Here is a 72,089-nt window from a genome sequence, read left to right on the forward strand (position 1 = left end):
AATCAAAAAAGAGGAAGGAAAAGAGTAAGGAAGGGGATGATGGTGGTCCTCTGCAGCAACGCAAACGGAGCATCTGTACGGATTCTCCTTGTACTGCTAGTGCATTACAAGTTCCAAGTTTCCGCTCCCCTACTCCACCATCCAAGGTGCTTGCTCTAACTTGGCAGTGTTATATCTGGTTGCATGTTGCATATGGTGTCTAGATTGTATTGCTCCTAATTAGTGTAAACTGCATCTGCTTAGCTTACACATGATACGTGTGAATATGACATGCTTTCCTATTTTTGGTACATACTATATCTGTCTATCACACCATGTTCTTACATGAAACTACTCTTCTTGTGTATCCTGCGTCAGTCACATATGATGGGACACCTTTAAGTTGGTAGTGTGATATTGGATTGCGTCTTGAATATGATTTCTAGCATGTAGTGCTTCTAGTTTGATGAACGCCACCAATGACGAGACAATTTTAACTTGGCAGAGTGATATTGATTGCACCTTCCATATGGTGTCTAGCTTGCAGTGCTTCTAATTTGTTGAAGTGCCTTCTGCTTAGTTACCACATCATAGGTGTGAATATGTCAAGCCGTCCAGTTTTTAGTACATATTCTGTCGGCATTCTGGGAACAGGGGTCCCCACTGCCTGCGGCCCACGGCGTGGCTGCGCTAGCAGGCCCGTACGGCCCATCTTCATCAACAAGGCATTCAAGACCCTCGCGAGGGGCCAAGCCTCGCGAGGCGGACGAAGCAAGACCTCCTTAGGAGCGGCCTTGCCAGGCAGGCTCGCGGGGGCGGAGAGATCAAGGCAAGGCAAACCTCGTGAGGTTCTCGTGACCTGAGCCATGACGATCGAGACCAGGCGGGCGCCAGCGCGTGCAGCGTCCTTGTTTCCTCTTTGGTGCTAAGGGGGCAAGCGCAGGCGCGGAGTACCGAGGCATCAAGCAAAGGTTTCCATATCGGTGCAACAAGACCAAGACCAGCAGGACGGCAAGACGAAGGTCACCATGGAGCCCAAGGCGGCGTCACCACCAGAGCCTTTTGTAGGCGAAGACCGCTTTTGTCAGGATAAGTTGTACTAGCTGTCCCCTTTCAAATTGGCCGTTGTTGGCTCCCTTCCCGCTCAATATTTGGGGAGAGCACCATGGCCTCTATAAATAGGACTAGCCACCACGGTAGAAGGCAACTAACTGGAACAGAGCCTGAGGCATCTCATCTTGAGTAATCCTCACTCACACACAAGTTCCCCAAGCACAAGAACACCTCAACCTCAGGAGGCTGTTCTTCCCCTTGTACTATTCATCATCAGCCCGAGAGGCAATCCACCACCACCACACTAGAGTAGGGTATTACACCGCAATGGTGGCCCGAACCAGTATAAATCTTGTGTCTCTTGTGTTGTGAGTTCGTTGAGTTTACCCCTGAGATCTTAAAAAGCTAGGATGTGGATTGGTAGGGGGGAAATCTTCGTGCGCACCCCAGAGTTCGAACCTTTAGGGTTTTGCCAGAACCCGTGATCCGACATTTGGCGCGCCAGGTAGGGGTGCACCATAGCCTCCCTCCGCCAGTCTACGCTCCGTCACCACCGCGCTCCGCCCTCATGGCAGGCGCCCCGCTACCGGCTCCGACGGCCGGTGCCGACGACCGGGCCAGGGGGCTCCGAGCCCTGGCCCCCGCCTTGCGGCAGGTGCAGTGGCCACCCAAGTTCAAGCCGGAGATGCCGCCGCACTATGACGGCGCGGCGGACCCGCCGGCTTTCCTGCTGGCATACGAGGAGGCCGTCCTCGAGGTCGGGGGCGCCGACAAGGTCATGGCCAACTGGTTTCCCATGGCCCTCACCGGCGTGCCGCGCGCCTGGCTGCTCAACCTCCCCGGATCCACGGTGGCATCTTGGGAGGAGCTGCGCGACCTCTTCACTGCGCGCTACGCGGCACCGGCGCACCACCCGGTCACGGCCCTACTAGGCGGCTCTCAAGCACCGCCTTCAGATTGCCACATCAAGCCATTCCTTCACCAGATCGGTGCCGCTTCCAAGTGCTCGGGGGCTCTCCCGGGCTGGGCTGCGCCCGAGGCTGACCTCACCTTCGACTCAGAAGACCACCCTGTCACCACCGCCGGCTCGGCTATGCTCCCGATGCTCTGCACGCCCACCATCTGCAACGTGGCCGTCACCAAGACCCTCATCGACGGCGGCGCCGGCCTCAACATGCTCTCCGTGGAGGCCTTCAGCCTTCTTCACGTACCGCTCGAGCGGCTCAGCCTCAGCAAGCCTTTCTCGGGAGTTGGTGGCGGCACCGCCCACTCCCTGGGGCAGATCTGCCTCCCCGTCACCTTCGGCACGCGCGACAACTACCGCACCGAGCTAGTCGACTTCGACATCGCCCGCATTGGCCTCCCGTACAATGCCATCCTCGGGTACCCGGCTCTGGCCCAGTTCATGGCAGCAACCCACCCGGCATACAACCTCATGAAGATGCCTGGAAGCAAGGGTGTCCTCACTATCAAGGGGGACACCAAGGAGGCCGTGGCGACGCTCAAACTTGCCTTCAAGACCACCGCAATGGTGCAGCCCGTCGGCACGGGCGCTCCCGAGGCCAAGGAGGCCGCACCAACCAAGAAGAAGCAGCTGTTCACCCAAGACAAGGCAGAAACCAAGCAGGTGCCGGTCGATGAAGACAGATCCTCGGGAGCCGCCTTTACCATAGGTGCCGACCTCGACCCAGGCCAAGAGGAAGCGTTGGTGAAGTTCTTGCGCGCAAACAAGGAGATATTCGCGTGGGAGCCCAAGCAGCTGGTGGGGGTTCCAAGAGAAGTGATTCAACATCACTTGAGGGTGTGCCCCAACGTACGCCCGGTGAACCAGCGGGCGAGACGGCAGTCCACAGAGAAGCAGGCCTTCATCGTCCAAGAGACCCGCAAGTTGGAGGCGGCGGGTACCATTCGCGAGGTTCGGTACCCCGAATGGATGGCGAACCCCGTCGTTGTGCCGAAGAAAGGTGGGAAGGAGCGAATGTGCGTTGACTTCACCAACCTCAACAAGGCCTGCCCCCAAGATCCGTTCCCGCTCCCACACATCGACCAGATCGTCGACTCCACCGCCGAGTGCGACCTGCTGTGCTTCCTGGATGCATTCTCAGGGTATCACCAGATCAAGATGGCGGTAGAAGATGTAGAGAAGATAGCCTTCCTGACCCCATGCGGGGTGTACTTCTACACTTGCATGCTTTTCGGACTGCGTAACGCGGGCGCGACTTTTCAGCGGCTGATGCACATTGCCTTAGGGCGACAACTCGGGAGGAATGCAGAGGCCTACGTCGACGACATTGTGGTAAAATCTCGGGAGGCGAGAACCTTGATCGAGGATCTTGAGGAGACCTTCGCGAGTCTACGCCACGTGAACTTGTGACTTAACCCGGAGAAGTGTGTGTTTGGTGTCCCTTCCGGCAAGCTGCTGGGTTTCCTCGTATCACATAGAGGGATCAAGGCAAACCCAGAAAAGATCAAGGCCATCAAAGACATGAGCCCACCTCAGACCCTCAAGGAAATGCAGAAGCTGGCTGGACGGGCGACTGCGTTGGGGCGCTTCATCTCCAAGCTGGGGGAGCGCGCCCTACCCTTCTTCAAGCTGATGAAGAAGAAGGGCCCGTTCGAGTGGACCCCGGAGGCCGACCGAGCTTTTCAAGACCTCAAGAGATACCTGACCAGCCCTCTAGTGATGGTGGCGCCACGGCCTCTCGAGCCCCTAGTGCTTTATCTCGCCGCCACTCCATACTCGGCCAGCGCAGCTCTAGTGGCGGTTCGGGAAGAACACCAAGCCAAAGGCGTGTTACGACGAGCCACGCCACCAGCCGGACTGATGCAAGATCAGGAAAACGCCGCAAGAGCCGTAGCAGCATCGACAGAGGACCAAGCTTAGCGGGACGACGCCGTCAAAGGTCCTGGCAAGCGATCAAGCGTCGGAGGTTCCACCACCTCGTGAGACACCCCAACTCCCGCAGGACATGAGCCTCACCGACACACCGGTTCTCGTCGAGCACCCGGTGTATTTTGTCAGCACGGTGTTGCGGGACGCAAGGGCACGATACCCCATGCCCCAGAAGCTTTTGCTCGCACTCTTGGTGGCCTCACGGAAGTTGCGGCACTACTTCCAGGGCCACCCCATCAAGGTCGTCTCGGCCTACCCATTGGAGAGAGTGCTCAGGAGCCCCAACTCAGCTGGAAGGGTCATTGAGTGGAACATCGAGCTGCAGGCATTCTAGTTGGAGTTCAGCACCACCAGGGTCATCAAGGGAGCTGCAGTCGCTGATTTCGTGGCAGAATGGATGGATGCCCCGACACTCGAAGTAGGCGAGGACCGGTCCACCTCGCCGGGAAGTGAGGCGCCCGACGGCTGGATCATGTATTTTGATGGGGCCTTCGTGCACCAGGGCGCGGGGGCTGGAGTAGTACTCGTCTCGCCCACTCAAGACAAGCTCTACTACGCTGTACAGCTCTGCTTCCAGCAGGGCGAGAAGGTCTCCAACAACATCGCAGAATACAAAGGCCTAATAGCCGGCCTGAAAGCTACGGCAGCCCTTGGGGTTAAGCGCCTCACCGTCAGGGGTGACTCACAGCTTCTCGTCAACTTCTACAACAAAGTATACGAGCCTAAGGACGAGCACATGGAGGCATACCTCGCAGAAGTGCGCAAGATGGAGAAGCAGTCCCTGGGCCTGGAGTTACAGCACGTGCCTCGTGGCACCAACAAGGAAGTTGACGACATCGCCAAGAGGGCGTCCAAGCGGCAGCCCCAAGAGCCTGGCATCTTCGAGGAGCGGCTCTTCAAGCCGTCAGCAACACCGCCACTTTCAAGGACAACTCAGCCTTGGGAGGAGCTCCCGCAGCCGCCTGCCACAGGAGCCCCAGCCTGTGGCCCGACTTCGGGAGCGCGCCTACTCTTGGCGCTCGAGCCCCAGGAGGGATGCTGGACCAAGGAATTCAAGGAATACCTGATGCAAGGGACGCTGCCGGAGAAGGAGGAGGACGCAGAGCGCGTGGCCTGGCAGGCCACGGCATACTGCATCCGGGACGGTGAGTTGTACAGGAAGCGACCAAATGACGTTTCATTACGTTGCATCTCCAGAGACCAGGGGAAGGAGTTGCCATCCGACATACACGGTGGGGACTGCGGGCACCACTCGTCGTTGCGAACCCTCGTTGGCAAGGCATTCTGCAGCGGATTCTACTGGCCCACGGCGCTCAACGACGTAGCCGAGCTGGTGAAGTCCTGTGAAGCCTGCCAGTTCCACGCCAAGCAAATCCATCAGCTAGCTCAGGGCCTCCAGACTATCCCACTCACTTGGCCATTCGCGGTCTGGGGGCTGGATATCTTGGGCCATTCCTCAAGCGCCAGGGGGCTACCGCTACCTCTACGTCGCCATCGACAAGTTCACCAAGTGGGCGGAAGTGGAAGCCGTCCGCACCATCCCAGCTGGTTCCGCGGTTAAGTTCATCAAGGGTCTTGTGAGCCATTTCGGGGTCCCCAACCGCATCATCACTGATAACGGCTCGCAGATCACTAGTAATCTCTTCAGAACATACTGTGCTAACCTTGGAGCGCAGATCTGCTATGCTTCGGTGGCACACCCCAGGAGCAATGGTCAGGCCGAACGCGCCAACGCAGAGGTCCCGAGGGGCCTCAAGACCAGGACTTTCAAGAAGAAGCTCGAGGCCTGTGGCAAGGGCTGGTACGACGAGCTCCAGTCCGTGCTGTGGTCCATCCACACCACCGCCACCAAGCCAACGAGCGAGACCCCATTCTTCCTCGTGTATGGAGCAGAAGCAGTCCTCCCTCATGAGGTCAGGCATCGCTCTGCACGGGTCCTGGCGTTTGATGAAATGCAACAGGACGCCACATGGGGGATGGACCTCGTGCTGGGGGAGGAACGCCGCCGCGAAGCCGCCCTACGGACGGCAAGGTACCAGCAGGCGCTGCGGCGATACCACTACAGCAACATCCGCTCCAGGACGCTCGAGACGGGTGACCTCGTCCTGAGGTGGGTCCTCTCCAGGGAAGGGCTGCATAAGCTCTCACCCATGTGGGAGGGCCCGTTCAAGGTCGTCCATGTCTCCAGGCCTGGTGCCGCGCGCCTGGAGACACAGGACGGGGTGCCCATCCAGAACGCCTGGAACATCCAGCACCTTCGGAAGTTCTACCCATGAAGCAAGGCCCAACGGCTGTGAAGAAAGGCCCAGTGCCTGTGAAGAAGGCCCGGTGCCTGTGAAGATCGCTGCCTTTGACACTCTCACGTAATAATGAGTGGGGCTGTACACGCCCCAGAGTCTCATGAGTGTCGCCCTCGGGCCTCGGGGGCTCCCTCCCACGTCCAAGTGGCAGCACTTAGCTCCGCGCTGGTGAGAAGACTTGAAGACTAGACTAGGTGCCAGACGCGGCTTTTCATTTGCTTTCCGTAGTTGGCTCGCCTCCTTTTAGTTGAAATTTTCTCCTAGTGTTCCTTGCTGGTTTGGTTCTGTCGCTTTTTGCCGCCATTTCCGATTCTGGTTTAACTTGTTCTCTCTCTCTCGCCCACCTCGCGAGGGGGCTGGGCAGGTCCCTTCACGAGCGTTTTCCCCTTTCTCTGCCCCTTATCCATTTTTTCGCGAGGCATTCTCGTTCAAGCCCACAAGCAGGCGCACCTCTCCTAATTCGTGCCCCTCGGGTATCGCGATATGAAGCGCTGGGTCAAGGCTCGGGTGAATGATAAGCCTCCTAGCGAGCCTCCTAACGATTTTTTTGCAGTTCCTAAAACGACCACTGAGTCAAGGAAGGCCTCGACAGGCACCAGGAAGCAAGTCCCTTGCGAGAAGGAGGCTACCCCAAGCGTGTCAAGCTAAGTTACCTCTACACAAAATAACGACACAACACAGAAACAACAAACATAACATAATGATTGGGAAATCATAGTTTGATACACGCCCTTCGGGGCCCATACTGGTTTCTTTTTTGATGCAGGAAGGAAAGGAAGAACAAAACAAAAGCAGCGCCTGCCTCTACAGTGGTCCACGGGGGCAGGCCCTAGGCGTCGCCCTGAGCTCAGCCGGACCCCTCCTCACGCTTCACAGAGGCGCGGCGACGAGTCGACCCGCTGCCACCTTCGAAGCGGGCGCGGCGGCTGGTCGTAGCCACCACTGCTGGAGCTGTTGCCGAGGGAAGAGCCACCGTAGCTGGACGAGATGCGGTTGGCACCAAGGGCGGGTTCGCCCTCCTCCTCGTCCTGACCATCGCCAAGGCCGAGCACCTCCTCGCTGTCGTTCACCTCGGGGCAGCACCCGGCGTGGCGACCATCTGCTCCAAACACCCTCACGTAGAGGGTCGCGTCACCATCATACTTGAAATGGAGGGTGCGCCGCCTGCCCAGGCTGTGTGCCTGGGCAAACATCTGCCAGCCGCGAGCCAGGGCTATGTTGCCCGCGGCGGAGACCTCGACCACGACCCAAGAAGCCCTACTGCAGCAACCGTCCGCCTGCAGCCAAAGCCCGCCTGGACGAGAGGATGGCAGCTCGTCGACAAAGAAGCGTGGGAGCTGAAGCCAGTTGCCGGCCGGGTTCTCCGACCAGATGACGAACTCCGGCAGCACCTCTGCCGAGTGGAAGCGCGACCGGGGAGGCCGCGCAACCACGGCACGTCTCCCTTCATCGACAGGGCTGCCGTGACCGGGGCGACCCCTGCCACGCGCAGCGGCGCCACCACGGGAGCGGGGGGCCGTGAAGGGGGTCGCGGTGTGCTTACGGGGACGGCCGCCTCCACGCTTGGGCGCCGGGGAGCCGGGCCCCTCGTGAGGGGCCTTTCCCTTCTCTGCGGCAGAGAACCTCTTCGACGGAGCCATTGGAGTCGGCGGTGGAGCAAAGGAGGAAGAAGCAAGCGGAATGGGAAGGAATGGGCGACGGGGGCTCTGCCCCCCTCCTCATTTATAGCAGGAGAAGGCCAACCAGCGCCCCCACGATCACAGATAATGATGGTTTTCCTTGCATGTCGCAGGGACTTGTCAAGTCGGGCAGTTGCCGAGGCAGCATGGGGAAGCCGAGACGCCCACGTCCAATCAACCGCCACGCGTCGACCAAGGCCGCAGGCTGTTGGGGCCCGCGGCGCTCCGCACTTGACCTTTGGCTTCGCCTCGAAGCCAAGCCCGAGCGCGCCTTGGGCCTAGGGGCTACTGTCGGCGTTCTGGGAATGGGGGTCCCCAGACTTGCCTGCCTGTGGCCCACGGTGTGGCTGCGCTAGCAGGCCCGTACGACCCATCTTCATCAACAAGGCATTCAAGACCCTCGGGAGGGGCCAAGCCTCGCGAGGTGGATGACGCAAGACCTCCTCAAGAGCGGCCTCGCCAGGCAGGCTCACGAGGGGTGGAGAGATCAAGGCAAGGCAAACCTCGCAAGGTTCTTGTGACGTGAGCCATGACGATCGAGACCAGGCAGGCGCCAGGCGGGTGCCAGCGCGCGCAGCGTCCTTGTTTCCTCTTTGGTGCTAAGGGGGCAAGCGCAGGCGTGGAGTATCGAGGCATCAAGCAAAGGTTCCATATCGGTGCAACGAGACCAAGACCAGCAGGACAGCAAGACGGGGGTCACCACGGAGCCCAAGGCGGCGACACCACCAAAGCCTTTTGTAGGCGAAGACCGCTTTTGTCAGGATAAGCTGTACTAGCTGTCCCCTTTCAAATTGGCCGTTGTTGGCTCCCTTCCCGCTCAATATTTGGGAAGAGGACCAGGGCCTCTATAAATAGGACTAGCCACCACGGTAGAAGGCAACTAACTGGAACAGATCCTGAGGCATCTCATCTTGAGTAATCCTCACTCACACACAAGTTCGCCAAGCACAAGAACACCTCAACATCAGGAGGCTGTTCTTCCCCTTGTACTGTTCATCATCAGCCCGAGAGGCAATCCACCACCACCACACTGGAGTAGGGTATTACACCGCAACGGTGGCCCGAACCAATATAAATCTTGTGTCTCTTGTGTTGTGAGTTCATTGAGTTTACCCCTGAGATCTTAGCAAGCTAGGACGTGGATCGGTAGGGGGAAATCTTCATGCGCACCCCAGAGTTCGAACCTTTAGGGTTTTGCCGGAACCCGTGATCCGACATATTCCATCCTCGTATATTGACTTTGCCTTCCATCAGAGTAGTGTTCATCAGTATCATGCATGAATGAATTGTGAAGAGCGAATTTGTCGGATCTGGGGTTTCGGCAAAACCCTTAAGGTTCGAACTCTGGGGTGCGCGCGGAGTCTTTCCCACCTATCGATCCACGCCCTAGCTTGCTAAGATCTCGCGGACGAACTCGCCGAACTTACAACATAGAAAGACACGAGATTTATACTGGTCCGGGCCACCATTGTGGTGTAATACCCTACTCCAGTGTGGTGGTGGTGGATTGCCTCTTGGGCTGATGATGAACTGTACAGGGGGAAGAACAGCCTCCTGAGGTTGAGGTGTTCTTGTGCTCGATGAACTAGTGTGGGCGAGATGCCTCTGAATGAGTTTTCCTCTATGGTGGTGGCTAGCTCTACTTATATAGGCCCTGGTCCTCTTCCCAAATATTCAGCGGGAAGGGAGCCAACAACGGCGGGCAATTTTGAAAGGGGACAGCTAGTACAAGCTATCCTAACAAAAGTGGTCTTCGCCTGCAAAAGGCTCTAGTAGTGACGCCGTCTTGGGCTCCATGTGACCTCCGTCTTGCCGTCCTACTGGTCTTCGGTCTCGTTGCACCGATATGGAAATCTTTGCTTGATGCCTCGGTACTCCGCGCCTGCGCCTACCTCCTTAGCACCAAAGAGGAAACAAGGATGCTGCGCGCACTGGCGCCCGCCTGGTGTCGATCGTCATGGCTCACGTCACGAGGGCCTCATGAGGTTTGCCCCGCCTTGATATCTCTGCTCCTCGTGAGCCTGCCTGGCTAGGCTGCTCCGGAGGAGGTCTTGCATCGTCCGCCCTGCGAGGCTTGGCCCCTCGCGAGGGTCTTGAATGCCTTCTCGGTGAAGATGGGCCGTACGGCCTGCTAGCATAGCCACGCCGTGGGCCTCAAGAAGGCGAGTCTAGGGACCCCCGTTCCCAGAACGCCGACAGTAGCCCCCGGGCCCAAGGCGCGCTCGGGCTTGGCTTCGAGGCGAAGCCAAGGGTCAAGTACGGAGCGCCGCGGGCCCCAAAAGCCTGCGGCCTCGGTTGACGCGTGGCGGTTGATTGGACGTGGGCGTCTCCGCTTCCCCACGCTGCCACGGCAACTGCTCGACTTGACAAAAGGCCGGCGCAGACAGTGCTCGCCTTCATTGCTTCTCCCTCGCCTTGCTCCAGATCCCCTTTCTCGCTCCTCGCCACCGATACCTCCAGATCTGCTCCGATCTTGCCCTGCATCTGCGACCTATGGCGCCGCACAAGGCCAAGGCCTCCTCGGCACCGGCTTGGTATGAGCCAGCTCTTGAAGCGCCCACCATCACAGAGAAGAGCCTCGCCTCCGCGCGCCTGCTGATGGCGGGGGAGAGCAATGAGTGGGGGAAGACGGAGCTCCGGCTTGCCTCCGACGTGCCGGAGCTTGAGGGAAGCACCTTCTTCTCCTTCTTCTCGAGTAGCATTGTCGTCGGGTTGGTTCCTCCCTTCTCCGATTCGTTTATGAGGTCCTCGATCACTACGGGCTGCTGGCGTTGCACCTCCATCCCAACTCTATCCTCCTCCTGTCCATCTTCGCCTACTACCGTGAGGCGTAACTGGGCGTGATGCCATCCGTGGTGCTTCTGCGCCACTTCTTCTTCCTTCGCGTCACTGATGGACAGATCTCTGGGTGCGCCAATTTTGCCACATCTGGCAAGGCCAACTCAATCTCGAGCACCAGGAAAAGGGCCGACAACATTTGAGCCAAATGGGTCATGATGGACGCCAAGTGCGCCCATCCGCGTTTGGTGTTGCCAACGGAGGCGCCCAGTTCAACAAGGGGTGGCCCCGAGCGGAGCTTGCTGATGAGCAGGCGTTGTCTGTGTTGGGGCAGATGATGACCGACTTGAAGCCTCGCAACGCGAAGGCAGCCAAGGTGACGGGGGTTATGCTCCTGAGCAAGTTCTTGATGCTGCGAGTTGCTCCACTTCAGGCGCGCGCGCGCCCCCTGTGGAAGCTTGGAGATGAAGGGGACAAGACCTGCCTGAGGCCAGGGGCCCTGCCTGGCGACGAACTGACTGATGTCCTGCACCTCATAGTTGGGGACAACCAGGAGTACCCGCCGAGCGCCTTTGTTCCTCTGTTCCTCCGCCAGTACTGGGAGGAATTTGTCGCCGCCAGGCCGACCTTCGACGCACGCGGGCTGGTGCCGCCGATGCTCACCGAAGCCTCTACAGCATCGAAGCCAGTGGAGGTGTCCTCCAACGAGTCCCGTGGGGAGGAGGAAGAGGAGGTGGACTCGGAGAAGACTCTTGAAGAGGTGGGGGAGACTCCTCCTTTGAGCAAGGCCGAGATCCTCCGCGCCCTTCCTGATGACGCCGAGACCGACGCTCGCCAGGAGGAGAGGGAGCAACCCCTCATCCCGACAAGGGGTAGGTCGTCGTTGGTTCCTCGAGATGCCGCCTCCGTCTTGACGCCTCCTGAGGCTGGCTCCGGCCCTTCTGCTGCCGGGGCCCACGCGCCCACTTCTCAGGCCCCAATGCTTTCAGGCTTCAAGCTCCCCAAGAGGAAGGTGGAATACGTCGTGGTAGATCGGTAAGTGCCTTGAGCTTCGTCTTGTCACTGCTTGTACTTGTTATTTCCTGACATGCACCCTGGGTTGATCAGGCCGATGCCTTCGGCGAAGAAAAGGAAGAAGGACACGGCGGCCGCGCCTCCCTCCGCAGAGAAAGAAGGCAGCAGTACTCGCACTTCCCCAACCCGGTCGCCCTAGCGAGGCCAAGAAGAGCATCGCCGTGTGGAATCAGCCCCCACGCCCCCACTGGCTCCAAAGGTGCCGGTGTCTAGCTCGGCTAAAGAGGTCCCGACTGCTCCAGAACCTGCAGTCTCCCAGGCCTTGGTGATGACGTCACCTCCTCCCACTGCTGCACCTCCACTCCCAGGTTCTTCTGCTTCTACTGCTGTCCTAGAGCGCACTCTTTTGGAGATGACCCAATTGCAGGCAGATCTCTTGAGCATGGACCCGCGCATGGTGGCCGGGCGTCTGGAGCTGGCCTCTGGCTGGCTTCACTCCGACTTGGCGGTTCGCGCGACGCTGAGCCAAGCCTCGGCGTCTTCCGAGAAGGAGAAGCACAGCGCCGCCAATGCTGCAGCCGATCGTGCAGCAGCACTGAAAGACACTAAGGTCGCCCGCGACCGCTGCCAAGAGCTGGAGGACGAGTTGGAGAGCCTGCGCGACAAGCACGCCGAAGAAGTGTGCGGCCACCTGGTGAAGGAGGAGGAGGTGAAGGCCTGGGAGGACGCCATCAAGAATCATGACGCTGAGCAGGAGGAGTTGGGGAAGACGCAGGAGGCCGAGCGCAGCCGGCTGGAAGAGCTGGAGCGGAAGGTGAAGGCGAGGGAGACCGATCTTGACGCCAAGGCGCGGGTCCTGGCCGAAGACCGCGTGGCCTTCGCCGATCTCGAGAAGAGGTCTCGCAAGGCATTGAAGATACTCTACGAGCACGGCTTGGAGAGGCCGCTGACCATCGATGAGGACGGCCCCACCCTGCTGCTTCCTCTCTTGGTGAAGGCTCTTGAAGAAGTTGTGGATGATATCGGTCCCGTGGCAGAGGCAGAAGCTCGCGTCCTATCTTCAGCTGTATTGACTCGTGTCTTCAGCCATCTGCACCTTCGCGACCCCGGCACTTGTCTTGATGAGCTGCTGGAGCCTGTGGCTGATGATCACTGCGCAGCCGCTGCCGCAACCGTGCAAGGTCAGGTGGAGGCCCTGCTGATGAGGTTCCGCGGCTTCGCCTCCGCACCCTTGTCCGGCGATGCCGCCGATCCTGCAGCTGGTGGAGCAGGTGAAGACGTCGCTACCCAAGGAGGAGCACCTTCTGCAGGTGATGGCGGTGTCCAGGGGTGACCTGCGACTACTCTCCTGTTTCGTTCCTGTAATATGCATCAGGCCTCGTGGAGGCGTTAAACTTTAGTTTGATATTGTGAGGACAATATGTTTTGTAATATTTGCTTCGAGATTTTGCGATTTTCTTCCTGTCCGCTTTGTGTTTTGCGTCGGCAGAGCCCGGCCCCGCGCATACCTCAACCGCCGTTGGGCCGACCGGAGGCCAGGGCGGACCAAGGAGTGAGGGGCTACGTGACCAGTTAGGCTCCTGAGTCGCGATGCTCAGGAGTCCCCCTTGACGCACAAACGGCTTACAGGAAGAGTACGCGAGGATAGATTAATGTTCTACGTCGGCAGAGCCCGGCCCCGCGGATACCTCAACCGCCATTGGGCCGACCGGAGACCAGGACGGAGCAAGGAGTGAGGGGCTACGTGACTAGTTAGGCTCCTGAGTCGCGATGCTCAGGAGTTCCCCTTGACGCGCAATCAATTTCCATACCTACCCTCGCCGAGGCCTCGGGAGGGGCGCGCGACGACCAGGTCCGGGAGACCTGTTTGGGTGGCGTGCGCTTGGGCGTGACCCGAGCGCAGCCCCCGTGTCCAGCCCCCTCGCACGGCTCTCCCGAGGGGAGGCGTTGCGGTGAGGCCGGACGCTGAGCTCTGGGGCTCCCTAAGGTTGGTACGACCGTGGAGCCGCCTCAGTTGTTTATCACCAGTGCGGAGCATAGTGCTTCCGCTTGTGCATGGGCATAGCCGCTCCTCGGCAGTGTCGATGGCCAGCGCGGAGCATGGTGCTTCCACTTGTGCGTGGGAGGGGGGCCCCCTCCGGGAGGAGCCCCCGGGGCGTGTACAGCCCCGCCCTGACACGTGGCTTGCACGACAAGGCTGCGAGGTGTATCTGGGCACTCGTGAGCCAGCGCGGGACTCACGAGGCCCTACCTCAAGGCGGGTTGCGCCTGGTCTTGAGTCTTGGATAGCTGTGCGTTCCCGCGAGAAGGTTAGGTGCAAGCGCTCTACGTCCTCAGGTCCCGGCCCTCGAGCGAGCTCAGCCGCCGCTGGTATGCCAGGTCGCGATGCCGTGGTCAAGGCTAGGGGTGAGGGCTGGAGAGCCAGTAAGAGCTCCTGAGTCGCGATGCTCGGGAGCCCCCCCTTTTAACGCGCAAGCGAATTGCATGATAGAGGGGTGGACCCGTGGCAGGTGGTAATCAGGCAGATTAAGCATGTAAGGCAAATCAGCTTGGGTAAATGCAGAAAGATACATGCCACTGGGTCAGGCCCGAGCGGCTTGGGGATGATGCAGCCCGAGGGGCGCCCCCAGCAAGGTAAGCTAAAGACATAAGAAAGGGATACACGCCACAGGGACGGACCCACGTGGCCTGGGAATAATGCAGCCCGAGGGGCGCTCCCAGCTAAATGAACTTGGAAAATGTCACCTGGTTTTGTTGACGAAGGAGAGTTGAGGCAGTTGAAGGCGTGGCGAAGGAATGGCTCCTCACGAGCCACCAGGGCCCTGAGCCTCGGGAGGCTCTGGGAGCTCAGGTGGTTCCCTGAGGACCATCTCCATCTCTGCCAGGACGGCGTGGTGCCTGGCCTCCTGAGCTGCCAGGATACGCCGCATGTTGTGCTGATAGGCCGACGACACGCTCGGCAAGCCGAAAGGCATGCAAACGTAGCTGCGCGGTGGACCCTCGCAGCGTCCCACACGCGAAGGCCAGAGAGGCTCCTGAGATGCGGCCCTGTTGAGCCCTGGGACGTCGATGCAAATGCGTGGCCCGGCATCCTCGCCTGGATGGGGAGCTGCGCCTCGTGAGCGGCGGTCGCCGCGCATGGCCCTTGCGTCTTGCAATTCTTGAGTGGTCTTGGTGATGAACTCCTGAGCGGTGGGCGCTCCTTTCCCTGTGTTCTCCTGAGGGAAACATGCCGCGAAGCACGCCTCCAAGTGGTGCCCAAGCGCCTCCCTCATGATGTGGGCAAGGTCTGAGGCCTTCCAGAAGAAAGCCCCCGAGCCCTGCCCGAGGAGGGCGCCAGCCGCACCTTCCTATGCGATGGAGGGAGGCGCCCCTGGAGCGGGCGCTGATCCTGACGAGGTTCTAGCCGCGATGCCACCCTCCTGAGGCCCGGCACGGCACAACTGCTTCTTCTTGGGGATGGCCTCTAGAGGGCCCACACTCTTGCTATTGGGGTCGTCGATTGCTGCAGCTTGGAAGGCGCGCTCGAGGGAGCACACCGCATCTCTTTCTTCACAGGGGACCGTGATGATTCCGCCGCTTCCCGGCATCTTGAGGACGTTGTAGCCGTGATGGGTGACGGCCATGAACTTGGCCAGGGCTGGATACCCGAGGATGGCGTTGTACGGCAGACGGATGTGCGCGACGTCAAAGTCGATGAGCTCGGTGCGGTAGTTCTTGCGTTCTCCGGAGGTGACAGGGAGGCGGACCTGTCCTATCGGCGTGGTGGAACCGTCGGTCACTCATGAGAAAGGGTTGGTAGGCTGAAGCTGGTCATAGGGCACTTGAAGGTGGTCGAACGTGTCGACGGACAGTATGTTGAGCCCTGCGCCGCCGTCGATGAGGGTCTTGGTAACTTGTACGTTGCTGATGAATGGTGAGCAAAGCATCGGGAGGGCGCCAGCAGTGGCTGCGCACTTGAGCTGAACTGCCGAGTTGAAGCTGATGGCGCACTAGGACCACCTGAGCGGGCGCGTGGCTTCAAGCTTGGGGAGGACTGCATTCACTTCACGAGCAAACTGCTTTAAGATGCGCTGAGAGGCAAGGGCCTGGGCTCTGCCCAAGATACAGGCGATGGCGCGCGGTTCCTGGAAGCCCCCTGCCCCCTCGTCTTGATGGTGGTCGTCAACCCTTCTTGGCGGTGGCGGCAGTGGGGGAAGACCGGCGTTGCCCTGAGGACGGTCCTCGCGAGGCTGGTCTCTCCAGGCGCTTTCGCGAGGATGATCCTGCCAGCGGTCCTCACGAGGATGGTCGCGCCACTCCTGGCGTGGGCCACGGTCGTCCCAGGGTCCGCCACCACGTCCTCCTCCTCGGCCGTAGCCCCGGTCGCTGTGTTCGGGGCGTCGACTGTAGCATCCTTCGTGAATGGCCCTGAGCTCTTGACAGTCACTGGTTTTGTGGGTGTTCAGGTTGTGGAAGGCGCAGAATGGCCGGCTGTTCTTGGATGACTCGGGCTGATCTCTGCCTCGCTTGGTGTCAGGCTCCGCTGCGAGCACAGCTGCTTCCTTGCGCTTCACGTCCTTGGCCTTGGCCTTCTTCTCCTCTGCACCCGCGGCTGGCAGCTCGAGGAGGGAAAGGCGCCCCTCCTCAGCTCTTGCGCACTTGGTTGCCAGGTTGAACAGCTCCTGAGATGTGCACAGCTCCTCGTGGATAGTGAGCTCTTCCTTCATCTTTATGTCGCGAACGCCACCAGAGAACGCGGAGATGATGGCCTCATCCGTCACCGTGGGGATCTTGAGGCGGGTGTTGTTGAAGCGCTGGATGTACTTCTGGAGGGTCTCTCCTGGTTGTTGCTTGATGCGGCGCAAGTCACCGGCGGCCGACGGGCGGTCGCGAGTGCCCTGGAAGTTGGCGACGAAGCGGTCGCGCATCTCGTCCCAGGAGGAGATCGAGCCTTGCGGCAGGTTCAGGAGCCAGGAGCGAGCACCATCCTTGAGAGCCATAGGGAACCAGTTCGCCATGACTTTCTCGTCGCCATTGGCCGCTTCGATGCTCAGCTCGTAGAGCTGCAGGAACTCCGCGAGGTCGAGGGTGTCGTTGTAGAGAGGAGGCAGATCCGGCTTGAACTTGCCCGGCCAGGCGACGCTACGCAGCTCGGGGGTGAAGGCGCGGGAGCCGGCCATGTTTGCCGGGGCCCGTCTCGGAGGTGGAGCTTGGTCTTGATGAGGCCCGCGTGTCGCCACCGCAGGTAGCACGCAGTCTTGGCGAGGCGGCGCGGGGAGCGCAGGAGCAGCTTCTCGCAGTCGAGGAATTTCTTGGCAGCTTCTTTCTTTGCGTGCGGGAACCGAGCGTGGTGGATCGCGTCGTGGCGCCAAGGCATAGTCTTGGGGCAGAGGTGGTGGAGGTGCTCCATGAGCCACGTCGCCCGTGGCTGGCGGAGGGTGAGGCAGAGAAAGGGACGGCGCCGGGGAGCCCCCTGCGGCGCGGACAAGCTCGGCGACGCGGTCGAGCCAGTCCTCGCAGAGGTCATCGACCGGGCGGTAGCGCAGGAGCTCGTTCGCCATGAGGAGCGCGGCCCGCGCGTCCATGGGAGCGCGATGTGCATGGGACGAGGAACCTGCCGGGGTCAGCGATGGAGTGGCGGTGCGGCCGTCCTGCCGCACCGATGGGTGCAGCGAGGACGCTTGCTGCTCGTTCCCCGTCGGGCCGGTGGCGGCGTTGGCGGCAGGGGATGGAGAACAACGAGGTGGCCCGCCGACGGGAGCCGTCTGAACAACACGGACGGTGAGGGCAGCCCGACGCTCAGCTCGAGCCCGGCGAGCGTCCGCCATGGAGACGACGGACCGACGAAAGGTAAGCTACGGCGCACCCCTACCTGGCGTGCCAAATGTCAGATCTGGGGTTCCGGCAAAACCCTTAAGGTTCGAACTCTGGGGTGCGCGCGAAGTCTTTCCCACCTATCGATCCGCGCCCTAGCTTGCTAAGATCTCGCGGACGAACTCGATGAACTTACAACACATAAAGACACGGGCCACCGTTGTGGTGTAATACCCTACTCCAGTGTGGTGGTGGTGGATTGCCTCTTGGGCTGATGATGAACAGTACAGGGGGAAGAACAGCCTCCTGAGGTTGAGGTGTTCTTGTGCTCGATGAACTAGTGTGGGCGAGATGCCTCTGAATGAGTTGTCATCTACGGTGGTGGCTAGCTCTACTTATATAGGCCCTGGTCCTCTTCCCAAATATTGAGCGGGAAGGGAGCCAACAACGGCGGGCAATTTTGAAAGGGGACTGCTAGTACAAGCTTTCCAGACAAAAGTGGTCTTCGCCTGCAAAAGGCTCTGGTGGTGACGCCGTCTTGGGCTCCACGGTGACCTCCGTCTTGCCGTCCTGCTGGTCTTCGGTCTCGTTGCACCGATATGGAAACCATTGCTTGATGCCTCGGTACTCCGCGCCTGCGCCTGCCTCCTTAGCACCAAAGAGGAAACAAGGATGCTGCGCGCGCTGGCGCCCGCCTGGTGTCGATCGTCATGGCTCACATCACGAGGGCCTCGTGAGGTTTGGCCCGCCTTGATATCTTTGCTCCTCATGAGCCTGCCTGGCTAGGCCGCTCCGGAGGAGGTCTTGCGTCGTCCGCCCCGCAAGGCTTGGCCCCTCGCGAGGGTCTTGAATGCCTTGTCGATGAAGATGGGCCATACGGCCTTCTAGCATAGCCATGCCATGGGCCGCAGGCAGGCGAGTCTAGGGACCCCCGTTCCCAGAATGCCGACATAATTTTATTCCTTTTTCTTGTCAGTTTGACCTCACAATGCAAAATCAATAAAGCGGAAGGAAATTGGTAAGGCATTGGATGATGGTGTTCCTTCCGAGCAACTGAAACGGAGGGTCTCTACAGATTCTACTCTGCCATCCTCCCAACAAGATTCGCAAGACAACGCAAGGCTAGATAGTCAACGTAGCTGTGTAGATGATGAGCACATCTCCCCTACTCCACCATCATAGGTGCTTGCTCTAACTTGGCACTATTATATGTGGTTGCATGTTGCGTATGATGTCTAGCTTGTATTGCTTCTAACTTCGTTGAATTGCATCTGCTTACTTTACACATAATGCCTGTGAATATGACACGTGTTCCTGTTTCTAGAACATACTATATCTGATCACAGCATGTTCTTACATCAGACTAGTGTTCTTGCATATCCCGCATCAGTCACTTATGATAAGGCACCTTTAAGTCGCCACTGTGATATTGGTTGCGTCTTGCATATGATTTCTAGCATGTACTGCTTCTAATTTGTTGAAACGCCACAGATTGAACTTGGCAGAGTGATATTGGTTGCACCTTTCATATGGTGTCTAGCTTGCAGTGCTTCTAATTTGTTGAAATGCCTTCCGCTTATTTACCACATCATAGGTGTGAATATGTCACGCCGTCCTGTTTTTCGTACATATTCCATCCTCGTGTCATCTGTTTGCCTTTCATCCGAGTAGTGTTCGTCAGTATCATGCATGAATGAGTTCTGAAGAGCGAATTGCATTCCTTTTTCTTATCGGGTTGACTTCACAATGCAAAATCAATACAGTTGAAGGAAATTAGTACGGTAGTGGATGATGGTGGTCCTTCGGAGCAACTCAAACAGAGGGTCTCTACAGATTCTACTCCGCCATCCTACCAACAAGATTCGCAAGACAACACAAGGCTGGACACTCAACGTAGCTGTGTAGATGATGAGCACATGTCCCCTACACCATCACAGGTGTCGGATTCTGGGTTCCAGCAAACCCTTGAGGTTCGAACACTGGGGTGCGCACGAAGATCTCTCTCTCCCTAGCTCACTCTCGCAACGATCTCAAGGCCAAGCTCGCCGAACCCAAGGAACAAGAGACACAAGAGTTTATACTGGTTCAGGCCACCGTTGTGGTGTAATACCCTACTCTAGTGTGGTGTGGTCGATTGCCTTGTAGGCTGAGGATGAACAAATACAAGGGATGAACAGCCTCCTGAGGAGAGGTGTTCTTAAGCTGGGTGAGCTTGGTGTGGTGGCTTGGATGGGATGGATTTGATCCAAGATCAGTTGCCTTCGACGATGGTGGCTAGTCCTATTTATAGAGGCCATGGTCCTCTTCCCAAATGTAGGCGGGAAGGGATCCCACAACGGCCAATTTTGAAGGGGGACAACTAGTACAAGTTATCCTGACTAAAGGTGGTCTTCGCCTGCCAAAGGCTCTGGTGGTGATGTAGCTGTGGGCTCCGCGATGACCTCCGTCCTGCCGTCTTGCTGGTCTTGGTCTTGTTGCACCGATATGGAAACCTTTGCCTGATGCCCCGGGACTCCTCGCCTGCGCCTTCCTCTCTAGCACCAAAGAGGAAACTGGTACTCTGCGCCTGCTGGTGCCCGCCTGGCTTCGATCATCATGGCTCACGTCATGTGAACCTCGCGAGGTGCCCCTCCACCTTGATATCTCCGCTCCTTGCGAGCCAGCCTAGCGAGGCTGCCCCTGAGGAGGTCTTGTGTCGTCCGCCTCGCGAGGCTTGGCCCGTCGCGAGGGTCTTGAATGGTTGTTGGTGAAGATGGGCCGTACCAGGCCGTTGGTGGAGCCACGCCGTGGGCCGCAGGAAGGCAAGTCTGGGGACCCCCGTTCCCGGAACACCGACAGTAGCCCCCGGGCCCAAGGCGCGATCGTACTTGGCTTCGAGGCGAAGCCAAAGGGAAAGTGCGGAGCGCCGTGGGCCCCAACCGCCTGCGGCCTTGATTGATGCATGGAGATTGACAGGACGTGGGCGCCTCCGCTTCCCCACGCTGCCTCGGCAACTACCTGACTTGACGAGTCCCCGATACATGCAGAAAAACCATCATTACCTACGATCGTGGAGGTCGACGGTTGGCCTCCTCCTGGCTATAAATGAGGAGGGGGCGAAGCCCCCGCTGCCCATCTCTTCCTCCATTCCTCCTGCTTCTTCTTCTTCCTCCTCGCTTCACTGCCTTGCTGCGACACCCATGGCACCGACGAACAGGTTCTCGGCCACGGAGAAGGGAAAGGCTCGCCAGGAGGGGCCCGGCTCGCCTCCGCCTAAGAGGGGGCGTGGCCGCCCCCGCAAGCATGCCGCCACCCCCGCCGTGGTTCCCCGTGGGCACGGCCGGACTTCTTCGGGGCTCGGCGCAGTTCCTCGCAGCGGCGCCTCCTCGCGCGGCGGGAGCCGTCCGAGGCGTGGCAGTCCCGTCAACGAAGGGAGGCGCGCCATGGTCGCCCGGCCTCCCCGGTCGTGCTTCCACTCGGCGAAGGTGCTGCCAGAGTTCGTCGTGTGGTCAGAGGACCCGGCTGGGACCTGGCTTCAGCTTCAGTGCTCCTTTGCCGGCAAGCTGCCGACCGCGGGTCCTGGCGGCCTGTGGCTGCAGGCCGACAGCTGTTGCAGCAAGGCCGCGTGGGTCGCGGTGGAGGTCTCCGTCGTGGGCAATGTATCCCTGGCCCGCGGTTGGCAGACGTTTGCCCGCGCGCGTGGTCTGAGCAGGCGGTGCACCCTCCACTTCAAGTACGACGGGGCCGCGACCCTCTTCGTGAGGGTGTTCGGGGAAGACAGTCGCCGCGCTGGGTGCTGCCCTGAAGACAGCGATGGTGATGAAGTGCTCGGCCTTGGCGACAGCCATGACGAGGATGAGGGCGAACTCGCGCTCGGCGATGGCCGTGGCTTGTCTGACAGTGGCAGCTCTTCCTCCGGCGAAAGCTCCAGCAGCGGTGGCTATGACCAGCCGCCACGCCGTCGGGCTCGCTTCGAGGACGATGGCGGGTCGTCCCGTCGCCACGCCCCAGTGAAGCGTGAGGACGGCTCCGGCTGAGTCCCGGGGGGGCGCTGGGAGCTGATCCTCGCGAGCAGCCGCGAGCGTAGGGGCCGCTTTTGCCTGTCTTTTCCTTTCTTCCTATCTTACAGAAACAAGTATGGGGCCCTGCGAGGGCGTGTAATGAAACGTAATGCTTATGCTGCTTTATGCTTATGTCTACTGTTTCCGGGCTGTGTTGCGACATCTGTGCTTTATGTAAACCTAAAGGTATAACTTAGCTTGGTACATCCGAGGTAGTTTCCACTTGGTGCGGGCGTGCGCCTCCTAGCTTCTGGTGAGGCTTCCCTGCTGCCGGCTTGGGGGACAACGAGAAATTGCAAAAATTCATTAGGAAATCTTCCTCCCTTCTTGTGCAGGGCCTCGGGCATGAGCTAACCATGGCCTAGCGCACCGCGTCGCGACACCCGTGGGGTACGGACCTAAAAAAGGGGGGCGTCAACTACGAGCTCGATCGAGGGTGTCTCGCGGAGATCAGGGGAGCGCATACACACGCACCTGTCTAGCCCCCTCGCGAGGCGTGCGAGGGAGAGCGTCGGGCAACTGCCGCCCTCCCTGACGCAAAGCAAAGAACTGAGGGAGAAATAGAAAGAAGAGGAAATCCAACCAAGCCAACGAGAAACGCCAGAACTTCAAATTCCATTAAAAGGGGCAAGCCAACTACAGAAAGCAAATGAACAGCCGCGTCTGGCACCTAGTCTAGTCTTCTCACCAGCACGGAGCTAAGTGCTACCACTAGGACGTGGGAGGGAGCCCCCGAGGTCCGAGGGCGGCACTTCGGAGACTCCGAGGCATGTACAGCCCCACTCATTATTACGTGAGAGTGTCACGAGCAGAGACCTTCACAGGCACTGGGCTTTGCTTCATGGGTAGAACTTCCGGAGGTGCTGGATGTTCCAGGCGTTCTGGATGGGGATCCCGTCCTGTGTCTCCAGGCGCATGGCGCCAGGCCTGGAGATGTGGGCAATCCTAAACAGGCCCTCCCACATGGGTGAGAGCTTATGCAGCCCTTCCCTGGAGAGCACCCGCCTTAGGACGAGATCACCCACCTCGAGCGTCCTGGAGCGAACATTGCGGCAGTGATACCGTCGCAGCGCCTGCTGGTATCTTGCCGCCCGGAGCGAGGCTTGACGACGGCGCTCCTCCCCCAGCACAAGGTCCATCCCCCGCATGGCGTCCTGACGTGCCTCGTCGAACGCCAGGACCCGCGCAGAGCGATGCTTGACCTCGTGAGGGAGGACTGCTTCAGCTCCGTAGACGAGGAAGAATGGGGTCTCGCCTATTGGCTTGGTGGCGGTGGTGCGGATGGACCACAACACGGACTGGATCTCGTCGTGCCAGCCCCTACCGTAGGCCTCGAGCTTCTTCTTGAAGGTCCTGGTCTTGAGGCCTCTCAGGACATCTGCGTTGGGGCGCTCGGCCTGGCCATTGCTCCTCGGGTGTGCCACTGAGGTGTAGCATATCTGCATTCCAAGGTTAGCACAATATGTCCCGAAGAGATTGCTAGTGAACTGCGAGCCGTTGTCGGTGATGATGCGGTTAGGGACCCCAAACCGGCTCACGAGGCCCTTGATGAACTTAACTGCGGATCCGTCTGGGATGGCGCTGATACGTCTCCAACGTATCTATAATTTTTGATTGTTCCATGCTATTATATTATCTGTTTTGGATGTTTATGGGCTTTATTAAACACTTTTATATTATTTTTGGGACTAACCTATTGACCCAGAGCCCAGTGCCAGTTCCTGTTTTTTCCCTTGTTTCAGTGTTTCGAAGTAAAGGAATATCAAACGGAGTCAAAACGGAATGAAACCTTCTGGAGAAGTTATTTTTGGAAAGAAAGCAACCCGGGAGACTTGGAGTCCACGTCAAGAAAGCAATGAGGAAGGCACGAGGCAGGGGGGTGCACCCACCCCCTGGGCGCGCCCTCCACCCTCGTGGCTCCCCTGACGTATTTCTTCCTCCTATATATACCAATATACCCTAAAACCATCGGGGAACAGAATAGATCGGGAGTTCCGCCGCCGCAAGCCGCTGTAGCCACCAAAAACCAATCAGGACCCTGTTCCGGCACCCTGCCGGAGGGGGGATCCCTCACTGGTGGCCATCTTCATCATCTCGGCGCTCTCCATGACGAGGAGGGAGTAGTTCACCCTCGGGGCTGAGGGTATGTACCAGTAGCTATGTGTTTGATCTCTCTTTCTCTCGTGTTCTTGAGGTGATACGATCTTGATGTATCGCGAGCTTTGCTATTATAGTTGGATCTTATGATGTTGCTCCCCCTCTACTCTCTTGTAATGGATTGAGTTTCCCCTTTGAAGTTATCTTATCAGATTGAGTCTTTTAATGATTTCAGAACACTTGATGTATGTCTTGCGTGGGATACCCGTGGTGACAATGGGGTATTCTATTGATCCACTTGATGTATGTTTTGGTGATCAACTTGCGGGTTCCACCCATGAACCTATGCATAGGGGTTGGCATATCGTATAATCATACCCACGGATACTTGAGGTGACATTGGAGTATCTAGGTGACATTAGGGTTTTGGTTAATGTGTGTCTTAAGGTGTTATTTTACTAGGAACTCTAGGGCTGTTTGTGACACTTATAGGAATAGCCCAATGGATTGATCGGAAAGAATAACTTTGAGGTGGTTTCGTACCCTACCATAATATCTTTGTTTGTTCTCTGCTATTAGTGACTTTGGAGTGACTCTTTGTTGCATGTTGAGGGATAGTTATATGATCCAATTATGTTATTATTGTTGAGAGAACTTTCACTAGTGAAAGTATGAACCCTAGGCCTTGTTTCAACACATTGCAATACTGTTTACGCTCACTTTTATCATTAGTTACCTTGCTGTTTTTATATTTTCAGATTACAAAAACCTTTATCTACCATCCATATTGCACTTGTATCACCATCTCTTCACCGAACTAGTGCACCTATACAATTTACCATTGTATTGGGTGTGTTGGGGACACAAGAGACTCTTTGATATTTGGTTGCAGGATTATTTGAGAGAGACCATCTTCATCCTACGCCTCCCACAGATTGATAAACCTTAGGTCATCCACTTGAGGGAAATTTGCTACTGTCCTACAAACCTCTGCACTTGGAGGCCCAACAACGTCTACAAGAAGAAGGTTGCGTAGTAGACATCAAGCAGTTTCTGGCGCCGTTGCCGGGGAGGTGAGTGCTTGAAGGTATATCTTTAGATCTTGCAATCGAATCTTTTTGTTTCTTGTTTTATCACTAGTTTAGTTTATAAAATAAAATTACAAAAAAATGGAATTGAGTTTGTCTCATACGCTTCATCTTTTTAATATCTTGTGAGTATGATGGAAATGAAAATTGTGCCAAAGTGTTAGAAGAAGAATGCATTAAAATGTTTGGAACTAAATCTTTGAATGATGAGCATGATTGCAAGGTTGTTAGTATGAACTCCTTGAATATCCATAGTACTAATGATGATTGCTCTAGTTATGATGAAAATGTCTCCTATAAACATGTCAATTTTTGTGGAGTGCATTGGGTTTGCAAGTACACACCAAATAGGGAAGATAGATATTGCAAGAGGCATAAGCATTTAGAAACTAAATTGTTGCAATAAAGGCTAGATGTTTGTGCTGAAAATTTAAATTTTCTTGGCCATACTTGTGAACTTTGCAATGAACATGGTCATTTAACTATCCGATGCAAATTGTTTCATGATCTAATCGTTTCCAAAAATTGTGATGACTTGATTTCCCTTGCACATTATAATGAATTTAGTTTGCTTATGGGTTACGAAGAAATGAAACGTATAACTAACTATCTTCCAGTATTTGCCCGTGACAAACTTCTTGGTTTTGATCTAGAGGAAATTTATATGTATTGTGCAGTGAATTGCATTGAAAATCCTTATATTGCCAATTACATAAAGAAAACAAAACAAATAGGAGATGAAGAGAATACTAATGAAAGGGAAGAGACTTCCCAATATTCTCCTATTATTTCTTATGATGAATCAGGTAACGAGGAGGAGCCTTATATTCAACCAATCTCATTAATAAGGAGCTCCAAAAAGAGGATTGAACCCACACATGATGTGGTGAAGAATAAGAAAAGAAAAAGGAAGATAGGTAAAAAGATATCTTTCCCAAATAATGTTGCTCCTATTATTGTTGTGCCTCATGAAAATGAATCAAAAATAATTGTGGAAGATGATGCACTTGATGATGATCTCGTTATGCCTATTTCTTGTTGTGATGATTATGATTGGGAAGATAATGATACTTCTTATGATCTTGAAAATCTTTTTGGCACTTGCTTGGAAGAATATGATAATAATGTTTGCTATACTATTGGTGCTATCCATACTATTAATGATGAGAGTGATTATGCTTATGATATGAAAAGGCCCAAGCTTGGGGATGCTATGTTTGATGAAGATGACGTTTTTGAGAATATATTTGCTGCAATTAAAGTTTGTCCCAAGCTTGGGGATGCTATGTTTAATGAAGATGATATTTTTAGTCTCCCAAGTTTTGATATACAAAGTTGTTATGATGATAGCATGCCTCCTACTTATGATGATTATATTTATGAAAGTGGGGTTGGAAGAGTGTCAACTCTAGGAAGTAATGACCCCACTATTTTGGAGGATGTTGAATCTTATAACATTTATGAAAGTGGATTTGGAGAGGTCATGACTTTATTTAGTGATGTATCCACTATCTTGGAAGAGGTTTCAATCGATTATGATGAGAACAAAGTTGCTACTTATGATGATTATTGTGATGAAACTTATGCTATAAAAAGTAGTGATGATTATATTTATAAAACTTGTCATGATTATGATTACCCTTTCTCTGAACATTACTCTTTGAATGTGGAAACAATTTATAGTATTCAAGTCTCTTATGATACTCCCACTACTCCGAATGAGAAGAATTTTGCTTATGTGGAGAGTAGTAAAATTTCTATGCAAGTAGATCATGAAAAGAATGCTTTAGGTGCTGGTTATATTGTTGAATTCATTCATGATGCTACTGAAAATTATTATGAGGGAGGAATATATGCTTGTAGGAATTGCAATAATATCAAGTTTCCTCTCTATGAGTTGAAATTCTTGAAGCTATGCTTGTTTTGCCTTCCTATGCTAGTTGATTATTGTTCCCATAAGTTGTTTGCTCACAAAATCCCTATGCATAGGAAGTGGGTTAGACTTAAATGTTCTAGTCATATTATTCATGATGCTCTCTTTATGTTTCAATTCTTATCTTTTATGTGAGCATCATTGAAATCATCATGCCTAGCTAGGGGCGTTAAACGATAGCGCTTGTTGGGAGGCAACCCAATTTTATTTTATTTTTTTAGTTTATTGATTTTTGGTTCTGTTTAGGAATAAATAATCCTTCTAGCTTCTTCTTAGATGTGGTTTTATGTTTTAATTAGTGTTTGTGCCAAGTAGAACCTTTGGGAAGACTTGGGTGAAGTCTTTATGATCATGCTGTAAAAAACAGAAACTTTAGCGCTCACGAGATTAGCTTCAACTTTTTACTGGAGAGTGATATTTAGTTTATTATTTTTTCAGATGATTACTAGACAAATTCCTCAGGTCCACCAATTTATTTTAGAATTTTTGGAGTTCCAGAAGTTTGCGTTAGTTACAGATTACTACAGAATGTTCTGTTTTTGACATATTCTGTTTTCATTGTGTTGCTTGCTTATTTTGATGAATCTATGGCTAGTAAAATAGTTTATAAACCATAGAGAAGTTGGAATACAGTAGTTTTAACAACAATATAAATAAAGAATGAGTTCAATACAGTACCTGGAAGTGGTGTTTTGTTTTCTTTCGCTAACGGAGCTTACGAGTTTTCTGTTGAGTTTTGTGTTGTGAAGTTTTTAAGTTTTGGGTAAAAATTCGATGGACTATGGAATAAGGAGTGGCAAGAGCCTAAGCTTGGGGATGCCCAAGGCACCCAAGGTAATATTCAAGGATAACCAAGCGTCTAAGCTTGGGAATGCCCCGGAAGGCATCCCCTCTTTCGTCTTCGTTCATCGGTAACTTTACTTGGAGCTATATTTTTATTCACCACATGATATGTGTTTTGCTTGGAGCGTCGTTTTATTTTCTTTAGCTTTTCTTGCTGTTTTAATAATATCCCAAGATCTGAAATTATTAAATGGGAGAGTCTTCACATAGTTGCATAATTATTCGACTACTCATAGATCTTCACTTATATCTTTCGGAGTAGTTTGTCATTTGCTCTAGTGCTTCACTTATATCCTTTTAGAGCACGGCGGTGGTTTTATTTTGTAGAAATAGATGAACTCTCATGCTTCACTTATATTAGTTTGAGAGTATTTAGAACAGCATGGTAGTTTGCTTTGGTTATGAAACTAGTCCTAATATGATGGGCATCCAAGATGGGTATGATAAAAACTTTCATATAAAGTGCATTGAATACTATGTGAAGTTTGATTCTTTATAATTGTTTTGAGATATGAAGATGGTGATATTAGAGTCATGCTAGTTGAGTAGTTGTGAATTTGAGAAATACTTGTGTTAAAGTTTGTGATTCCCGTAGCATGCACGTATGGTGAACCGTTATGTGATGAAGTCGGAGCATGATTTATTTATTGATTGTCTTCCTTATGAGTGGCAGTCGGGGACGAGCGATGGTCTTTTCCTACCAATCTATCCCCCTAGGAGCATGCGCGTAGTACTTCGTTTTGATAACTAATAGATTTTTGCAATAAGTATGTGAGTTCTTTATGACTAATGTTGAGTCCATGGATTATACGCACTCTCATCCTTCCACCATTGCTAGCCTCTCTAATACCGCGCACCTTTCGCCGGTATCATACACCCACCATATACCTCCTCAAAACAGCCACCATACCTACCTATCATGGCATTTACATAGCCATTCCGAGATATATTGCCATGCAACTTACCACCGTTCCGTTTATTATGACACGCTTCATCATTGTCATATTGCTTTGCATGATCATGTAGTTGACATCGTATTTGTGGCAAAACCACCTTTCATAATTCTTTCATACATGTCACTCATGAGTCATTGCACATCCCGGTACACCGCCGGAGGCATTCATATAGACTCATATCTTGTTCTAAGTATTGAGTTGTAAGAAAATAAAAGTGTGATGATCATCATTATTACAACATTGTCCCAGTGAGGAAAGGATGATGGAGACTATGATTCCCCCACAAGTCGGGATGAAATTCCAGACGAAAAAGAAAAAAAAGAAAAAAGAGGCCATAAAAAAGAGAAAAGGCCCAAACAAAAAAATGAAATAAAAAATGAGAGAAAAAGAGAGAAGGGACAATGCTACTATCCTTTTACCACACTTGTGCTTCAAAGTAGCACCATGATCTTCATGATAGAGAGTCTCCTATGTTGTCACTTTCATATACTAGTGGGAATCTTTCATTACAGAACTTGGCTTGCATATTCCAATGATGGGCTTCCTCAAATTGCCCTAGGTCTTCGTGAGCGAGCAAGTTGGATGCACACCCACTTAGTTTGTTTTTTGAGCTTTCATATACTTATAGCTCTAGTGCATCCGTTGCATGGCAATCCCTACTCACTCACATTGATATCTATTAATGGGCATCTCCATAGCCCGTTGATACGCCTAGTTGATGTGAGACTATCTTCTCCTTTTTGTCTTCTCCACAACCACCATTCTATTCCACCCATAGTGCTATGTCCATGGCTCACGCTCATGTATTGCGTGAGGATTGAAAAAGTTTGAGAACATCAAAAGTATGAAACAATTGCTTGGCTTGTCAATGGGGTTGTGCATGATTTAAATATATTGTGTGATGAAGATAGAGCATAGCCAGACTATATGATTTTGTAGGGATAGCTTTCTTTGGCCATGTTATTTTGAGAAGACATGATTGCTTTGTTAGCATGCTTGAAGTATTATTGTTTTCATGTCAATATTAAACTTTTGTCTTGAATCTTATGGATCTGAATATTCTTGCCACAATAAAGAAGATTACATTGATAAATATGTTAGGTAGCATTCCACATCAAAAATTCTATTTTTATCATTTACCTACTCGAGGACGAGCAGGAATTAAGCTTGGGGATGTTGATACGTCTCCAACGCATCTATAATTTTTGATTGTTCCATGCTATTATATTATGTGTTTTGGATGTTTATGGGCTTTATTAAACACTTTTATATTATTTTTGGGACTAACCTATTGACCCAGAGCCCAGTGCCAGTTCCTGTTTTTTCCCTTGTTTCTGGGTTTCGAAGAAAAGGAATATCAAACGGAGTCGAAACATAATGAAACCTTCTGGAGAAGTTATTTTTGGAAAGAAAGCAACCCGGGAGACTTGGAGTCCACGTCAAGAAAGCAACGAGGAAGGCACAAGGCAGGGGGGTGCGCCCACCCCCTGGACGCGCCCTCCACCCTCGTGGGCCCCTCGTGGCTCCCCTGACGTATTTCTTACTCCTATATATACCAATATACCCTAAAACCATCGGGGAACAGAATAGATCGGGAGTTCCGCCGCCGCAAGCCTCTGTAGCCACCAAAAATCAATCAGGACCCTGTTCCGGCACCCTGCCGGAGGGGGGATCCCTCACCGGTGGCCATCTTCATCATCCCGGCGCTCTCCATGACGAGGAGGGAGTAGTTCACCCTCGGGGCTGAGGGTATGTACCAGTAGCTACGTGTTTGATCTCTCTCTCTCTCTCTCTCTCTCGTGTTCTTGAGGTGATACGATCTTGATTTATCGCGAGCTTTGCTATTATAGTTGGATCTTATGATGTTTCTCCCCCTCTACTCTCTTGTAATGGATTGAGTTTCCCCTTTGAAGTTATCTTATCGGATTGAGTCTTTTAATGATTTGAGAAAACTTGATGTATGTCTTGCGTGGGATACCCGTGGTGACAATGGGGTATTCTATTGATCCATTCGATGTATGTTTTGGTGATCAAGTTGCGGGTTCCGCCCATGAACCTATGCATAGGGGTTGGCACACATTTTCGTCTTGATTCTCCGGTAGAAACTTTGGGGCACTCTTTGAGGTTCTATGTGTTGGTTGAATAGATGAATCTGAGATTGTCTGATGCATATCGTGTAATCATACCCACGGATACTTGAGGTGACATTGGAGTATCTAGGTGACATTAGGGTTTTGGTTGATGTGTGTCTTAAGGTGTTATTTTACTACGAACTCTAGGGCCGTTTGTGACACTTATAGGAATAGCCCAATGGATTGATCGGAATGAATAACTTTGAGGTGGTTTCGTACCCTACCATAATCTCTTCGTTTGTTCTCCGCTATTAGTGACTTTGGAGTGACTCTTTGTTGCATGTTGAGGGATAGTTATATGATCCAATTATGTTATTATTGTTGAGACAACTTTCACTAGTGAAAGTATGAACCCTAGGCCTTGTTTCAACACATTGCAATACTGTTTACGCTCACTTTTATCATTAGTTACCTTGCTGTTTTTATATTTTCAGATTACAAAAACCTTTATCTACCATCCATATTGCACTTGTATCACCATCTCTTCACCGAACTAGTGCACCTATACAATTTACCATTGTATTGGGTGTGTTGGGGACACAAGAGACTCTTTGTTATTTGGTTGCAGGATTATTTGAGAGAGACCATCTTCATCCTACGCCTCCCACAGATTGATAAACCTTAGGTCATCCACTTGAGGGAAATTTGCTACTGTCCTACAAACCTCTGCACTTGGAGGCCCAACAACGTCTACAAGAAGAAGGTTGCGTAGTAGACATCAGGCACGGACGTCCTCCACCTCTGCCCATTTGGTGAACTTGTCGATGGCGACGTAGAGGTAGCGGTAGCCCCCAGGCGCTCGAGGGAAAGGACCCAGGATATCCAGCCCCCAGACCACGAACAGCCACAAGAGCGGGATAGACTGGAGGCCCTGGGCCGGCTGGTGGATTTGCTTGGCATGGAACTGGCAGGCTTCACAGGAGTTTACCAGCTCGGTTGCGTCGTTGAGTGCCATGGGCCAGTACAACCCACTGCGGAACGCCTTGCCCACCAGGGTGCGCGACAACGAGTGATGCCCGCAATCTCCGCGTGTATGTCAGCTAGCAGCTCGCTCCCCTACTTCCTGGAGATGCATCGCAAGGAAACATCATTCGGTCATTTCCTGTATAGCTCACCATCCTGGATGCAGTATGCCGTAGCCTGCCGAACCACGCGCTCCGCGTCCTCCTCCTTCTCCGGTAGTGTTCCTTGCACCAGGTAAGCCCTGAACTCCTCGATCCAGCACCCCTCCTGAGGTTTGAGCGCCAGGAGCAGACGCGCCCCTGAGGTCGGGCCACTGGCGGGGGCTCCCGAGGCTGGTGGCTGGGGAAGTTCCTCCTGAGGCGGTGCAGGCTCCACGACCGAGGGGGCCGCTGAGGGCTTGAAGAGTCACTCTTAGAAGACACCAAGCTCTTGGGGCTGACGCCTTGATGCCCTCTTGGTGATCTCATCGGCTTCCTTGTTAGTGTCGCGTGGCACATGTTGTAATTCCAGGCCCAAGAATTGCTTCTCCATTTTGCGCACCTTCGCGAGGTATGCCTCCATGTGCTCGTCCCTTGGCTCGTACACCTTGTTGGAGAAGTTGACGAGGAGCTGAGAGTCGCCCTTGATGGTGAGGTGCTTCACTCCCAAGGCTGCCGCCGCCTTGAGGCCGGCGATCAACCCTTCGTACTCCGCAATGTTGTTGGAGACCTTCTCGCCCCGCTGAAAGCAGAGCTGCACGGCATAGTATAGCTTGTCTTGGGTGGGCGAGATGAGTACGGCTCCAGCCCCCGCTGAGGGAGTCCTGGACTAAGGGGTCCTCGGGCGTCCTACCTGTTATCCATGGGCCGGACTGATGGGCTGCGAAGACATGAAGGCCGAAGAATGTACCCGTGTCTGGATTGGACTCAACTTGGCGTGAAAGGCAAGCTTGGCGACTGAAGATTCCTTCTTATGTAACCGACTCCATTTAAACCCTAGATCCCCCCGGTGTCTATACAAACCGGAGGGATCAGTCCGGAAAGGACACATTACCATAGTCATACAGGCTAGACTTCTAGGGTTTAGCCATTACGATCTCGTGGTAGATCAACTCTTGTAACACTCATATTCATCAAGATTAATCAAGCAGGAAGTAGGGTATTACCTCCATAGAGAGGGCCTGAACATGGGTAAACATCGTGTCCCCCGTTTCCTGTTACCATCGATCCTAGACGCACAGTTCGGGACCCCCTACCCGAGATCCGCCGGTTTTGACACCGACATTGGTACTTTCATTGAGAGTTCCACTGTGCCGTCGACGAAAGGTTCGATGGCCCCTTCAATCGTCGACAATGACGTTGTCCAAGGGGGAACCTTCCTCCCTGGACAGATCTTCGTATTCGGTGGCTTCATACTGCGGGCCAACTCACTTGGCCATCTGGAGCAGATCGACAGCTACGCCCCTGGCCATCAGGTCAGATTCGGAAGCTTGAACTACGTCGCGGACATCAGTGGAGACTTGATCTTCAACCGATTCAAGACCGCGGCCACCGCTCCCCTTCGCCCCGATGAGCATGGCTTAAACCTGTCATCGGGCCCCATCCAGGAGATAGCTCTTGCAACAACTCCGGCCTTAGATCTGGAGCAGATTGAGTCATCCGAAGATGGGGCACCCAACCCCATCACGGAGGCTGCTGATCCCGCGGCGTTGGAGCCGCACACAGATTCTACTTCATATGATATCTGCATCAACGGGACCCCGGACTCGTCTCCGGCGACAAGTTCCGAACCCTGCGAGTCCGCGGATACCGAACTCGATCGGTTATCGATCTTCAAGTTCAGCGCCACAAACGTCTTCCAACACTCGCCCATGGGCGACGTACTAAATTCACTAAAAACCTATCCCTGGTAGGTGACTCTCCGCCGAACTATATTCGGTTCGAACTTACGGCGGATGATGGGGAATTTTGCTTCCCACCCGCCACCCACTTCATAGCCACGGTCGAAGACCTAACCAACACGCCGGACCCCTGATCCGAAGACATCGACGGTATGGACGACGATGAGGGGCAAGACCAGAACTTACCATCCGCTAGACGCGGGACGGCCACTTCCTTGTATGACGTATGTATGGTAGACACACCCAACAACGATCTCGACGATGACAAGGAGGATCCAGTTAAGGATAAACCTCCCGGCACACAGTCCGAACACTGGCGCCCCCGCACCACTCTCAGTCACATCGCTTAAGAGAAAACAACACTCGCACTGGAGATGATAACACTCCGGACAACAAAGACCCCGATGAGGCAGGATCCGAACAGGAGGAACAAGAAAGCGGGCAAGATAGCCCTGATGAACAGGTCATATATGGAGACTCGGAGGATAGTAATTATCCCCCACTCTCCGAGGAAGAGGAGAGCCTCGGCAACGAGGATTTCATCGTGCCCGAGGAACCTCTCGAGCAGGAGCGCTTTAAACGCCAGCTAATAGCCACAGCAAGGAGTCTAAGGAAGAAGCAGCTACAGCTTCAAGAAAGCCAAGATTTGCTCAATGATAGATGGGCCGAGGTCCTGGCCGCCAAAGAATACGGCCTTAACGGCCCAGACAAAAGCCACCCCAAGTGCAGGTGGCTCCCTCAACACGATGGCGGGGCGCTAGAGCCCGTATCACCATCGAATAATGCGGTAGGTCGACCACAGTTTGGTCTGGATAAAGCAGCAGCCCAAGCAGACCACCACACCACCGCATCCGGCCGTAAAAACAAAACAGCTCGGGGGAACACTCGCGACATCATCCAAGACCTGGAGGGTTGAGCAGGACGCACAAGATCGATGCACAGATCCCGGAGATATACCCTGACCGACGATGATGGTCACCTATTCGGACACTACAGAGCCGACCATGCCCGGTCCGAACACCGTAAACGGAGCCCGTCGGAGGTGCTTCATAGTGTGGCCCAACATAGAGGAGCCGCACACCCTCTCTGCTTCACTGACGAGGTAATGGAGCATGAATTTCCAGACGGTCTTAAACCCATTAACATCGAATCATACGATGGAACAACAGATCTCGCATTATGGATTGAGGATTACCTCCTCCATATTCACATGGCTCGCGGAGACGACCTTCACGCCATTAAATACCTACCTCTCAAGCTTAAAGGGCTAGCTCGGTACTGGCTAAACAGTTTGCCAGAAAATTCTATTGGCAACGGGGAAGATTTGGAAGACGCCTTTCGAGACAACTTCCAAGGAACATATGTCCGGCCATTAGATGCCGATAAATTAAGTCACATCGTCCAGGAGCCCAGCGAGTCAGCCAGGGAGCTCTGGACTAGGTTCTTAGTCAAAAAGAACCAAATTGTCGACTGTCCGAACGCAGAAGCCCTCGCGGCCTTCAAACATAGCACCCGGGATGAATGGCTAGCGCGTCACCTCGGCCAGGAAGGACCCAAATCCATGACAGCCCTTACCACTCTAATGACTCGCTTTTGCGCGGGAGAAGATAACTGGCTTGCTTGTAAAAGCAACAACGCCAGTGACCCGGGCACTTCCGAAATCCGAGACGGCAACGGTAAGCCACGATGAACCGAACACAACAGTCGCAATAATATACGCGACACAGCGGTGAACGCCGGATTTCACAATCCGAAGCCCGGTCAACGGAAGATGCCACTAAAGGCAAACCAGGATGGACCATCCACCCTTGACAGGATATTGGATCGACCATGTCATATTCGCGGTCACCCTGATAAGCCAGCTAATCATACCAACAGAAACTGTTGGGTCCTCAAGCAGGCAGGCAAGCTTAACGCCGATCAAAAGGGGAGGAGGCCACCAGGCGATAAAGACGACGGATCGGCTCGCCACCGAACATCAGGGGCCAGAAACAGTTTCCCTATGAAGTTCGACCACTCCCGGAACGGAAATAGCAGTCCGGCTTCCGCCACCCACCTACTGTACTGGCAAAATTTACACCACGTATACATCACTACACACTCAAGATACCATGGGCATCGGCGGAAGCACAATACGAACAACCCTGCAAGCATTCCCGTAACATTTTTTATCTGTTTTCCTTATTTTTCTGTATCATCTCTTAAGAATAGGTGACCAACATGACAGCATCTACAACGGACTCTATCAGAGTTCGGATCCGTACACTCACCCAAGGGGTTACTTCCGTTAAGGATTCCCCTCCCCGAGGACGGGCGGCGCAGACGTGCAACAGGAGGTCCAAAATAACTTTTTGTAGATCGCACTCTTTATTCCGAGCCTGTACTATGCCCTTTTTCCTCTGATCCCGACCCCAAGCATGTCAAATAGCCGGGTTTGTGGTTTTCTTTTTTTATATATATACATAAATTTATCATTGGCATATTGCTCCGCTCCCAGTAAACCTCATCCAAACTAATTTCCCATACTCTTTCAACAACGAGTACGGCCTTAACGGCTGCTTTACAAATGCACCTCGGCATAACCTGCCAGGGGCTCGGTCTGGGAACAAACGAGTTGCCAGCAAAAGTCCGAACAGCTCTACAGCGTACTTCGGCGTTGCAAGTTTGGCCTTATATGCATCAGCTCCGATCATTGTCTTGGGTCAATAGTTGGGTTGCCCGGCTCCTGTGCTTGCTACCCTACGTTCCGCTCTATCGGCTAGGGTAGTAAAGGGAGAACTACTGCGATTGTGCCCTAGCCTAAACCGGATGAGCACCTCAGTAGAGAAAGCCGAAAACTGACTGTCATGATGCGGCGAGAGCTGGTCAACCACTTGACGACTTATTGGAATCTTTAGCGATTCTCCGTGTAACACGAGGGATCTTTTTCAGATCAGATATGCAAGGCACCATACGCCGCATACATACCAGGGGCTATGTCGTAGCCCCACCATAAAACTCCTATGGCTAAGTGAAAGTGTTAACGCCTTATAGTCCGATTGCCTGGTTCGCCGCATTATCACCTCCTTCACGGACCAAGACGTTGGATAAAGAGTGATTAAATGCTTTTCCGAACACCCCCGTACTTCCTACGAGGGGGCCGAAGCCGATGACTGGAAAACTTTCAGATTATATTAAAATAGCCGCACAGGAGGAATTCAAGATTTCAAGCAAAACATAAATAGATTAATTATAAATTTGTCTTTAAAATTCTAATACACCTCACTCGAACATTATGTTCTTCGAGCATTGACCCTCTATCAGGAGGGCGGCTTCCGGGACATCTTCAAAATAATTCTCCGGCTCATTACGGTCCTTGCCCTTGGGCGGACTCTTCATCACGACGTCGATGGCCTTCATCTTTCCCCAGAATGTCTTGACTCAGGCAAAGGCCACCTGTGCACCCTCAATGAACGCTGAACGCTTTACAGCGTCGATTCGGGGCATGGCGTCGACAAGTCTTTGTACCAGACCGAAGTCGCTCCCCGGAATAGGCTCAGTTGGCCACAACCGGATTATGACATCCTTCATGGCAGCGCCCAGCTCGGCCCACTGGGACATCTGTTCATTCAGCAACAGTGGGCACTTTGACGCGCCAAATTGTGACCAGAAAAGCTTCTCCATTGCATACCCCTCTCTCGCATGGTAAAACTGCGCCGCATCGGAAGAACACTTCGGCAAGTCTAAAAATTCGTCCAGAGAACTCCATACTTGGTTAAGCTGAGCATAGTTCGGATCACCAAACTTAGTCTATAGCAAAAAAGGCTTGCCAGCCGCAATCTCCCCAGCTTGCCGGATCTCCTCATGGGCTGCTCTGGATTCAGACCGCGCTTCTCTCGCCTCTCGTATGGCCTTGTCAAGTTCAGCCGTTTTGGCTTCATTTTCCTTCTCAAGAAGTTTACAGCGGTTAGTCGCATTCTTTAATTCGTGCGCCATGGTGGACATCTTATCCTCGTCTTGGCGCCGCGCAGCTTGTTCGGCTTTCAACTTAGCCGATGCCTTTTCAGCAGCCGCATTACTAAACCGGGCCTGCTCCTTGGCCCGGACTAGCTCCGCCCGAAGAGCTTCCACGGCGGCAGCACCATCTGCATTCATGCACGTTTCGTATAAAACTCTTTTCAGCATCAAGCACATTGGTGTAAGGAATGCTCGAAATATGTACCTTGCGAGTCGTCAAGATGCCTTTTGATCAATGCAATGTCATCCTCCGCAATATCTAGCTTTCGCTGCAGTTCGGCCACCTCCGTATTTTGGGCAGCCACAGGAGGGGAGGCAGCCTGTATTCCAAGTTAAATCAAGGTTAATACCTGAGCGTATCTCTTTGATCCTCCGATCGCCTCCTTCGGAAGGCAATCTGAGCCTCAGGGGCTACTGCATATACAACAGGTGCATTCTGTCAATAAAATTCAATTGATAAAATTACATCACAAAACTCAAAACCTCTTAGAAGGCTCGTGAAGGCCTCGTTCAATCCACTTTTCGCAAATAGAACCTCCTTGACCACCGTAACCATCAAGGCACGGTGCTCCTCTGGAATGGACGCTCGTCGTAGCATGTCCGTCAGCATTTTCGGCGCTCCTGGGTCTTTGGAATCCGCTTTCTCGCCTCCAGAATCGTCTCCGGCTATAACCAGACGGTTCGGGGCCGTCATTCTTGATTCCCGAACCCTGAGTGACAGAGGCACCACCTTCAGGTAACGACTTCTTCGTTTCCTACACTACTTGGTGATTGGGAGGAGCCCTTCGGGACGATACCTCGGTATCCTCCCCCTGTTGGGCGAGGAGGCCGAAGAAGGCATGTCACTCTCCATCATCTCCGGAAGAAGATCTCCTGAGGAGGACGACAATTGAGAAACACCAGATGTTAACCTGCGTGGATGTACATATGTCGGATGACTACTTCACTAATAGGAAAGGAATGAGGTACGTTTAAAGTGCCCCAGCTTCACTTACGGTTTGGCCCGAGGTTCGTCCTCGTTATCAAGCCCTACAACAACATCGCTTGCCCGGCCCAAGCCGCCCGACGATGGCATTTTTCCTCTCTTGGAAGACTTCCCCTCCTGATCTTCGGAAGCGGCCCTCTTCTTGCAATGGAGGGCTCCCTCTGCACCTTTGCCCTTGGGCAAAAGGGTTTCGGTTTCCCCGAACGCAGCGTTTAATTCATCGTCAGGGCGGGTATCACCTATGGGCTCCCTGCTCTCGCCCCCTATGCAGACACCTGGTACGGTATCGGAATCAGCATTCTTGTCAGCAGGGCGGTCGCAGAGTCTTCAGGAAGGGGCGTCGGACACCAGATTAACACCGCTTTCTTTATCCAGCCCTGTATAGGGACGGATTGTACAGTATCCTGTCAAGAGATGCTTGAATGGAAGGTGTTCGGAGATTGAATACTTACCGAAGTGTCCGGATGATTGCAGTCAAGGCCAACATCTTCGGTGGTGTCCGGCCATTGCTCTTGCTCCCCAAAATATAATTTCCACATTCCTTCGTGTGTAGTGTCGAAGAAGTGCTGAAGAGTCCGCCGCCCTTCTGGATTAAACTCCCACATACGGAGAGGCTGCCGCTGACATGGCAGGGTCCGGCGGACTAACATTACTTGAACGACGTTCATAAGATAGATGCCCTTCTCGGTAAGGCTTCGGATGCGACTTTGCAGAGTCTGCACTTCATTGACGGATCCCCAGTCCAATCCCTTATTGATCCATGAGGCAAGCTAAATTGGAGGGCTGGGTCGGAACGCGGGCGCAGCCGCCCACTTGGAGCCGCGCAGCTCGTTGAGATAAAACCACCCCTGCTGCCATAGGTCGGAAGACTTGGCGAAAGATCCTTCAAGCCAAACCGCGCTGGCAAGTTCGCCTATTATCACGCTGCCGCACTCTGCCTGCTCCTCCTCTGTCACCTGCGGCCTCATGTCAAAGGTCTTGAGCCACAAACCAAAGTGCGGAGGAGTCCGGAGGAAGGCCTCACACATGACGATAAATGTCGAGATGAGGAGAATAGAGTCCGGGGCCAGATCATGAAAATCTAGCCCGTAGTAGAACATGAGCCCTCGGACGAAGGGGTTAAGTGCGAACCCTAGCTCATGGAGGAAGTGGGATACAAATACTACCCTCTCGCCGGATTTGGGGGTAGGAATAACCTGCCCCTTTGCGGGAAGCCGATGAAGGACTTCTGGGGTCAGATACCTCGCCGCGCGGAGCTTTGCAATATCCTCCTCCGAGATAGAAGAAGCCACCCACCGGCCTGGACGGCTGGATCCGGACATGATTGGGGCTGGTGGAGATTGGAACCCGAGGGTTAGGACTCGAGGTGGCGGGGGTTGAGGAAGAAGCAAGCGCAAAAGAAAAAGACGAGACGGGGTCCCTATATAAAGACCCCAAATACCGAGCGCCTCCACCTGGGTCTCTAAACTTACCTATCCCCAAAGAGTTGTACCCAGGGGACGGTTTGGTTACCCATGCCTGCATTAATGAAAATCCCATAAATAAGGGGACATGATCTCTGCTTTGACAAGACGTGCCAATAAAACCGCGCCCCGAGACGTGGGGCGGCTCGCTAGCCAACGGTTGGAAATAGTAACCGGGCAGGCATGATACGATGTCATGAACAGTTATCAGCAAGTTGGGCTCATGGGATATTGTATTCTCCGCAATTATATGTACAGGTCCGGATATACTTACTACATCCGAAGACTATTCTGGAGTTCGGAAGGAGGGAACCCGCCTTGCAATGCCGACGACAAATCTGCGCGCTGGACCTTTGGCATTGAAGCCAGGTTCAGGGGCTACTGAGGGAGTCCTAGACTAAGGGGTCCTCGGGCGTCCGGCCTGTTATCCATGGGCCGGACTGATGGGCTGCGAAGACATGAATGCCGAAGAATGTACCCGTGTCCGGATTGGACTCAACTTGGCGTGAAAGGCAAGCTTGGCGACCGAAGATTCCTTCTTATGTAACCGACTCCATGTAAACCCTAGACCCCCCCGGTGTCTATATAAACCGGAGGGATCAGTCCGGAAAGGACACATTACCATAGTCATACAGGCTAGACTTCTAGGGTTTAGCCATTACGATCTCGTGGTAGATCAACTCTTGTAACACTCATATTCATCAAGATATATCAAGCAGGAAGTAGGGTATTACCTCCATAGTGAGGGCCCGAACCTGGGTAAACATCGTGTCCCCCGTTTCCTGTTACCATCGATCCTAGACGCACAATTCGGGACCCCCTACCCGAGATCCGCCGGTTTTGACACCGACACCCGTGCCTTGACGTGCGAAGGTGCCGTCGAAGTACATGACCCAGCCGTCGGGCGCTTCACTCCCCGGCGAGAGGGATTGGCTCTCGCCCACTTCGGGCTCAGGAGCGTCGGTCCATTCGGCCACGAAGTCAACAAGGGCGGCTCCCTTTATGACACTGGTTGTGCTGAATTCTAGCTGAAATGCCTGCAATTTGATGTTCCACTCGGCAACTCTTCCAGCAGCGTTGGGGCTCCGGAGCACCCTCTCCAGTGGGTAGGCTGAGACTACCTTAATTACGTGGCCTTGGAAGTAATGACGCAGCTTGCGCGAGGCCACTAGGAGCATGAGCAGAAGCTTCTGTGGCATGGGATATCATGCCCCTGCATCCCGCAACACCGTGCTGACGAAGTACACCGAGTGCTCAACGAGGGCGGGAGCGTCGGCGGAACCTGAGGCCTCCGGAGGTTGGGGCGCCTCCTGAGGTAGGGGGACCTCGAGAGCTTGGTCATCCATCAAGGCTTCCGTAGGCCCTGGAACGCCGTCTTGCAAGGCCTGACCATTTGCTGGTGCCGTTGTAGCCCCCGCAGCGTCGTCTTGGTGCCGCACCATCCCAGCTCAAGGTGCGGCATTGCGCGGCAGACTCTTGGCCTGGCGCTCTTCCCGGACCGCCACCAGCGCCGCGCTGGCGGAGTGGGGAGTGGCGGCTAGGTAGAGCACCAGGGGCCCGAGGGGGCGAGGCGCTACTATCACCGGAGGGCTGGTCAGGTATCTCTTGAGGTCTTGAAACGCCAGGCCGGCCTCTGGGGTGCACTCGAACAGGCCCTTCTTCTTAATCGTCTTGAAGAACGGCAGGGCGTGCTCCCCCAGCTTGGAGATGAAGCGCCCCAGCGAGGTCACGCAGCCCGCAAGCTTCTGCATTTCCTTGAGAGTTTGGGGCGGGCTCATGTCCTCTATCGCCTTGACCTTCTCCGGGTTAGCCTCGATCCCCCTGTGGGACATGAGGAAGCCTAGTAGCTTGCCGGAGGGAACACCAAACACACACTTCTCTGGGTTGAGCCGCAGGTCCACCTGGCGCAGGCTGGCGAAGGTCTCCTCCAGGTCCTGAATCAGGGTGCTCGCCTCCCGAGATTTTACCATGATGTCATCGACATAGGCCTCCATGTTCCTCCCGATCTGCTGGCCCAGGGCGATGTGCATCAGCCGCTGGAAGGTCGCCCCAGCGTTGCGCAGTCCAAACGGCATGCAGGTGTAGCAATATACCCCACACGGGGTCAAGAAGGCCGTCTTCTCGACATCCACCACCGCCATCTTGATCTGGTGGTAACCCGAAAAAGCGTCCAGGAAGCACAACAGGTCGCACTCAGCGGTGGAGTCGACGATCTGGTCGATGCGCGGAAGCGGGAACGGGTCTTGAGGGCAGGCTTTGGTGAGGTTGGTGAAGTCGACGCACATGCGTTCCTTTCCGCCTTTCTTGGGCACGACGATGGGGTTCGCCAGCCACTCGGGGTACCGGACCTCGCAGATAACGCCTGCCGCTTGCAACTTGTGGGTCTCCTGGACGATGAAGGACTGCTTCTTCGTGGATTGTCGCCGCCCTTCAGCTTCACGGGGCGCACGTTGGGGCACACCCTTAAGTGGTGCTCGATTACCCCCCTTGGGACCCCTCCCAGCTGCTTGGGCTCCCAGGCGAATACCTCCCTATTCGCACGCAGGAACTTCACCAATGCCTCCTCCTGGTCCGGGTCGAGGTTGGCGCCTATGGTGAAGGTGGCTCCCGAGGACCCATCCTCCTCGACCGGCACTTGCTTTGTTTCGGCTCGATCCTGAGTGAACAACTGCTTCTTTTTCGCCAGCGCGGCCCCTTTAGCCCCTGGGACAGCTTCGTCGGCCGGGCGTGCCACCGCGGCTGCCCTGAGGGCGAGCTTGAGAGCTGTCAGTGCCTCTTTGGTGTCCCCCACCACGGTGAGGACGTCGTTGCTCCCGGGCATCTTCATGAGGTTGTAGGCCAGATGGGTCGCTGCCATGAACTGAGCCAGGGCTGGGTACCCGAGGATGGCGTTGTATGGGAGGCCGATGCCGGCGATGTCGAAGTCGATCAGCTCAGTGCGGTATTTGTCCCTGGTACCGAAGGTTACCGGGAGGTGTATCTGCCCCAGGGGGCTGGTGGATCCGCTACCGACCCCGGAGAAAGGCTTGGTGGGGCGGAGCCGGCCGTGTGACATGTGCAGCAAGCCAAAAGCTTCTAGAGAGAGCACGTTGAGGCCAGCTCCGCCGCCGATGAGGGTCTTGCTCATGGCGACGTTGCAGATGGTGGGCGTGCAGAGCATTGGGAGCGCACCTGAGCCAGCAGCGGTAGCGGGGTGGTCCTCTGAGTCGAAGGTGAGGTCGGACTTCGGAGCCGCCCATCCCGGAGGGGCTCCCCGCTGCACAGAGGCGGTGGCGATCTGGCGGAACAACTGCTTGACATGGCGGTCCGAGGGCGGCGCTTGTGAGCCGCCGAGGAGGGCTGCGACAGCGACCGACGCTGGTGCTGCAAAGCGTGCGATGAAAAGGCCGTGCAGCTCCTCCCAAGAAGCCACAGAGGATCCTGACAGGTGGAGTAGCCAGGCGCGTGCACACCAGCGAGGGCCATGGGGAACCAGTTGGCCAGGACCTTGTCGTCGCCCCCAGCCTCCAGAACGGCCTCCTCGTATGCCAGTAGGAAGGTCGACGGATCAACCGCGCCGTCATAGCGGGGTGGCATCTCGGGCCTGAACTTGGGCGGCCACTGACGGTGTCCTGGACTAGGGGGTACTCACCACGTCATCTCCCGATCTGTTAGATTGGGCAGAGGATCCCCATGGCCGTATACTCATGGGCCAGTTCAGATAGCTGGCGCATACAAGGAAGATTCCACAAGACTTAGCGATCAAGACAAGGACTCCTCCCCACCGGCGTATTCGGCTAGGACTCTTGTTATCCTAGGCCTCTAGTGCATTATATAAACCGAGGCCAGGCTAGTCGATAGAAGATATATAACAACAATCATACCATAGGCTAGCTTCTAGGGTTTAACCTCTACGATCTCGTGGTAGATCTACTCTTGTAATACTCATATCATCAAGATCAATCAAGCAGGAAGTAGGGTATTACCTCCATCGAGAGGGCCCGAACCTGGGTAAACATCATGTCCCCCGCCTCCTGTTACCATCGATCCTAGACGCACAGTTCGGGACCCCCTACCCGAGATCCGCCGGTTTTGACACCGACATTGGTGCTTTCATTGAGAGTTCCGCTGTGTGTTCGGCAAAAGATCGATGGCTCGCCTGTAGATCAACTGCGACTTCGGCATCTTCGTCACCAGCTCGACTGGTCACCTTGGTTGGACCAAGAACTGCGCCCCGTGTTCGGATCACCATGTTCGGACGAGGGCCTTATCAACATCAACTCCGATCTCTATCAAGATCATGGAGGAATCATCCAGGGAGCCCGGGGGCTCAACGTCAACATTGCCCTCGGGCGACCGTGCTGTTTTTCTGGACAGCGAACTTGTATCCGCCGCCACCGCCTCCTCAAGTGTCGTTTTAACGATTGCTTCGGTGGAATTGTGTGGAATTGAGTCTACAACAAACCTGAAAAATTTCATCGAGTTCCGATGGAGGAATCTCTGGCAATCCACGATATACCGGAGCCCTATCAAATCTGGACGGGAATCTGGACGAGTTTAGGGCGTGGTGTCCAGCTTCTAGCTCGGACGTCCTTTGGAAGATCCAACCGCCGATCGGCTGCAGAATTCCTATATCTACCACCCCTCAAAATTTCAGCTCGATCCGACCGTCCAAACTCCGGGAACCTTCCGATTAGTGCATCACTTTTCGGATCTGTTTTCTGCGCGAGAACGAATCCGACCCGAATTCATCTTTTTTATGAACGGGATATCGGACATCCTTTTTGAAGGAAGTTTTGTATGGGGTATTTTGTTTTGTTCCCAAACACATCTCGCTAATTTTGAAGTCTTTTCCAATATGATCTTCACCATCGTGCTGGTGTCAAACCAGCCCGACAACGTTGCTCTACGGCTGCCGACCTGCGCTAGACACGTTGTCACTTTATTGAGCCGAGCTCAACTTCTGCGGATCATCATCTCGGCAAGCCGAACAAGAGTTCGACATCGTGAAGGATAAATCATCACCAACATCGCCGCCCCACGGATTACACGGAGCGGGCACACCGGCATCGCCGCACGGTCACTTCATCAAGCCGGCATTGACCATGTCACGACCTGCATCGGCAGGGCCGCACTGTTGCTCCTTCAAGCCGGTGTCCATCACGCCGACCTACTTCGACTCATCGGTGGACATCGAAGCTTCAACATCTCGGCTGGACCGGCGGCTTCGCCATCTCTTCATCAACCTACTCCGGAGACTTCGGCGTCACTAGCCGACCAGCTCCGTCACGTTAGCTGGACCGAGGGCTTTGCCTCGGCGAGCCAACCTTTGCCAGCATCGCCATGCCGTCTCTTTATCGCCCATCAGGCAATGAGTGCGCGGATCGAGTCCCAATTTTGGGAATCACCTTTCTTCGGATTGCTACAACAAATAAACCAGGTGCTATTAATCCTAGTACTTTTTGCTTGTTTGGGTTCATTTTTCCCAAGGAATTATTACTATGGTTTGTCCATCATATGTACGCAGGTCTATCAAATGGTGGCCGCATTAACGACGGTCGCATGGTGGTTCGGTTAGTTTTCGTACATAGTCCGGCGAACGCCGCATCCGGAACTCGGACCGACCTGTGAATTCAGGCTTTGCCACGCCTTTACCGCATCACACCGACGCCCTGCATCGACATTGACTTCGGCGCCAGGCCATATTTCTTTTATTACTCACTTTGCATAAATTATTTATTATGCAATGTTTTTTTATTATTACTATTATCTCCGGTTTGCACTATTTTTTGTGCACAGGAAAATGATCCGGGTTGGGCAGTATCGTCAACTCGGCGTACTGACATACCACGTCACCTCGGCTGGATGGGGGGCTTCGTCAACACTTCATTACCCCATGCCGGGGACTTCGGCATCACTCTGCCGGCCTGCATTGACCGTGCTATGTCACCACTTCGGAGTGCCGAGCTCTTTGCTCCGCCACCTCGGGACCGGCTTGGGGGATGGAACCTTGTCCTGCATCAAGCTCGGACCGCGTCATCAATACGGAACACATTAACCAGCTAAGTTGCCTTCATGCTCAAAGTTTTAAAATTTTAACTTGTGTTCGGTTCGACCAAGCATTATACTTTTTTGGAAAAAAATTCTTGTAAAAAATCTTCTTGTCAAAACTTTGTTTGTGACACACAAATTCAAATACCCCGTTTACTCGGGGGCTTCCTTTATGAACCCTTTCCTCTTGCAAATGAATACACTTGTACGGCTTCGTTCCTTGTTCGTGTATTACGCCACAATATGCACCATGTTGACTTAAGCGATTTGCAAGCTGGGTTGCCTCGCTCCTGTGTTTACCCCTACATTCCCGATTGTTCGGCTAGGGAGTAAAGGGAGCACCTCTGCGATTGTCACGATCGGGTCATCCGAGCCGGACCTCAGACCGGGTGAAGCCGAAAGCTAGCGCTCTTATTGTTTTCAATTATGGTCGGCACACAACGGAACTCATGAGTACAAAAAATCTATTGCAGAAGTCTCATAGTAATAATGAGCACTGTAGAAAGGTATCGGTGGGGGTACTATTTTCTTCGAAGATGCTTCTTACACTTCATCTGTAATATAGCATAAGTTCCCTGAGCGTGTTTTGTCTGTTACAGCCTTATGGCCTGATTGCCTGGTTATCGGAAACACCGTCGATATTTTCGATAGGTGGAGTACATAACACTTTTCGGTCCTTGACCGAAGAGGGAGAAGCCGACGGTCAGTTAAGACGCGTTTAAAGTTCGGGTGAACACAGATATGATATAAGTACTTAGGTACATAGAATCATTTTACATAAAATTCTTTTACCAAAGTCACTTGGGGGCTCTTAAATTTATATGAGCCATTTTATAATAAGTGTTCTTCTTCTTAGTCGTTGCAAAGTTTTTATTATTATTATTATTTACCACTCCTTTTTTCGACACGAGTGTGTGGTCACTAGCCGGGGAGCCTAATTTGTCTCTCAAAGCCGCTAGAGTTTAGTTTGCTAAACTGGCCTAATGAGAAGTACTGCGCCTTCGGGATAGGAGGTTGAAGCCGTAGGCTGACCCGCTTGAAGTCTTGAGATAGGATGTGTCATGTTAAAGCACGACAGAAGCACTTTTTTTCTTTTTTCTTTCTAAAGTCCAATTTTCAGATTGGCACCGAACACTTGATCTTGTTCGGACGTCAGGTTTTCACTGACGTTTTTTGGTTTTCCAAGCCTATGGCATTTTTAAACTATTTGTGCATTTCCAGCATAAGTCTCGCAGTGCAATGCCGGACTCCTTTAGAGATTCAGCAAAAACATTCTCGGACACTACTATATATGCATTGGTTTTGAATTGTGTCTTTGGTCAATAGTTGGGTTGCCCGGCTCCTGTGCTTGCCTCCTACATTCCGCTTTGTTCGGCTAGGTGTGCAAAGGGAGAACCACTGCGATTGTCCTTCTAGCTCGCATGGTTAAGCACCTCAGTGGAGAAAGCCAAAAACTGACTGTCATAATAAGTGTAAACTGGTCAGCGATCCGATGACTATGTTAAATGACGGGCCGTTCATAATATTGGCCGAAGTGTTTATGGCTTGACCTCAACTGTCGCCGAACACTAACCGGAGGCTAGCAACTGGCCTTCCAACTTTAAGCTCCTATGACTAAGTGAAAGTTATAAAGCCCGCATATCTGATTGCCTCGTTTCTGCTAACACAACCGCCTCCGGGCACCGAGACGTCGGCTAAGGGTTGTTTTGTTAGTGCGGAAACACCCTGCGTAGTACCTACCAAGGGGTAGAAGCCGACGATGGGCCACTTTCAACTGATAAATGGTCGCAATGGAGTTAAAATAATGATGTAAAGTACTTGGATACATCGAATCATTACTCATAATCTGTTATTTTACTTTGGATATCGATCCTTAATTCGGCCACCCGTGCCCACATTAAGGCTCGGGGGCTACTGGGCTTCGTGCTTATTATTTACAAATATTAAAGGGGTACATCGATCCCCTGATCTAGTGTTGCCACCCGACCGGTGTCTCGGGGGCTACTGCATTGACAATCCAATGCAGAAAATTTAAAGTGCAATATAGTTTTCGAGGAGATTAGTATCCTCAGGTTGGTTGGCCGCACCCAACCTGAGTCTCGAGGACTTTGCACACTGCGTTTCTATTCCTAAATATGCTGCCGAGCTGGGAATTGATCCTCAGGCTGATTTTATGAATCGACCTGAGTCTCAGGGGCTACTAGGGTCAGCGGTTTGATTTTTTCCTTCAGGTGCATCCCGGATATTAGGCCAACACGCACCTTGAGGGCTACTGACTATATATCTCGGCAGAGAATAAATTGCACCAATAAAAAATATTCACAAAAAATCAGCCCGCTGTCGGGTGGTGCACCACCTCGGAAGCAGTCCGGCGTAAAGCTCGGGCGCCAGTGGCTGGCTCCATAGAGGGCATTTTCGGCATTAAGCTCGGCTAAGCTCCGTCAACTTTTTTTGAACCAAGGTGATCTATGACACCTCGGATATAGTCCGGCGTTGGAGCTCGGATACAGTCCGGCATTGGAGCTTGGACACAGTCTGGCGTTGGTGCTTGGCTGCAAAGGATACCTCGAATGCAGTCCGGCGTTGGGGCTCGGATGCAAGAGGACACCGCCGCACGGGAACAACTTCAAACCCGAGGCGTGGCATAAAAATAACAAGGCATTGATAAAGGCCGAAGACTTAAAGGGCTCCTCGGATACCCGACGTATAAACTCGTCAGATTTAGCTCGGCAATCCTCAAGACAGATGATGGGAAAATTTGTTGAACCAGTTTTCAAGACCGACGACCGAAGATGAAGAACAGTTCAGAAGAATCGAGGAGCGTCCCTAACTTGAAGACCGGTTCAGGGGGCTACTGACGGTGTCCTGGACTAGGGGGTACTCACCACGTCATCTCCTGATCTGTTAGATTAGGCCGAGGACCCCCATGGCCGTATACTCATGGGCCAGTTAGGACAGCTGCCGCATACAAGGAAGATTCCACAAGACTTGGCGATCAAGACAAGGACTCCTCCCCACCAGCGTATTCGGCTAGGACTCTTGTTATCCTAGGCCTCTGGTGCATTATATAAACTGAGGCCAGGCTAGTCGATAGAAGATATATAACAACAATCATACCATATGCTAGCTTCTAGGGTTTAGCCTCTACGATCTCGTGGTAGATCTACTCTTGTAATACTCATATCATCAAGATCAATCAAGCAGGAAGTAGGGTATTACCTCCATCGAGAGGGCCCGAACCTGGGTAAACATCGTGTCCCCCGCCTCCTGTTACCATCGATCCTAGACGCACAGTTCGGGACCCCCTACACGAGATCCGCCGGTTTTGACACCGACAGCCACTGCACCCGTCGCAAGGCGGGGCTGAGGGCCCTGAGCCCCATGGCGTCGTCGCGGGATTCCGTCGGAGCGGTGCCAGCCATGGAGGCCGGACGGAGAGGCGAGGCTGACGGAGGAGCGAAGCTTCAGCGCACCCCTACCTGGCGCGCCAAATGTTGGATTCTGGGTTCCGGCATACCCTTGAGGTTCGAACACTGGGGTGTGCACGAAGATCTCTCTCTCCCTATCTCACTCTCGCAACGATCTCAAGGCCAAGCTCGCCGAACCCAAGGAACAAGAGACACAAGAGTTTATACTGGTTCGGGCCACTGTTGTGGTGTAATACCCTACTCCAGTGTGGTTTCGTGGATTGCCTTGTAGGCTAAGGATGAACAAATACAAGGGATGAACAACCTCCTGAGGAGAGGTGTTCTTAATCTCGGTGAGCTGGTGTGGTGGCTTGGATGGGATGGATCTGATCCAAGATCAGTTGCCTTCTACGGTGGTGGCTAGTCCTATTTATAGAGGCCCTAGTCCTCTTCCCAAATGTAGGCGGGAAGGGATCCCACAACGGCCAATTTTGAAGGGGGACAACTAGTACAAGTTATCCTGACTAAAGGTGGTCTTCGCCTGCCAAAGGCTCTGGTGGTGATGTAGTTGTGGGCTCAGCGATGACCTCTGTCCTGCCGTCCTGCTAGTCTTGGTCTTGTTGCACCGATATGGAAACCTTTGCCTGATGCCCCGGGACTCCTCGCCTGCGCCTGCCTCTCTAGCACCAAAGAGGAAACTGGTACTCTGCGCCCGCTGGCGCCCGCCTAGCTTCGATCGTCATGGCTCACGTCATGTGAACCTCGCGAGGTGCCCCTCCGCCTTGATATCTCCGCTCCTCGCGAGCCAGCCTAGCGAGGCTACCCCTGAGGAGGTCTTGTGTCGTCCGCCTCACGAGGCTTGGCCCCTCGCGAGGGTCTTGAGTGGTTGTTGGTTAAGATGGGCCATACCAGGCCGTTGGTGGAGCCACGCCATGGGCCGCAGGCAGCCAAGTCTGGGGACCCCCGTTCCCAAAACGTCGACAACAGGTTCTTGCTCTAACTTGGCACTATTATATGTGGTTGCATGTTGTGTATGATGTCTAGCTTGTATTGCTTCTAACTTTGTTGAATTGCATCTGCTTACTTTACACATAATGCATGTGAATATGACACCTGTTCCCGTTTCTAGAACATACGTGTAGGTGATGAGCACATCTCCCCTACTCCACCATCACAGGTGCTGGCTCTAACTTGGAACTGTTATATGTGGTTGTGTGTTCCGTACGATGTCTAGTTTGTATTGCTTCTGATTTTGTTGAATTTCATCTGCGTAGCTTACAACTTATACCTGCAACGATCACTTACCCATAAGACACATTTACTTGGCAGTGTGAAGTAGGTTGCATCTTGCATTGTCTTCTAGCTTGTATTGCTTCTAATTTCTTGAAATGGCACTTACGACGAGACACTTTTTACCTGATAGAGTGATATTGGTTGCATGTTCATATGGTGCCTAGCTTTCATTTCTTCTAATTTTGTTGAAATGCCTTCTGCTTACTATTTTTCATACATATTCCATCCTCCTATCGTACATCTGAATATGCAATGCTGTCTTTTTCGTATATATTCCATCCTCCTATCATGCGCTTGCCTTACATCAAAGTAGTGTTCGCCTGTATCATGCATCAACCAGCTATGCAGAGCTAATTTTATTCATATTCTTTTGGTTTTGACTTCATAAGGTGATGCCTACTACACAACCTTCTTCTTGTAGACGTTGTTGGGCCTCCAAGTGCAGAGGTTTGTAGGACAGTAGCAAATTTCCCTCAAGTGGATGACCTAAGGTTTATCAATCCGTGGGAGGCGTAGGTTGAAGATGGTCTCTCTCAAACAACCATGCAACCAAATAACAAAGAGTCTCTTGTGTCCCCAACACACCCAATACAATGGTAAATTGTATAGGTGCACTAGTTCGGCGAAGAGATGGTGATACAAGTGCAATATGGATGGTAGATATAGGTTTTTGTAATCTGAAAATATAAAAACAGCAAGGTAACTAATAATAAAAGTGAGCACGAACGGTATTGCAATGCGTTGAAACAAGGCCTAGGGTTCATACTTTCACTAGTGCAAGTTCTCTCAACAATAATAACATAACTGGATCATATAACTATCCCTCAACATGCAACAAAGAGTCACTCCAAAGTCACTAATAGTGGAGAACAAACAAAGAGATTATTGTAGGGTACGAAACCACCTCAAAGTTATTTTTTTGGATCGATCTATTCAAGAGTTCGTACTAGAATAACACCTTAAGACACATATCAACCAAAACCCTAATGTCACCTAGATACTCCAATGTCACCTCAAGTATCCATGGGTAGATTATACGATATGCATCACACAATCTCAGATTCATCTATTCAACCAACACAAAGAACTTCAAAGAGTGCCCCAAAGTTTCCACCGGAGAGTCAAGACTAAAACGTGTGCCAACCTCTATGCATAAGTTCACGATGTTACGAAACCCGCAAGTTGATCACCAAAACATACATCAAGTAGATCACGTGAATATACCATTGTCACCACAGATAAGCAAATGCAAGACATACATCAAGTGTTCTCAAATCCTCAAAGACTCAATCCGATAAGATAACTTCAAAGGGAAAACTCAATCCATTACAAGAGAGGAGAAGGGGAGAAACATCATAAGATCCAACTATAATAGCAAAGCTCGCGATACATCAAGATCGTACCACCTCAAGAACACGAGAGAGAGAGAGAGATCAAACACATAGCTACTGGTACATACCCTCAGCCCCGAGGGTGAACTACTCCCTCCTCGTCATGGAGAGCACCGGGATGATGAAGATGGCCACCGGTGAAGGTTCCCCCCTCCGGCAGGGTGCCAGAACAGGGTCCCGATTGGTTTTTGGTGGCTACAGAGGCTTGCGATGGCGGAACTCCCGATCTATTCTGCTCCCCGATGTTTTTAAGGTATATGGATATATATAGGAAAAATAAGTCGGTCAGGGGAGCCACAAGGGGCCCACGAGGGTGGGTGTAACGCCCACGATGCGGCTATATCTCCCACGTGTCGGGGCACGACTTAGAGGCATAACCGCATAGTGGTTTTGTCGCAAGAAGGGTCATCTTCACACAATCCCATGTAATGAACAAGAATGGGATAAAGAGTTGGCTTACAATCGCCACTTCACACAATACATAAATATCATTCATACATCATCCAACATACAATCATATAGACCGACTACGGTCAAAATCCAGATGAAAATAAGACAACCCCAAATGCTAGATCCCCGATCGTCCCAACTGGGCTCCACTACTGATCATCAGGAAAAGACACATAGTAACGGCCACGTTCCTCGTCGAACTCCCACTTGAGATCGACGCCATCGTCTGCACTGGCATCGTCGGCACCTGCAACTGTTTTGGAAGTATCTGTGAGTCACGGGGACTCAGCAATCTCACACCCGCGAGATCAAGACTATTTAAGCTTGTAGGGAAAAGGAGGTGCAAAGAGGTGGAGCTGCAGCGGCAAAAGCATATATGGTGGCTAACTTGCGCAAATGAGAGCGAGAAGAGAAGCAAAGGAACGGACGTCATCTAGCAATGACCAAGAAGAGGTCCTGAACACCTACTTACGTCATTCATAACACAGACCGTGTTCACTTCCCGGACTCCGCCGAGAAGAGACCATCACGGCTACACACGCACTTGGTGTATTTTAAATGGGTCATGTGACAAGTTATCTACAACCGGACATTAACAAATTCCCATCTGCCTCATAACCGCGGGCACGGCTTTCGAAAGATAATACCCTGCAGGGGTGTCCCAACTTAGCCCATCATAAGCTCTCACGGTCAACGAAGGATAAACCTTCTCCCGGAAAGACCCGATCAGTCTCGGAATCCCGGTTTACAAGACATCTCGACAATGGTAAAACAAGACCAGCAAAGCCGCCCGAATGTGCCGACAAATCCCGATAGGAGCTGCACATATCTCGTTCTCAGGGCACACCGGATGAACACTACGTACAGCTAAAACCAATCATCGAGTTTCCCCAAGGTGGCGCTGCAAGTGGCTCTAGTTTGGACCAGCACTCAGAGGAACACTGGCCCGGGGGTTTAAAATAAAGATGACCCTCGGGCTCTAGAAAACCCGGGGGAAAAAGGTATAGGTCGCAAATGGTAAAACCAAGGTTGGGCCTTGCTGGAGGAGTTTTATTCAAGGCGAACTGTCAAGGGGGTCCCATAAATCACCCGACAGCGTAAGGAACGCAAACTCAAGGAACATAATCCCGGTATAACAGTAACTAGGGCGGCAAGAGTGGAACAAAACACCAGGCATAAGGCCGAGCCTTCCACCCTTTACCAAAATATATAGATGCATTAATTAAATAAGAGATATTGTTCTATCCCAACATATCCATGTTCCGACATGGAACAAACTTCAACTTCACCTGCAACTAGCAACGCTATAAGAGGGGCTGAGCAAAAGCGGTAACATAGCCAAACAACGGTTTGCTAGGAGAGGATGGTTAGAGGCGGACATGGCTAAAAATAGGAGACATGATATAGCAAGTGATAGGTAGCGAGCATGGCAATAGAGCGAACAACTAGCATAGCAAAGATAGAAGTGATTTCGAGGGGTGGTCATCTTGCCTGCAAGATTCTCAGAGTTGTCGAAAGCTTGATCCTCGTAAGCGTACTCGACAGGTTCCTCGTTCACGAACTCGTCTCCCGGCTCTACCCAAGACAAGAACACAAACAAACGGAACCACAATCAACAACGAGAAATGCGCAAGCAACATGATGCAAAACATGTATGATATGCACGATATGATATGCGATGCATATGCGTGCTCCGGAAGGAAAATGATGAACATGGCAGTAACTTGGCAAACCAAGCATGCCACTGGAGAGATGAGATGATTTCGGTCGAAATCGATATAAAGATCACCGGAATCGGATGCACGGATTGCAAATGGCAAGCAAAACAAGAATGACACTAATCTGCGATAAACAGCAAGATAGCATTTAAAATGCAACAAGCAACAATGCTACAGCACCCCAACATAGCAACAAAGCACATGGAAGTAATCTACAGGAGATGCTTGACAAAAGATGAACACTGAGCTACGGCTAGTTCACAACATATCAAGCTCAAACAAGCATGGCAAAAGTGCAAAAGATTACAGGTTCACAGACTTGGTGAAAAACTGGACATGGCAGAAATCAGCATCAGGTAGCAATGTTCAGAGCACGAAATCAACATGCTACAGAAACTTAACATAGCAAAACAAGGCATGGTAGTGTTCTACTAAATGCACATGACAAAAATCCCTTACTGACCATAAGCCAAAAAGGAACAGAAGATATTATGGCAAGCATGTAAACATAGCAAGTTTCGTTATCAGGTTTCAGACTTAGCAGAAAACAGAGCATGGCAGAAATATTAATATGTAGGCCTCTTTGTGAGCTTGGTGCACTCACTACAGAGCAATGCATGACAAACCAAGAATACCTACAGCAAGATGGCATGTTTATGAAGCTATCCATGGCAAGAACAATTGCATAGCATGTATGGATCAACTACAATAAGCTTGGCAAAAATGCATGTCATGTTAAGAATCTGCCAGAAATATTTTATAGCAAAAGTAGAGCAAGATTGAGTCATGCTAAGGTACTCTAAAATTGGAAACAATTGCAGGAATGGATCAACTACAACTATATCTACAAAACATCCTTACTTAACATCTCCAAAATACGCATGGATCTCTCTGTAACAACAAGTTTACATGGCAACCAAATTACAGCAGACAAAGACTTAGAGAATTCACTAAGTCCCTGAAATCAGAAATATTACGGGGCCTACTTTGCATGCTTGTGCTAGTCACCACAAAGACCACAAAAATACATGGACTATACCACTGGAAAGATGGCATGGCATAATTCAAAACACATGTAGACCTCATGCTCAAAAGATGCACAGAATAAATGATACAAAAATGACAAATCTCCAAGTTCTGATAAGAACCAGAGATCAACAGCAACTAGCCCTCTTCCAACGAAGATTTGGGCATCTAGATGACCTCTAATGAAAATGGTGCAATTGAACAAAATGAAGAGCATCACGAGACGAACAATTTTACATATTATACGCGCGAATCGGAGCTACATGCACAAAGTTATCGCATCTCGAACATAGGCACTTGCTGATAGAATTCTCAGACTTGGAAAAAAAACGGAGCGAGAAGTCAACGGGCTGGAGTTACCAGATCGGATCGGGGTTCTTCGCTCGAGCCCGAGCTCCAGGAGCTCGTCGCCGGTGGGAGGGAAGGAGCCGGCGGGGCGACGGCCGGAGGGCGTGGCCGGCGGGCGAGGCCGGTGGGGCGGCGGAGGCGGAGGGGGCCGGAGGCGGCGATGGCCGGCGGCGGGCGCGCGGCGGCGCGGACGGGCGCCGCGGCGGCGGCCGGCGGTGATGGCGGCGGCGGCGGGAGAGGCGGCGGAGGCGCGGTGCGGGCGCGGGCTCGGGCGGCGGGGCAACTCGGGCCGCGGGGGCCGGGAACGGGCCTGCGGGCCGGCGGCGGCGGCGGTTGGACGTTGTCCGGCGCGGACGGACGCGTCCGGCGGCGCGGTGGGAAAAACGCTAGGGTTTCGTCTGAGATTTCGTTTTTCGGGATGCCCACATATAAATAGGTAGAGGGAGCTAGGAGGCTCCAAATGAGGTGCGGTTTTCGCCCACACGATCGTGATCGAACGACCTAGAGCATGGAAGAGAGTTTGGTGGGTTTTGGGCTGGTTTTGGAGGGGTTTTTTGCTGCATACTCAAATGGACATTGCGGAGGCCCGGTTAACCGTTGGAGTACCAAACGACCTCCGAATGGAACGAAACTTGACCGGTAGTCTCCGGGTGGTATATTAAGACCACTTGACAAGCCTCGGTCCATTCCGAGAAAGTTTGACACACGCACACGAAAGAAAACTAGAGGGGTGCACCGGAGGAGATAGGAGCGCCGGATTGGAAAACGGACAACGGGGACAATTCTCGGATGCATGAGACGAACACGTATGCGAATGCAATGCACATAATGACATGATATGAAAATGCATGACATGACAAAATACAAGACGAAAGACAAAACCCGACAACGGAGGGAGAAACATATCACATAGCCGGAAATGGCAAGAGTCGGAGTTACAAATATGGCAAGTAACATGCGGGGTGTTACAGTGGGGGCGCGCCCAGGGGGGCAGGCACACTTCCCTGCCTCGTGGCCACCTCGAAGCTTCCCTGACGTCTACTCCTAGTCTCCTGGATTTCTTCCGTTCCAAAAATAACTCTCCCGAAGGTTTCATTCCGTTTGGACTCCGTTTGATATTCCTTTTCTTCGAAACACTGAAATAGGCAAGAAAACAACAATTTGGGCTGGGCCTCCGGTTAATAGGTTAGTCCCAAAAATAATATAAGTGTATAATAAAGCCCATAAACATCCAAAAAGGATAATATAATAGCATGGAACAATACAAAATTATAGATACGTTGGAGACGTATCAAGCATCCCCAAGCTTAATTCCTGCTCGTCCTCGAGTAGGTAAATGATAAAAACAGATTTTTTGATGTGGAATGCTACCTAACATATTTATCAATGTAATCTTCTCTATTGTGGCAAGAATATTCAGATCCATAAGATTCAAAACAAAAGTTTAATATTGACATGAAAACAATAATACTTCAAGCATACTAATAAAGCAATCATGTCTTCTCAAAATAACATGGCCAAAGAAAGCTATACCTACAAAATCATATAGTCTGGCTATGCTCTATCTTCATCACACAAAATATTTAAATCATGCACAACCCCGATGACAAGCCAAGCAATTGTTTCATACTTTTGATGTTCTCAAACTTTTTCAATCTTCACGCAATACATGGGCGTGAGCCATGGACATAGCACTATAGGTGGAATAGAATGGTGGTTGTGGAGAAGACAAAAAGGAGAAGATAGTCTCACATCAACTAGGCGTATCAATGGGCTATGGAGATGCCCATCAATAGATATCAACGTGAGTGAGTAGGATTGCCATGCAACGGATGCACTATAGCTATAAGTGTATGAAAGCTCAACAAAAGAAACTAAGTGGGTGTGCATCCAACTCGCTTGCTCACGAAGACCTAGGGCATTTTGAGGAAGCCCATCATTGGAATATACAAGCCAAGTTCTATAATGAAAGATTCCCACTAGTATATGAAAGTGACAACATAGGAGACTCTCTATCATGAAGATCATGGTGCTACTTTGAAGCACAAGTGTGGTAAAAGGATAGTAGCATTGCCCTATCTCTCCGTTTCTCTCATTTTTTTGTTTTTTTGTTTGGGCCTTCTTTTTTTTATGGCCTCTTTTTTTATTTGGGATTCTTTGGCCTATTTTATTTATTTATTTATTTATTTTCGTCTGGATTCTCATCCCGACTTGTGGGGGAATCATAGTCTCCATCATCCTTTCCTCACTGGGACAATGCTCTAATAATGATGATCATCACACTTTTATTTACTTACAACTCAAGGATTGCAACTCAATACTTAGAACAAAAGTATGACTCTATATGAATGCCTCCTGCGGTGTACTGGGATGTGCAACGAATCAAGATTGACATGTATGAAAGAATTATGAACGGTGGCTTTGCCACAAATACGTTGTCAACTACATGATCCTGTAAAGCAATATGACAATGATGGAGCGTGTCATAATAAACGGAATGGTGAAAAGTTGCATGGCAATATATCTCGGAATGGCTATGGAAATGCCATAATAGGTAGGTATGGTGGCTGTTTTGAGGAAGGTATATGGTAGGTGTATGATACCGGCGAAAGGTGCGCGGTATTAGATAGGCTAGCAATGGTGGAAGGGTGAGAGTGCGTATAATCCATGGACTCAACATTAGTCATAAAGATCTCACATACTTATTGCAAAAATCTATTAGTTATCGAAACAAAGTACTACGCGCATGCTCCTAGGGGGATAGACTGGTAGGAAAAGACCATCGCTCCTCCTCGACCGCCACTCATAAGGAATACAATCAATAAATAAATCCTGCTCCGACTTCATCACATAATGGTTCACCATACGTGCATGCTGCGGGAATCACAAACTTTAGAACAAGTATTTCTCAAATTCGCAACTACTCACTAGCATGAATCTAATATCACCATCTTCATATCTCAAAACAATCATAAGGAATCAAACTTCACATAGTATTCAATGCACTTTATATGAAAGTTTTTATTATACCCATCTTGGATGCCCATCATATTAGGACTAAATTCATAACCAAAGAAAATTACCATGCTGTTCAAAAGACTCTCAAAATAATATAAGTGAAGCATGAGAGTTCATCTATTTCTTCAAAATAAAACCACCGTCATGCTCTAAAATATATAAGTGAAGCACTAGAGCAAACAGCAAACTACTCCGAAAGATATAAGTGAAGATCAATGAGTAGTCGAATAATTATGCAACTATGTGAAGACTCTCTAACATTTAAGAATTTCAGATCTTGGTATTTTATTCAAACATCAAGCAAAACAAAAGAAAATAAAATGACGCTCCAAGAAAAACACATATCATGTGGTGAATAAAAATATAGCCACAAGTAAAGTTACCGATGAACGAAGACGAAAGAGGGGATGCCTTCCGGGGCATCCCCAAGCTTAGGTGCTTGTTTATCCTTGAATATTACCTTGGGGTGCCTTGGGAATCCCCAAGCTTAGGCTCTTGCCACTCCTTATTCTATAGTCCATCGAATCTTTACCCAAAACTTGAAAACTTCACAACACAAAACTTAACAGAAAACTCGTAAGCTCCGTTAGTATAAGAAAATAAATCACCACTTAGGTACTGTTTTGAACTCATTATAAATTCATATTGGTGTAATATCTACTCTATTACAACTTCTCTATGGTTCATACCCTCTGATACTACTCATAGATTCATCGAAATAAGCAAACAACACAATGAAAACAGAATCTGTCTAAAACAGAACAGTCTGTAGTAATCTGTATCAAACTTATACTTCTAGAACTCCAAAAATTCTGAAATAAATTGGTGGACCTGAGGAATTTGTCTATTAATATTATTCAAAAAGAATCAGCTTAAAATCACTCTTCTGTAAAAAATGACAGCTAAACTCGTGAGCGCAAAGTTTCTGTTTTTTACAGCAAGATCACATTAACTTCCACCCAAGTCTTCCCAAAGGTTCTACTTGGCACTTTATTGAAACAAAAGCTATAAAAATGATTACTACAGTATATTAATCATGTGAACACACAAAAACAGTAGGGGTAAATATTGGGTTGTCTCCCAACAAGCGCTTTTCTTTAATGCCTTTCTAGCTAGGCATGATGATTTCAATGATGCTCACCTAAAAGATAAGAATTGAAACATAAAGAGAGCATCATGAAGAATATGACTAGCACATTTAAGTCTAACCCACTTCCTATGCATATGGATTTTGTGAGCAAACAACTTATGGGAACAATAATCAACTAGCATAGGAAGGCAAAACAAGCATAACTTCAAAACTTTAAGCACATAGAGAGGAAACTTGATATTATTGCAATTCCTACAAGCATATATTCCTCCATAATAATAATTTTCAGTAGCATCATGAATGAATTCAACAATATAACAAGCACCAAAAGCATTCTTTTCATGATCTACAAGCATAGAAAATTTACTACTCTCTACATAAGCAAAATTCTTCTCAATCGGAATAGTGGGAGTACCATAAGAGACTTGAATACTATAAATTGTTTCCACATTAAAAGAGTAATGTTCAGAAAAAGGGTAATCATAATCATGACAAGTTTTATAAATATAATCATCACTACTTTTTATAGCATAAGTAGCAACTTTGTTCTCATCATAATCGATTGAAACCTCTTCCAAAATAGTGGATTCATCACTAAATAAAGTCATGACCTCTCCAAATCCACTTTCATAAATATTATAAGATTCAACACCCTCCAAAATAGTGGGATCATTACTTCCTAAAGTTTACACTCTTCCAAACCCACTTTCATAAATATAATCATCATAAGTAGGAGGCATGTTATCATCATAATAAATTTGCATATCAAAACTTGGGGGACTAGAAATATCCTCTTCATTAAACATGGCATCCCCAAGCTTGGGACAAACATTAATTGCAGCAAATAAATGCTCAAACATGTCATTCTCATCAAACAGAGCATCCCCAATCTTGGGCCTTTTCATATCATAAGCATAACCACTCTCATCATTAATAGTATGGATAGCACCAATAGTATAGCAATTATCATCGTCACAATGAGTAATAGGAGCAACATCATTTGGGAGGGATACCTTTCTACCTTTGCTTCTTCGTCTTTTCTTTTTCTTCTTCACATCATGTGTGGGTTTAACCCTCTTTTTTGAGCTCCTTATTAATGAGATTGGTTGAATAGAAAGCTCCTCCTCGTTACCTGATTCATCATAAGAAATAATAGGAGGATATTGGGAAGTCTCTTCCCTTTCATTAGTATTCTCTTCATCTTCTATTTGTTTTCTTGTTGGCAATATAAGGATTTTCAATGCAATTCACCGCACAATACATAAAATTTCTTCTAGATCAAAATCAAGAAATCTATCAAGATTAAATTTTGGAATACCCTCAGTTATACGTTTCATTTCTTCATACCCCAAAAGAAGACTAAGCTCTTTATGATGCTCAAGGGTAATCAAGTTATCACAATTTTTGGACACGATTTGATCATGAAACAAATAGAATTGGAGCTTTAAATGACCATGTTCATTGCAAAGTTCACAAGGATGGCGATAAATATTGAATCTTTCAGCACAATCATCTAGCCTTTCTTGCAACCATTTAATTTCCAAATACTTATGCCTCTTGCAAAATCTATCTTCCCTATTTGGTGTGTACTTGCAAGCTCTATGTATTCCACAAAAGTTGACATGCTTATAAGAGACATTTTCATCATGACTAGTGCAATCATCATTAGTACTATGGATATTCAAAGAATTCATACTAACAACATTGCAATCATGCTCATCATTCAAATATTTAGTGCCAAACATCCTAATGCATTCTTTCTATAGCAATTGAGCACAATTATCGGAATCCTTATTTTCATGAAAGATATTAAAAAGATGAAGCATATGAGGCACCCTCAATTCCATGGTTTTGTAGTTTTGTTTTATAAACTAAACTAGTGATAAAACAAGAAACTAAAAGATTCGATTCCAAGATCTAAAGATATACCTTCAAGCACTCACCTCCCCGGCAACGGCGCCAGAAAAGAGCTTGATATCTACTACACAACCTTCTTCTTGTAGACGTTGTTGGGCCTCCAAGTGCAGAGGTTTGTAGGACAGTAGCAAATTTCCCTCAAGTGGATGAACTAAGGTTTATCAATCCGTGGGAGGTGTAGGTTGAAGATGGTCTCTCTCAAACAACCCTGCAACCAAATAACAAAGAGTCTCTTTTGTCCCCAACCCACCCAATACAATGGTAAATTGTATAGGTGCACTAGTTCGGCGAAGAGATGGTGATACAAGTGCAATATGGATGGTAGATATAGGATTTTGTAATCTGAAAATATAAAAACAGCAAGGTAACTAATAATAAAAGTGAGCACGAACGGTATTGCAATGCATTGAAACAAGGCCTAGGGTTCATACTTTCACTAGTGCAAGTTCTCTCAACAATAATAACATAACTGGATCATATAACTATCCCTCAACATGCAACAAAGAGTCACTCCAAAGTCACTAATAGCGGAGAACAAATGAAGAGATTATTGTAGGGTATGAAACCACCTCAAAGTTATTCTTTCGGATCGATCTATTCAAGAGTTCGTACTAGAATAACACCTTAAGACACATATCAACCAAAACCCTATTGTCACCTAGATACTCCAATGTCACCTCAAGTATCCGTGGGTATGATTATATGATATGCATCACACAATCTCAGATTCATCTATTCAACCAACACAATGAACTTCAAAGAGTGCCCCAAAGTTTCCGCCGGAGAGTCAAGACGAAAACGTGTGCCAACCTGTATGCATAAGTTCACGATGTTACGGAACCCGCAAGTTGATCACCAAAACATACATCAAGTAGATCACGTGAATATACCATTGTCACCACAGATAAGCACATGCAAGACATACATCAAGTGTTCTCAAATACTCAAAGACTCAATCTGATAAGATAACTTCAAAGGGAAAACTCAATCCATTACAAGAGAGGAGAGGGGGAGAAACATCATAAGATCCAACTATAATAGCAAAGCTCGCGATACATCAAGATCGTACCACCTCAAGAACACGAGAGAGAGAGAGAGAGAGAGAGAGAGATCAAACACATAGCTACTGGTACATACCCTCAGCCCCGAGGGTGAACTACTCCCTCCTCGTCATGGAGAGTGCCGGGATGATGAAGAGGGCCACCGGTGAAGGTTCCCCCCTCCGGCAGGGTGCCAGATTAGGGTCCCGATTGGTTTTTGGTGGCTACAGAGGCTTGCGGCGGCGGAACTCCCGATCTATTCTCCTCATCGATGTTTTTAGGGTATAAGGATATATATAGGCGAAAGAAGTCGGTCAGGGAAGCCACGAGGGGCCCACGAGGGTGGGGGTGCGCCCAGGGGGGCAGGTGCACCTCCCTGCCTCGTGGCCACCTCGAAGCTTCCCTAGCGTCTACTCCAAGTCTCCTGGATTGCTTCCATTCCAAAAATAACTCTCCCGAAGGTTTCATTCCGTTTGGACTCTGTTTGATATTCCTTTTCTTCGAAACACTAAAATAGGGAAGAAAACAACAATTTGGGCTGGGCCTCCGGTTAATAGGTTAGTCCCAAAAATAATATAAAAGTGTATAATAAAGCCCATAAACATCCAAAGAGGATAATATAATAGCATGGAACAATCAAAAATTATAGATACGTTGGAGACGTATCATAAGGCAACATCAGAAAATAGGAAGGAAAAGAGTAAGTTAGGGGATGTTGGTGGTCCTCCAGACCGACGCAAACAGAGACTCTCTAGATTTTCCACTGCTACTGCTAATGAAGTTGAAGTCCCAAGTCTACATGATGAGTTCATCTCCCGTACTCCACCATTGCAGGTGCTTGCTAAGTTGACAGTGTGATAATTGGTTTCATGTTGCATATGTTGTCTAGCCTGTATTTCTTCTATTTTGATTAAATTGCACCTGCTGAGATTATACGTTATACATGTGCATATGACATGCCTTTCTGTGTCTAGAATACGCTGCATCTATCAATCATACCATGTTCTTACATCAAAGTACTGTTGTTGTGTATCCCGCATCAGTCACTCATGATTGGACGCTTTTAACATGGAAGTTTGATAGTGGTTGCATCTTGCATTGATTTCTACGTTGTACTGCTTCTAATTTTTCAAAATGCCACTTATGACAAGACACTTTTAACTAGGCAGAGTGATATTGGTTGCATCTTTCACATGGTGTCTAGCTTGCATTACTTCTATTTTCTTGAAAATCCTTCTGCTTCTGTGAATATGTCACGCCGTTTTGTTTTTCTTACATATTCCATCCTCATACGGTTGTGTTACATCAAAGTATTACTTGTCTGTATCATGCATCAATGAGTTCTGAAGAGCGATTTTATTCTTTTGTGTTGTGGGTACGGCTTGACATGGCAAAGTCCAAAAGGAGCAAGGAAAAGAATATAGTAGGGAATGGTGTCACTTGTCGGGTGAAAGGGAAAAGGATCTGCCCTCAAGATTCTGCTAGTACTAATAGTGCAGTAGAAGGTCCAAGTCCACCGGCTAAATCTACAAACACAGTATCACCTGCTCCACCAGCTGCAGCATCCGCTTTAACTGTACCAGCATCTCAACGAGTTACTCGTTTGTTTGCTCCGGAACTGGCCAGTTCCCAAGCTGCCTTCACACCTAACACTACTTCCGAAGCACTGCTGACACAACAGGACTTGGCAAGATCAGATGAACCTCATGAGCATCAACACCAAGATGGTACCTGACCGAGTCAAGTTGCAGTTGCATGCTCCTTTATATGTACTCTCACAGTTTGATGTGCACTAACACTTTCCATATTCGCTGTTGAACTAGCACCACGGCGCAAGCGGATATAGACATCAGGGATAATGCTTGACAGATTAACAAAATCTAAAGGAGGAAGAATGGAGATCCATTTTGGGGCAGGTTTAAAAAGGTCACGTGATGCCACAGAGTCAGCCAAGTTAGTATCAGAGGCAACCATTGCCGTTAGGTGTCATGCATGTATCCTCCCAACGTGGATCCAGTACAGGAATGAGAAAGACAATACCCAGTTTAACACCTTCCTTGACCATTTATCCGTAAGTAATGTTATTCATCGCAATTTGTAATATTGTCTTGCTCTGTGCCATACTTTCTAGCTTCCTCCTAATAAGACTCACATTCTTTTTTCAACAGATGAGGTTCAAGTTGGATCCGAAAGATGATGCAACTAAACAAGCATGCACTCATGTTTTTCAGTCTGCTCTGCGACAGTATCGGTACCACCTTAGAAAATCTCACTTTGAAGGCAAGGCTAACAATGAAATTGCCCAAACATCTCTAGTGGAATATATTACACATGAAGACTGGACATCCCTTGTTAAACACTGGTCTGATCCAAAGTATCAGGTAGGGTATATGTATTTGATCAGACCACATATTGAACTTGTATTTATGTATATGCCTTAAAAGTGTATCTTCTTCTAGGCTAACTATTTGAAGAACAAGACCAACCATTCTAAAGTGAAATTCCAACAGACAAGAGGACCTCGTACCTATATTGCACACTGCGAGGCTCTTGTAAATAGCTGCTAGTTCCTTCTTTTTTCTGTGCCATATTATCGTATCTATATTGACTTGTTCCAAATACAGAGGAAAACCCGTGCGGACCAAAAAGAACCTGAACCGAATGTAGTGCAAATATTCAAGAATTGCCACACCAGCAAGATGAAGGGCATGAGCACACCAGTTCAGGCCACTGTTGTAAGTCCTTACTCCTCCCGCCTTTGAACTGATTGGTACTGTGATGTGTTCATTTAACTGCTTGGTTTGCAGCCAATGTCAGTTACTCTGTTCACTTTTATACATAGTTGTCTTAACGTATCATTGCACCTTACATAGTTTAAAAGATACGAAGGATATTCTTTTGGTCTTGATTTGTAATCTAGTTGTGATGTTCACGTGCGCACACAATGATACAATAGCATGTTTGTTTTATATCTGTTTGCCCATGATATGAATGATGTCATACTATGCTCATCCTACTTTAAACCATGTCTCTTTATCCTTAGATGTCAATGAATGTGAGGAAATAGACAATACAGTAGGCATGATACATGGACATATGTTCCGAAAGTGATTTTATTATGTAGTTGGCACTACAATACATGCTAATGTATTACAGTAGTTCACCAAAATAAGTTATGTATAAACGTGAAACCTACTTTGTTTGTTTTTGTCTCATTATTAACTTATCTGGTACACTAATCTACAAGTTCAAACATTCAGCAAGCTATGGAACAAATGATTGAACAGCCACAACCACCTTAAGGTGACGAGGCTACCACAAGCACAATGTCATCTCTTGCTGCAGTGCGTCAATATCTCTCCACTAACAGTGCCAAAAGCACCTTCCTGCGTAATTCTGGGTTGGTTGTCAAGGTAACCTCGTCCAAATCGCCTACTTCTTCCGGCTAGACAGAGTGATATATCTGTGCTCCAGACACAAGTCCAATCCCTAATGGATGTTGTGGCAGAAACAAAAATAGTGGTTGACAAATGTTGTGAACATATGAATGGTTGGAAACCAGACTATCCGACATTTGCTTCGTTGTTCAAGAGCAATGGCGGGAAAAAGGGGAAGATCGTGCCGCTCCATCAGATTCTACAGCCTAAAACATTAGCACTCAGGTCAAAGGATCTGTGATTTTATACATATGATGCTGCTTTTATCTGCAAGGACTGTAAACTTTATGCCAACATGCCTTTTGTTGTATGGTTGGAATTTATTTTGTTGTGATACAACAATTATGATGCTGCCAAAGGCTGCAGTAATTACGACGCTATTTTTGTATAGTGTAGGTTTATCTTAGTAATGTATTCGGCCGAAAGCTTCGTAGGATACCAACATGCCAACATTCGTCGGGCCCATTCCAATTGGGCTAAAAACGATTATGGGCCGAAATTTGCATGTAGCCCACTAAAAATATCTGGGCCTAAATCAGCATAAGCTTTCATATTTTTCTGGTAGGCCTGTGCCCATAGTGGGCCTTTAACAGGCTTAAACATAATTTGGGCCCTCAGTAATAATAGGCCGTTTACATGTGTAAATATCTCGAGCCCATAAAAAACATGGGCCTTTAATAGGCCGAAAGTAAGATTGGGCCCTGATTGTGCCAAATAACCCACTGGTCTTAGCAGGACGAAATGGTGGCCCATTTACAATGCGGATCGTCCACAGGCCGAAATTCAGACGGGCCATAAATGCACCGACCTACTACACGGACCTTTAACAGGCTGGAAGTTCGGTCGGGCTTGATTAGTGTCATTTTTGTATGGGCCATTAGTAGGCCCGATGTGGCGTGGGGCCACATATGGCCCATGGATTTCGTCCGACGTTAACAGGCCAAAAGTCACAACAAGCTGAAAGTGGCCCAAATCTATGGTGGGCCTCTAACAGGCGAATGTCAGACATGGCCGAATATGACCCATATCCTTCACGGTTGTTTATGGGCCGAAAGTTTCAATGGCCTATAAATGGGCCCAAATGAAGTAGGACCTTTAACAGGCCGGAAACACACCGGGTCGTAATTCAGCCGAAATTCTTAGCAGACTATTAACGGGCCAGAAGTGACCATGGGCTGCGATGATGACAAGTTTAGGACGGGCCATTGACGGGCCGGTTTGACAGTAACCATACGGGCCTTAACTGAGAATGTTGGGACTTTAGCTGGGCCGGCCCATTATGGTCTGCAAAATCTTGTGGGATTTTAGCTGGGCCGGCCCATTATGGTCTGCAAAATCTTGTGGGCCTTTAGCTTGGTCGGCCCATTATGGCCCGCTAAATCTTGTGGGCCTTTAGTTGGGCCGGCCCATTTAATCTTTATGGGCCACTTTTGGGCCGGTCCACGTGTCAACGTATCATAGGCGCATCTCGCCCATTGGATGAGTGACACCTATGCCAACGCGGAGCTGACACGTGGTTCCGTCAGCCAATGAGAATTTTACACGTGGAAAATCGGCATTGGTCGTGGCTGTTAGCGGGTTATCGGATCCAAAACTAGACCCGATAGCTTAACGGCGTCCCGTTATGGTGGATGCCACGTGTCGGTCACCCTTGACGAAAGCACTTCTATGACGCGAGATTTATCGTCATGGAAGTGGACACTTCCGTGATGATAATTTTGGTAATGTCACGGAACACTTCTACGACAACACATGTATGACTATCTTGATTCTGTCACAAATTTGTCATGGATGTACATGCATGACAGAAAATGTGACCTATTGTGACAAACACGTATCATCACGGAAGTGTGACACGACGACGGTGGTTCAATTCATCAAAAAGGTGATTTTCCGTTTTGGCTACCCTCACAGCATTATAACTGATAATGGCACTAATCTGTCTAAAGGTGCTATGAAAGAATTTTGTCAACGAGAGCATATTCGTCTTGATGTGTCATCAATGGCTCACCCCCAATCGAATGGCCAAGCTGAAAGAGCCAATCAAGAAATCTTGTGAGGCATAAAACCCCGGCTTATGGTCCCTTTGCAGAGGACGCCGGGTTGTTGGGTTGAGGAGTTACCTTTAGTGCTTTGGAGTATCAATACCACCCCCAACAGATCTATGGGTTACACACCTTTCTTCATGGTTTACGGAGCAGAGGCGGTTCTCCCATGTGACATCCGTCACGACTCGCCCCGTGTGGCGGCTTATGTTGAAGCTGATAATGAAAAAGCACGTCAGGATGCTCTTGACCTTCTAGATGAGGAGCATGACCTTGCGGCGGCTCGTTCGGCGATTTACCAGCAAGATCTGCGTCGTTATCATATCCGCCGGGTTAAAACTTGAACCTTTCAAGAAGGTGACTTGGTGCTCTGGCTCATCCAGGATCAAACAGATATGCATAAGTTATCCCCACCTTGGGAAGGGCCCTTTGTAGTCAGCAAAAATCTGAACAACGGTTCATACTACCTCATTGATATTCGAGAGCACAAGGACTCACGCAAGTCTGAGGAGGAGAACTGCCGGCCGTGGAACATTTCTCATTTTCGGCCTTATTACACCTGAGCCACCGGCTCTTGTGTTGTACATATTTTTATCCGTGTATATATTATGATCAAGTATAATAAAGCTGGCATCTCTGATGATTCAGGGCCTCTGTCGTTTCATTTCTGAGTATCTAAGTCTTTATTGTCAGTTCATAAGATCACTTGGGGGCTTCCTGCTCATTGAGCATAGATATGACTACCCTCTTGATCCAGCTTGCACGCCTTGTTGCAAAGCATAACATTGGGGCTTTCTGCTCATTGAGCATAGCTATGACTACCCTTGGATCCGGCTCATACGCCTTGTTGCAAATAACTTGGGATTTTTTCCTAGAGTTAAAAAGTTACCAAAGAGAACTTGTTATAATGAACAGTTCAAACATAGGTAACCTGCCTTGATGGCTTGTTGAAAAAATCACTTGGGGGCTTCCTGTTTAATGAACATAGCCTTATTTACCCTTTTGATTGGCTTGGATGCCAGGTGTATTCACCAAAAATCCGGGTTATCCTGCCTTTGTATGCCTGCCACTCCGACCAGGTAATCCTAGAATGACTCATCGTACTCTTGTCAGTCAATCTTCTAAAGACCCTGTACTTGTCAAAGTTAAAATGGAGATTGGTCATGTGAGGCCTGGCTTACAGGTTTGAATTAAGGTTTAACTTAGTGGCTGTGCGGCCCTTGAATAGCACTTGATATTGAGGCTTGGCAGCCTATGAAGGCCTTTTTTCGGGTTTGTATTTGCTTTGAACATTGTTTCGGTTCATCTTTTGTGTCGTATTGATATATGGTTGAAAGTTGGTTAGGGCCATGTTGCCTTGATCCTTATGATTCATATTTTAATCTATTTGGAGTTTTGATAACCTGGCCTGGCTTTGGACGATAAGTCACCAGTGTGTGTTGATTATGCGCTTGGAGTTCTGTGCTCTAAGTTTTTGGGATGTTACCCTTGCTGCTTATGGCATTGTAAGCCGACAGTATGTATAAATTGCAAGGGCGCTGCGCTCTAAATCGTTGGGCTGTTACTCTTACTGCATATGGCGCGGTAAGCTGGCAGTATGAACAAATATCACATGTATGATATTTACTTGTTATGAATATCTGAGGATTTGATAATCCCGCCCTGGTTATGGATTATACAGTCACCAGCGGATTTTCTGTGTGGTATTATGACCCGCCCTGGGGTAAACCGCCAGGGCACTTGTTATCTGTTTGTGTGTAGAGAATATGATAAACATGGTCTGCATAATTGATGACATTATAAGCATAAGTGGCAGATCTTCGAACATCAGATCGGCGGCTCAAAAGTGTTATGCAAATCAACATGCATGATGGCATGGCAGATCATTGTTTTCAAGCTAGCCTATTACAAGGCATCAAGTGACCCAAAAGAATTAAGTGTTTTTTGATACTCATAGCATCCAAAGCTGTGGATGATAAACCGGCCCTTGGATCAGTGGTCTTGGCCTTCATGAGTTTAAGCTTCCGGGTCATCTTGCACCGGCTCTTCTTCTTCTTCATCACCCATTGGCTGGAAGTTAGGTGTGGCCCAGTTGATGCTGGTCAAAGCTCTAAATACAGCTTCGTCATCTATAAGACTTGATGGATCAATGTCAGGAGCGAAGGTGTGCTTACGTGTGGGTGGGATAAGATCCACAGCTTCATGAACCGGAGCTTTCACTTTGGTATTCTCAGCCTCATAAACCGGGTGGTACTTGGAGAGGTCTATCTCAGCAGCTAATTTCCTTGCCCATGGACGCATCTCTCTTACTATTTGAGTAAAGTCATCAACACTGAAAGGAGTCCCATCTTCTTTAACACCAGGACAGCCGGCTGATATCTCTTTCGGGTCAAGTTCAGCCTGCCACGCATTTGCCCGGCTTAAGGCAGTGATAGCACCGGGTCTGGCGACTGATTGCTTCAAGTCCTCAACCCTTTGTGGCAGCAAAGACAACTTTTCCAACGTGCCCTTAATGAGGGACGATGGTTGCTTCTTATGCGAGGCAGCAGAGATAGCTCATTGTGCGCCAGTGTACAGTTGCTCTACAAGAGTGTAGGCGGCTTTCAGCTTCATGCGCATATCTGAGCCAAGATGGGAAATTCTGGAGCCTGCATTGCCAAAGAAATTGATAAGCCGGATGAATGATTATTCAAGGCATTGATGGTGACAAATTGGAATACAGTATTACTCACCAAAGATGGCGGCTGTCATGCTATTAATTTGATGTTTTAAACCAGACAACTCATCAGTTACCGGTTTAAGAGCAGCCTCGGCGTCTTCTGCTCTTTTCAAAAGAGCTGCCTTCTCGGTATCCCAGCCAGTTTTATCAGCACTGAAGTCCGGTTTTAGTTTTTCAATGTTTTCCAAGGCAGTCTTCAGCTCTGATTTGGCCTTTGAAGTCTCAGATTGTTGGGTTTGAATGTTGGCCCTCAAATCATTGGCTTGGGATTCTTTCATATTAAGTTCAGCCTACAAGATAAGGCGAGTTAGCAGCAATATATGGTTATGATGATCACTTTATTTGAAGTCCCAAGCACAATACAAGTATTTCACTTGGCACTTGGGGGCTAATGCACATTGCTCTTTTTTGAAGACAATTTTATGATGACCCGGCTAGACTGCTATGACTATAGCCGACTCATGGGGGCTACATAATTGGATTTTATTCACAGTTATGGTGATAAGTCCCAGTTTATCCATGCTAATTAAGCCAGACCTTGGGGGCTGCATGTGCAAAGTTGATCACTACTATTTGAATTTCCGGCTTAGCCATGCTGATTAAGCCAGCCCTTGGAGGCTACCAATGCGAAATTGAGTATTATTATTTGAAGTCCCGACTTAACTTGTCAGTTTAAGCCGGCCCTTGCGAGCTATATATGTGAAATTAAAAACTATATTTGGAAGACCCGGCTTTAGCTATGCAACTTAAAGCCGGACCGTGGGGGCTACTTGTGTTGATTCTGCAGTTCTGACATGTTATGACATGGCTATCAAGATCAATAAGGATATTTAAAGTCTACATCATATTTAAGTCTATCATATCCAGTAGACTTGGCGGCTAGTAGGGATATATTTATAGGGAGAAGATGGCAGTGTTACCTCAAAGCGTTCCTTCATAAGGTTGACCAGGCCGGCTTCAAAATCACGGCTGGTATGAAGGCAGTTTAAGTAACCGGAGTGAATCTCTTGAGCACTGAACTGGGCATAGCTTTCCAAGTCCACTTTCCACTTGCCCTTGTCAACAACAGAAAACTCTTCTTTGGCGTTGTGTTTGGATAGGGCAGTGGGGTTGCCTGGGGCTGTATAAGCTGTGCCAGTAATCATTATGTCTTCAGTTTCTTGAACCAGCTGAGTGGGGTTGGGCGGTTTAGTGTTCTCCGGGTCAACATCCATGGAATCTATATGAGCATGGTGTTCTTCTGACGGCGGCTCATCAATTGAGGCCTCAGCAGCTTGGTGAGAAATTTCTGTT

Source organism: Aegilops tauschii, chromosome 6 (assembly GCF_002575655.3).
Source record: "Aegilops tauschii subsp. strangulata cultivar AL8/78 chromosome 6, Aet v6.0, whole genome shotgun sequence".
NCBI lineage: Eukaryota > Viridiplantae > Streptophyta > Magnoliopsida > Poales > Poaceae > Aegilops > Aegilops tauschii.